Source organism: Nuphar pumila, chromosome 9 (genome assembly GCF_984573655.1).
Source record: "Nuphar pumila chromosome 9, dmNupPumi1.hap1.1, whole genome shotgun sequence".
Classification (NCBI taxonomy): domain Eukaryota; kingdom Viridiplantae; phylum Streptophyta; class Magnoliopsida; order Nymphaeales; family Nymphaeaceae; genus Nuphar; species Nuphar pumila.
In genome coordinates this window covers 90360702-90432790 of record NC_143257.1, presented here as the reverse complement: position 1 = coordinate 90432790, position 72089 = coordinate 90360702, and the positions used below count along the sequence as shown (strand labels likewise).

General features: G+C 38.3%; 1 protein-coding gene and 2 non-coding genes across 6 annotated transcripts; 2 read left to right on the top strand and 1 right to left on the bottom strand.

Moving 5' to 3' along the window:
- Positions 1-16942: 16942 nt before the first annotated feature.
- LOC149828691 (serine/threonine protein phosphatase 2A 55 kDa regulatory subunit B beta isoform-like) lies at positions 16943-63470 on the bottom strand. 4 transcript variants are annotated; one of them, XM_090017685.1, is made up of 14 exons: positions 62998-63470; positions 47288-47391; positions 47064-47159; positions 46844-46963; positions 36785-36994; positions 36463-36554; positions 25173-25291; positions 23747-23870; positions 23313-23436; positions 21010-21078; positions 20837-20928; positions 20659-20736; positions 17860-17927; positions 16943-17722 (listed from the first exon to the last, which is right to left on the bottom strand). In XM_090017685.1, the coding sequence occupies exons 1-14, from the start codon at positions 63101-63103 to the stop codon at positions 17586-17588; spliced, it is 1539 nt and encodes a 512-aa protein (XP_089873811.1). In that variant the 5' UTR covers positions 63104-63470; the 3' UTR covers positions 16943-17585. The 4 variants fall into 4 exon arrangements, with proteins under 4 accessions (XP_089873811.1, XP_089873812.1, XP_089873813.1 ...); XM_090017686.1 differs by having other exon boundaries at positions 36788-36994; XM_090017687.1 differs by lacking the exon at positions 21010-21078.
- Positions 31803-31921, top strand: LOC149828692 (5S ribosomal RNA). The gene has a single exon (XR_016434531.1). It is a non-coding gene; the product is annotated as a 5S ribosomal RNA (ribosomal RNA).
- Positions 63471-63899: 429 nt separating the features above from the next.
- TRNAL-CAA (transfer RNA leucine (anticodon CAA)) lies at positions 63900-63983 on the top strand. The gene has a single exon. It is a non-coding gene; the product is annotated as a tRNA-Leu (tRNA).
- The last annotated feature ends 8106 nt before the right edge of the window (positions 63984-72089 follow it).

The following is a 72089-nucleotide window of genomic DNA, read 5'->3' as shown; positions in this document are numbered from 1 at the left end:
ATATATATATATATATATATAAGTATACTCTTGAGACTATAGTCGGGTCGCGATGAGTCATTGACAATTCAATAATCCATGGCACCTTCATGTTCAACGCAGCCCATATATGCCGGTGTGTGATTATAGTGGTTTCAATATTATACTTGAATAGACTAGAAAAGTTTGCCTACGGGGCAGTATGGCTGTCAATCACAGATTTGTATCCCTAGCCACTTGGCATGCACTGACATGTTAGGGTCATGAACTCGATGGCAGCCCCATACCCATAGCCGATCTGCCAATGTGGCAACGTAGCTGGACATGCCTTCAATATTCAAGCCTGCCAAAACCTATACAACACTTCTATGTATACCACCCCATATGCGTAAATCAGGACTTAGCAAAATCTGCTGACCAATGTTTTTTTTTTGTCTATACCAGACTATGCATACCATTTAGATTAGTGGTTTTGATAGAGCTCTATGACCTAATAACTTAGGTAGACACTTACCCCTTTTACAGGTAGACATGGTGATTTGGACTTGCAACGTCCCAACGCAAGATGACATGTACTAGCAGTTGCGACAGGACACTCAGTTCGGCAGGGCTAGACACAAAGTTTGTGATCAGCAGGCTGTGCAACAAGGGAGCAACAACCACTTGGAATTGTGCAGACCCCTGGGTGACCAGGCCCAGGAGGGTGTTCGGTGACCTGTTGTGTATGACAGTCAGCAGTTGCAACCGACTGGGCAATGGACCAAGGTGTGGCAAATCTAGTCATACCGATCAATCTGGCTTGGTCTGACTGGCGAGGCCAGGACTAGGGTCGTGCAAACTCTTGCTCACTCACACCCACCTGCACGCATATATATATATATATATATATATATATATATATATATATATATATATATATTCTTTCCAACCTATACTCTGTCACCCACCTCTTTCATTGGCGTTGCATGCAGGAAAGTAGTGCTTATATGCGTTAAGAATGGGGTGTCATTAACATGCCATTGGTAACATAAAGAAATGAAATGACCATGCCTCATTAAGCTACATTCACTATAGTATTCTGAAAGAGAATGCAAACTAACTCTATTTTTTTATTGTACAAATTTAACAGTCATACGATAACCCTACCATGGTATGAAATGCATACTGTCCACTAAATAATGTGATAACCTGATATTCCATATGTGGACATAAAAATGAACGTAAGTGCATATTTTTTTTTGTATAGGTCTGGAATGATGTTCATGGCAATGGGACAATCCCATATGGTCAGCATTTGCAATTCATTTCCTATTTGTACCTGCTCAAAGTATACTACATAATGGTGAGAAACATGTATTATATCCATGATATAGCAGGGATCGGTTGGATGTTCGATCCATCGTGGTTAAATATTATGACTGAGAAAATATCTAATATACTTTTGAACAATAAGTTGGATATGTGTACTCCATGTCACTAGGCATACACATAAAGATAAAATGCTTTTACCTCAGTTTTGAAGAATCGTGCTCTGAGAGAACGGTGTCGCTTGTCTTCATTTCTGGCTGGAGCTTTTCTTTGTGAGAGGTATAATGGTGGTTCTTGAGGGGGATAAGAGAGAGAGAGAGAAGAGAGGATGAGAAGAGGAAACGTAGAATGAAGATGGAACGAATTTCTCCTCTACCCGGTTTTGAAAAAAAAAACTCTTCTTAATTTTCAATTATTTTTTTCTTGACCCCCCCCCCCCCCCCCCGGCCGCCTCCCTTGCCATTATTCTTTGTAACTCCTATTTTCAAATTCCTGGGTATGAGAGTGGGTTGGATCCTCCTTTCAAAGAAAGAAACATGTTTTTTCATTTCTTTCTCTTTGTGTTTTCCCTTAGCATTTATGAGATGGCCCATTAAAGACAATTTTTTTCAAAACCCTTTTTTTTGTTGTTTAATATCTTTATTGGGTTTCCCATTTGGGAATTTGGCCAGCCTCCTTCCTTGTACATGTGGGTTGCTATAGTTATCTACATTTATGAGGAGTTACAAAAAAAACATTGATGATAGAGTATTTTCGCAAAAATCCGTGTGTACAGGGGGATTTGAACTTGTGTCCTCCTCCCAAAGGGGCAACAAACCCCACCAATGCACTACATTTTATTTCATTGCAATTCATATCTTACTTAATTTACTTAGATCTTTATAGACATTAGGCATTTTTGCCAAAAAGTCACATCTTCTTGCTAAAATTCGTGTGTGTGGTTAATGAGATTTGAACTCAAGTTGCCTCATAACTAAACAATACCTTTTGCCATAACACCACTTCACCTCTTGTTGCATTATTGGTCTTTGTTAATTCATTTATATACGAATTGGTTTTCGATGAATCTCAAATACGAGTTGGATAAAAATTATATTTTAGATCTTCTGAACCTTCTAACTAGATTTTTTATCTTGATTGAGATTCAACCATATTTGGATCCATTAAGATCCAATTGAATTCTAATTGAGTGTCGGATCCATCCAGGATCCAAATCCATTCTTCGTATCTGAATCCAAATACTGGATCCATTTGATCATGTTTGGATTCAAGATCTATTTAGATTAAATCCATATCACGTTACCGTATTTATTTTGAAGAATTTTAACATTTATTTATTTGATAATTATAAAAAATTTACAGGTTTTACATCCTTTCCCCTTAAAAAAAAATTCATCCTCGAAATTCGTTACAAGGATTAAACAAATAGATTGGGGTATCTTACTATGTGTGTTATATTAAATGAAAACTTCAAAACCAATTGAAGTTTAAACCTTGTGTCTTATTTAGAGTCTTATTCAGGATATCAACAATCCCTTTCTAAATCCCTAGTGGCATAGTCTTTATTTATTAGGAAGTGATATATAATCTCAATATATCAATTGGATCAAATATTATTCAGTGTTCAACGCTTATCGAATCTTGAGTTTTTTTTTCCTATATTCCTGATCGGATTCAATTAAAGTTTGGTGTAGAATTCAGGATTAGTTTTTTTTTCAGTGAAGTCTATAAGAATTTAAATTAATCAAATCCCAGTACTAAAACTTATAATCATTCAATTGAAATTTAAATCCAAAATATCCGTCTTGGTTCCCAAAGAACATAAATAATAGAATCCTTAAGTTATGTATTTATTATAGTTCATTCTCTAAAGTCTCTTCGTCCTTTATTCTGACTTTGCACTGTGGTTGTTGTTGTAAATACTATTGGGGTTGACCTTCCATGTTTATTTGCCTTCTTCACCTTCCAGTGTATTCATAACTATGTCATTTGGGTAACCTGTGAATTGCTTGAGGTACTCCTCCCTATTGCCCGTGCACCTTGGTTTTGGCATAGTCTCTTCCACATCCATTGTTATGTTACCCGGAAGGAGTTCGTCCCATACATATGCATTGTGGGAATCTACAGAGTTTGAGTTTTTAATAGTGAGGTTATTCACCATGAGTTGCTTCTTCGAATCGGCTTTCTTCCTACGACACTCACGAATAAAGTAACCCATCTTGTTGCAGTAAAAACAGACACTTGTGTCTCGAAGGCATACTTGTTCCTTTCGATAGTACTTTGAACAAAACTTTGCTACATGTCCTGGCTGTCCACATTTGAAACACTTGCCCGTATAGAGAGGGCAAACTCTGAGAGAATGATTCTTATTGCACCGTCGACACATTCGTTGGCCGTTTGGGTGTTGCGCTTTCCTTTGTCATTGGCAGTTCTGGTAGCCTCCCTGACACTTTTAATTTTATCCAACTAGTATAAAACTTTTTTTACTGAAAGCCTTTTTATACGTCCTCCTTTGACTGCCACACCTTTTCGTGTGAACATTCCTCTACAACAATTGTTGTAGGTCTTTCCCTAAGACTTGCATTGTCGAAGTTTGTCGTGTCACAACCCTAGTTAGCTTGTTCAGTGAATCCAGAGGATCGTCACACCTAGCTTCCCAAGCTATCTAGTCAAGCAAACAAAATACTGTAAGTTTCTCAATCTATCTTGACCACCACGTACGTTTAACAGTGTTCCTAGCAATATATCTAGGTTCACTATATTCTCGAAACAGATGATATAATTTCTTCAAACAAGAAAATAAATACTATGTACTTACAGAGCTCTTGCAGGGTCGCTAGAAGGCCATGAACCATATATTCTTGTCCCGCATTGATACCATAGTTGTAATGCCCCAAATATTTAACCCAAAAAATTTGGAATAAAAAAAAAATTAAACTACAAGGGAAATGTTTTATTAATCCCTCAGTCAAATAATTTGGGTGGGTTACAAATAATAGCACAAACTCAATAACATTAGGCGAATTAAAATCTTGCCTTAGAATCTTACAAGTCATAAATAACAAATTTAATAAATTTCTTAAAGTCAGAGTTCTTCAGGACATCCACAGAAGATATGGTCTCATGGCTTTGTCTGCAGCGACGACTGCAATTGTCCATCTTTATCTGTTTCCTAAAAATATTAATTCAGAAGGGGTCAGACTACCCTGTCTAAGTAAGAAGCATTATATCAATATGAATGTTCTCAGTGTCATGTATACAAGTATATTTGCAACACATTGATATAAGCAATGTCAACCATTCAAACAAATTCTGAATGTACAGTTTACTCAATACAAGCATTTCATGATTTATTACATAAAGGAAAATATCAATGAATGACACAGCATATGAATGAATCACATTTAGGTTATCACATTTTGAATGTAAAGTAAGACATTGCTAAGCTATGCATTACACGAGTGAATAGCAATCATACTATAACAAATGCAACATTTGTCATTGTGTGTATACTTGAAGACTTTCCAAAAGTGTATTGACTTTATATTTCTCTTGTTAATTACCCTGTGGATACACACGGGCATTCGATATTGTAGCGGACCGAGACCATACGGCGATTTGTTATGCTTTTTCAATTAATACCCTGTATGACTAGCCGTACGGAGATCCAAAGAAGATAATTCGTAACCAAGAGAGTACTCCCCAGTGGCTAGAACTAGAATTAAAATGCACCATTTAACTTCTGCAGAAGACTTGGATCTACCACCTAGGACACATTGGTAGTCGTGGCCCCCCAAACTCTGAAGACTGGGGACCGGGTGAAATGCCTAGCTCTCACAAAAATAAAATTGTCCCACGGAGCGTGTACCATCTACCCTCTCCAAGGTAGACCTTGGGTCCGGTAACATACACCATCTTTTAGGTATACTCAGAGCCCTGAAAAAACAGTAATGTATACCATTTTCAGGTATACCCAGTATCCCGAGAAACCGGTAACATATATCGTCTTTCAGGTATAACAAGAATCCCATATTTAGGTTATGTGTGCATATTTTTTATTCTTGTTTTTTTTTTTTTGCACGTCATTGTACCATAAGGGATTTCAAAAATCCCAACCCACACTTGGGGTGATCTCAGTATATGCACATCTCCCGTCAAATGCCTCATAGGCACCAGCAATAATTTCTCAGAATTTTGACTCAACTCTGAGCCGAGTACTTTTACTTACAGTATTTTAAAGTTTCATTTCTGAGCTTGGGTGTATGTTTCGTACCCAACTGACCATGCACTCATATGGCATGTCTCAAGTACACCTTTTCATAAGTGCTTGTATGGCACTACAATGGTCTCGCAAGACTGCAAGCTCGGTTTTGAGCTTTCACATCATCATGGCATGAAAAATATCCTTTATTATGCAATTTTTGTTTTTTGCAAAACAAGCATAGATCAACCGGTACAAGACATGTCATAATATTTATATGCAATCATAATGCAATTATAAGCAAATCAATTGGCATCATAAGTGCCCATATGGCACCACAAGGATTTGGCATGCTCAGTTTCAATCTTCTACTAACGTGCCCTTATAGTTTTTCTTATTTGTGCAATTATAGCAAAATATGCATTTAACAACATGCAGTTCATGCATTGAAACATTGGTCGTAACCTTCATATGTCAATTACATATAAAATCATGTGCAACATAAATTCGTCATTGACATCTCATTCATTTGCTACATTCATCAACATATGACATTCTTTTCATAAGCATATAATAAAATCATCATGCTATCTAAACATGTGCACTAAAGTGAGCTTTTGCCATAGCCAACGTATGTGCACATCAGTGTGTTTCAGACCTACTCTGAGTATGTGCATAATAGTGAATCTCAACGGTAATACACATTTCATTTGTAGGGAAAATAACAAATACAATTGGCATTCCACAACTCGAGAATGAGATAAACATTCATTTCAGGAACAAACAGTGCAAAAATGTAACTTTTGCAAAAGTGTGTCTGCGTACACTATAATGGTCAAAACAACCCAAATTTTCCAATTTTTTTAGATTGTCGAATAAAATGAGGGTACGTATAAAATTTAAGGTTTTGCAAATTCGAGCATTTAACATTTAAAAATTGTGTCAACCCTTTGTCTCTACAAAGGTTTTAATATATATATATATATATATATATATATATATATATATATATATATATATATATATATATATATATATATAAGTATACTCTTGAGACTATAATCGGATCGCGATGAGTCATTGACAATTTAATAATCCATGGCACCTTCATGTTCAACGCAACCCATATTTGCTGCCGTGTAACTATAGTGGTTTCAATATTATGCTTGAATAGACTAGAAAAGTTTGCCTACGGGGCAGTGTGGCTGTCAATCACATATTCGTATCCCTAGCCATTTGGCATGCGTTGACGGGTTAGGGTCACAAACTCGATGGCAGCCCCATACCCATAGCCGATCTGCCCATGTGGCAGCGTAGCTGGTCATGCCTTTAATATTCAAGCCTGCCAAAACCTATTCAACACTTCTATGTATACCACCCCATATGCGTAAATCAGGACTAAGCAAAATCCGCTGACCAATATTTTTTTGGGGGTCTATATCAGACTATGCATACCATTTAGATCAGTGGTTTTCATAGGGCTCCATGACCTAATAACTTAGGTAGACACTTACCCCTTTTACAGGTAGACATGGTGATTTGGACTTGCAACGTCCCAATGCAAGGTGACATGTACTAGCTGTTGCGACAGGCCACTCAGTTTGGCAGGGCTAGACACAAAGTTTGTGCTCAGCAGGTTGTACAACAAGGGAGCAACAACCACTTGGAGGTGTGCAGACCCTCTGGTGACCAGGCCCAGCAGGGTGTTTGGTGACCTGCTGTGTATGACAGTCAGCAGCTACAACCGACCGGGCAATGGACCTGGGTGTGGCAAATCCAGTCATACCGACCAATCTGGCTTGGTCTGACTGGCGAGGCCAGGGCTAGGGTCGTGCAGACTCTTGCTCACTCACACCCACCTACATGCATATACTATATATATATATATATATATATATATATATATATATATATATATATATATATATATATTCTTTCCAACCTATACTCTGTCACCGACCTCTTTCATTGATGTTGCAAGCAGGAAAGTAGTGCTTATATACGTTAAGAATGGGGTGTCATTAACATGCCATTGGTAACATAAAGAAAAGAAATGAAATGACCATGCCCCATTAAGCTACATTCACTATAGTATTCTGAAAAAGAATGCAAACTAACTCTATTTTTTTATTGTACAGATTTAACAGAGTCATACGATAACCCTACCATGGTATGAAATGCATACCTTCCACTATATCCAGCATGTGGACCTAAAAAATGAATGTAAGTGCATGTGTTTTTTTTTATAGGTCTGGAATGACGTTCATGGCAATGGGACAATCCCATATGGTCAGCATTTGCAAATCATTTCCTATTTGTACCAGCTCAAAGTATAATACATAATGGTGAGAAACATGTATTATATACATGATATAGCAGGGATCGGTTAGATGTTTGATCCGTCGTGGTTAAATAGTATGACTCAAAAAATATCTAATATACTTTCGAACAATAAGCTCGATACGTGTACTCCATGTCACTAGGCATACACATAAAGATAAAATGCTCTTACCTTGGTTTTGAAGAACCATGCTTCGGGAGAACGGTGTTGCTCGTCTTCGTTCCCGGCTGGCGCTTCTCTTCGTGAGAGGTCTAATGGTGGTTCTTGAGGGGGATAAGAGAGAGAGAGAGAGAAGAGAGGATGAGAAGAGAAAACATAGAATGAAGATGGAACGACTTGCTCCTCTACCCAGTTTTAAAAAAAGAAACTCTTCTTAATTTCCATTTATTTTTTCTTGACCCCCCCCCCCCCTTGCCATTATTCTTTGTAACTCCCATTTTCAAATTTGTGGGTATGAGAGGGGGTTGGATCCTCCTTCTAAAGAAAGAAACATGTTTTCCCATTTCTTTCTCTTTGTGTTTTCCCTTAGCATTTATGAGATGTTCCATTAAAGTGAAATCTTTTCAAAACCCTTTTTTTTATTGTTTAATATCTTTATTGGGTTTTCCATTTGGGAATTCAGCCAGCCTCCTTCCTTGTACATGTGGGTTGCTATAGTTATCTACATTTATGAGGAGTTACAAAAAAATTCGTTGATGATAGAGTATTTCCTCAAAAATCCGTGTACAAGGAGATTTGAACTTGAGTCCTCCTCCCAAAGGGGCAACAAACCCCACCAATGCACTACATTCTGTTTCATTGCAATTTATATCTTACTTAATTTACTTAGATCTTTATAAACATTAGGCATTTTTGCCAAAAAGCCACGTCCTCTTGCTAAAATCCGTGTGTGTGGTTAATGAGAATTGAACTCAAGTTGTGTCGTAACTAGGCAATACCTCTTGCCATAACACCACTTCACCTCTTGTTGCATTATTGGTCTTTGTTAATTCATTTATATACGAATTGGTTTTCGACGAATCTCAAATACGAGTTGGATAAAAATTATATTTTAGATCTTTTGAACCTTCTAACTAGATTTTCGGATCTTGATTGAGATTCGACTATATTTGGATTCATTAAGATTCAATTGAATTCAAATTGAGTTTTGGATCCATCCAGGATACAAATCCATTCGTTATATCCGAATCCAAATACTGGATCCATTTGATTATGTTTGGATTCAAGATCCATTTAGATCAAATTCATATCACGTTACTGTATTTATTTTGAAGAATTTTAACATTTATTTATTTGATAATTATCGAAATTTTGTAGGTTTTACATCCATAACCCTGGGAAAATCGATAACATATACCATCTTTCAGGCATACCCATAATTCCCCAATATAGGGTAGTCCGGTAACATATACCATCTTTCAGGTATACTCAGCACCCTATATTTTAGGTTATGTGAGTGAAACTAAAGCTTTTGTTTTTAGTCCAATACATGGCACCTTAAGGGTTAAAAAAATGAACTCGTTCTCGGGTGATTCAGTGAAGTGCACAAATTTCAAGTACAATGCAGAAAAACACTCGTATGGTTTTATCTGAAAACCAAAGGCTCGAACATAAGCCAGTTGTGCCCAGTCACAAAAGTCTATTTGCCCACTACCCTCTATCATCACACAAGGTTCTACAGAACTGTGTGATTGGTACTCAATGCATAACACTTACACGTGTACTATTTGTACCTTGAACCCTAATTGGATTGTGTGCAGTTGATATTCAATCCATATTTGCCACAAAGTACCTTGCAACCAAAGATTTCCTTGTGTTTAATTATCCCATTCATTTACTTATGCATGTTCGCATGCTTGACGATGATACATGAATTCACACACACACCTATGTATGTATTGGCAGTTTCACATACTCATACTCATCTCATTCACGAGTTCATAATCATACTTCTGCGTGCAATTGCATATCGACATGCATAGCCGATTGGCATAGGCACCTACATGACATTCATAAATACAATGGCAGATTCACATATATAGCGGATTTGCATAAACATCTATATGACGTTCATGATTGCATCTATAGATTCACCTACATCAAGATCTAATTTAATATAATCAAGTTGGATTAAATACAATTTGATATGACCCGAAGTACAATCTTATTTTAATTTTATAAAATTTACTGGAATGCCATCATTAAAATTACTTTAATTAATTTCTCTCTTTTTTTTTATTCCAATTCAAACCGTATTTCAACTTGAAATTCAAGTTATTTTCACACTATATGTTTATTTTGTTACCTACTACAATTTAATTGTGAACCGGCCACCTAAATTTTGTGTGTACATGTTGGATTGTGAACCAAAATTCAGTCCAGTATGGATCTTGAATATAAAGAGTCGATTCCACCATCCGAACTATTGACTCCAACAAAAATTCAGTTTTGAAGTTAAGAATAATACAGTAGAAAGATTACTGAAATTTTTTAGTTGTTACAGATACTATGGGGTTTGGCACTAGACTCTAAGATTTTGTTCATTTGTTTCGAATGTGCCTATTATGAATAATTTTATTTAACTCAATGTAAAGGATGATTATTAAATTGATAGAATTTATTTGAATAGTTGTTGGTTTAGTATTATGTCTATAACATTCCCAAATTTACATTTTTGCTTATGGTTTAAAAAAAAAGTTATATTTCGTATTTTTGATAAAGGGATCTTGTCTTTGGTGTCTCTTTTGTGAACTTAGTTCTAGTGAGCTACTAAATGCTAGCACTTGCGCACAAGCTAAGCTCCTACAGTTTAGTCTGGTTGAATGAGGACCATAGATTAGTCTTGGTGTCATTCACTTTCTTTTAAAAAAATACTCTCAAAGTAAATTATAAGTCAGGAGAATTACGTTCTTTCTCATAGAATATCCTATAATCTAGAGTTTCTTTCAGGTACTTCAAGAATCGATATATAACATCTTAATGCTCGTCTTGGATTACTAGTATATCAACTCAACTTGCTAATGTTAAAAGCTATGTTTGATCTACTTTCATTCATAACATACATGAGGTTGTCAATAATACTTGCATACTCTAATTGAGATATACTTCTTCCAGTGTTAATAGATAGGTTAACACTCTGATCAAACAAACAGGCTTACAATCATAATGATTATATTTTTTTAATTTTTTCTCAATGTAGTGGGATTGAATTAATGCATAATCATTCTCATATCTAATCAACTTAATACCAAGTATAACATCAATTAAGCTCATATCTTTCATGTCAAATTTAGATAAAAGAAATTATTGGTATTATTTATACATTCTACATCATTGCTCATGATTAGCATATCATCTTCATAAAGACACATAATTATAACATGACTACCTTTTACTTTGCTATATATGCATTTATCAAAGTCATGGATTCTAAATTTGTATGAAATGATTACTTCATCAAATTTCTCATGTCATTGTTTCAAACGATATAAAGACCTTAGCAATTTACAAAACTTTCTTTTTTTGACCTGGTTCAATATAGCCTTCAAGTTGTTCAATATAAATCTCTTATTTCAAGACATCATTCAAAAAAGCACTTTTAACATCCATTTGGTGAATTTTAAGATTGTAAATCGATGTCCAAGCAATCATAGTTCTAAAAGTTGTGTTCCTACTTACAGGAGCATATGTGTCAAAATAGTCAAATTCAGGTTTTGGTTGAAACCTTTAGCTACAAGTCTAGCTTTAAATTTTTTAATAAAGCCATCAGTTCGAACTTTTTTCTTGAAAATTCATTTATATCTCAAGAAGTTAAAACCATATGATAAATCAAATAAAATCTAAGTTTTATTTTGGATGATAGAATCTGATTCGCTCTCTATAGCCTCTTTCCAAGAAGGGGCATATAGAAAGGTCATAGCTTTTGAAAAAAAAATGGGTCTCTATATATCATGTATAGATGAAAGTTGGGACCAAAATCTTTTTGCTTTCTTAATCTTTTATTTTTTTAAATTTCAAGATTTTCAGGCTCGTAAATTTTTTTTCTTGGATTATTTTTAATGACCTTTGGAGTTTCAAGTGACTTTAAAGTTAAATCTTCTCTAAATTTGGCTTGAATAGATTCTAAAATAACTTTGGTTCCAATATCCATGAATCTATTTGTCTTACTATTTTGAGAATATCCAATGAAGACATATGTTCTGGTTTTAGCACCAAGTTTGGTTAATTTTGGTTCAATAAGCTTTACATAAGCAATGCAAGCCCAAACTTTTAAATAATATAAATTTATTTTTCTACCTTTTTAAAGTTCATAAGGTGCAGTGTTAGACTTAGAATATAAAACTTTATTTAAGATATGACATGAACTAAGCAATGCATCACCCCATACATTATAATCTATACTGGAACTTATAATTATTGAATTAACCATATCTATTAGAGTCTTATTCTTACGTTCGGCTACACTATTATGTTGAGGAATATATGGACTAGTATTTTGCCTATGTATCTTATGAATTTCAAAAAATTCAATGAACTCGTTTGAAAGATATTCACCACCTCTGTCAGATCTAAAAGACTTTATTTTGCAATTATAAAAATTATCAACCTCTACTTTGAAAATCTTAAATTTTTCAAATAATTCATCTTTTATTTTCATAAAATAGATAAGCATATTTTGAAAAATTATCAATAAAAGTTATAAAATAATTGTTACCCCCACAAGTTAGAGTATTTTTTAAATCACATACAACATTATATATTAAATCTAGTAGTTTGGAAGCTCTTTCAACACTTGAAAAAAGTTTTTTCGCAAACTTTACTTGAATACAAACATCACATTGTCTAACATACTCAACTTTGCATTTATAAATAAGTCTCAAGTTACTCATGTTTCTCAAAAACTTATAATTAACTTATCTTAATCTAGCATGTCATAAATCATATGAGTCAAGCGTAAAAACAGAAGCATAATTCACTTTATTAATCAAATTAAGCTTAAAAAACTCATTGGTAGAGTAGCCTTTGCCTACAAACTTGTGGTTCTTCGACAGTATAATACTGTCAGATTCTATAACAACTTTGAAACAATGAGTTATAAGCAGATACAAGATTCTTTGTAATGGTAGGTACGTGGCATATTTTAGAGGATTAAGCATTTTTTAGAGGTAAATTGAAGATCCTCCATTTTCCATGAACTTAGCTTCATGTTTATCTCTCATATAGATCTTATAGTCTTCTTCCATGGTTTTGCATGTTTTAAACATACTTCTATCATTGCATGAATTAATTGGTAATCTAGAATTCATGTACCACCCTTTTATCTAAATTAATCATGAATATCTCATTAACTATAGTCACCAGGTTGTCATCGAGTTTACTAGCTTTATTGACTTGAAATTTCTTTTTAAGTCGGCATTATCTCGCATAGTGACCCAATTTACTACAAGTATAGCAAGAAACATAATATTTTTTTAAGCAAAGTTCTTGGATTTCTTATTCTTATTTAAAAGTCTGGGTTTAAACCTTGGTTTGCATTCAACCATGTTTACCTTAGCACAAACTTTTTTTACTTTATCTTTCTTGCCTCGAGATCAAGTTTCCTCCTCGATTCTAAGTTGTTGAAGAAGTTTTTATAAGGTAAACTATTCATTCTTATGTTTTAATTGATTTCTATAATCTTTCTAAGATAAAGATAATTTACCAATGATTGCAACCACTTAGAATGATTAATCATTGTACCTTCAGACTTAATCTGATTATCTAATATATGTTTCTCATGGACTTGAGGCACCAGTGGCTTATCATCGAAGAATTTAAAATTCATATACTTATTAACCAAAAACTTATGATTTTTGGATCATCCATTTTGTATTTTCTTTTAAGGGCTTGTCACAGCTTCTTTGTCGTGCTGACTTCCGAGTAGAGGTCGAACAGAGTGTCTGAGAAAGCATTCAGTATATGTCTATGACACATGAATTCATCCTACATCCACTTTCATTTCTTTCAATTTTTAATAATGGTCACATCCTTCTGTTCTTCTAGACATTCCTCAATGAGCATGTACATTATATTTGCAATTATAAGGAAGATGAGCACATTATTTTGCCACCTTTTGAAATTGGTGACATCGAACTAGGATAACTTGGGTAGCTCCTAGTTTCCAACCTTTACAATTGCCATTTTGCAAAACTATTGCTTGAAACTTGTTGGAAAATATGCTTCAATTAATGAGTCAAGCAACTGAGCTTAAAACAGATATGCTCAGAGGCATGCATGTACATGCGCTATCTTTCAAGTAATAGTTGCCAAATTTAGGATCAAGTCCTCGGTGCAATGGGTACTCGTGCAACTATTCTCCCTGGATACAACAAAACTTTTGCCTTCTCGCAAAAATTGGTGCATAACCTGCATTGGGTGAGACTGATAACCTCAACACGAACCACCTTGAACATCCTCTTGACTAGGTTAGAATAATTTAGGCTTGACATAGACTTAAATTGGTATGGATCTTGGGTTCAGATATGGGTATGGATCATGTATACATGTGGGTATAGATCCAGACTCAGGTATGGATCGGAATAGCATTTGGATTTAGATCCTAAAGGCAACTGCTTCTGGATCCTAAAAGCATTATGAAATAACGAAAGGAGAGAGAGAGAGAGAGAGGAGCTAAGGGATGAGAGAAATGGGATGAGGTTCCAGGTCACCCATAAAGGCTATAAAGGTCCTTAAATAGGTCCAAACGACCAGCAATAATGGGTCATGACTGGCCAAACAGTCATCTATAATGGCCTAAACGGCTAAGCCCAAAGAGGGCACCAAAAAAGACCAAAAAGAAAAGGATGGGTCCAAAATGACCCTAGTAAGGTCAAGACTGTCTTGGACCAGGTCAACAGTCAACGATCAAGGTAGGGGGGGCGGCGGGTGGACCGTTAAGATTATTAAATCCCCATGCAAAAATGTTGGACTTGGTCTATACGGATCTGGGTCAAGTTCAAGTAAGATCCAAAAGAGATAAATGCAAAGTCAATGTCTAAGAAAAATATGGTCAAAAGTTGTTTTAGACTTCAGGATTAAATCTGTCTGAAGTACTAAAAAGATAGGTCAAAGACCAAACCAGACTGAAACCGAAGGTCAAGGTTCAAGATCCAAGGTCCAAAGTTTAAAAAGATGTACAAGCCTAAGATCTAATGTTCCTTGAGGGCCTTGCCTTATAAGGCAACACCCTTATATATAAAGACACGGGAGGTTCCTAAAAATTTCAATATAAGACTGAAGGAAAGATAAGAAACTCATAAACTTAGGGAAACAATGAAAAATGCATAGGAAACTTAGATAGTTTTAAGCCAAAACCCAACAGGACGAAGTCATGCTTAATCTAAAAAGGAAACCAACTTCTAAAGAGAATGTGAGATTGTGGAATTTGATCCCGTTCAAATTTGTATAGTTCCAAATCAAATTAGATACAAGTCCTTGTGGTGAAAATTGGTAAAATCCATTTTGATTTGCATGTAGAGCAGGGGGGAAATGAACTGGATTAGGCCAAATTGGAACTCAGATCCAACCATGTTCGCTTACCCGACTCTGATCAATATCCATTAAAACCTGACCATATCTGTTCTGAGTCTGGCCCATGTTCAGGTATGTGCTAGCTGGATCCAATAATATGGTCCGATTCTGGCATTTTTTTCAAAAAGCAGTTTTTGTATTTGTTGTTTATGACGATCAAAAAGTAGTTTATTTTGCAAAACTCAATGTTACTAGTTTTTGTTTTTGTTAAAAGGCAAGCTGGGGTTAGGCAGACCCCTACCAGATTTTATTAAATTGTAAGTAGAACGGTAATTCTATACATCCCCCCTTTTAGGGAACTAGTCGGGGGGGTGATCCTTCGAGGAATTATGGAACCCACCCCCACCCACCCACCCACCCTTCCTTTTTGCTATATTCGCTAGGAAGCGAGCTATTCTATTTGAGCTGAATTTAGATTTCTGTACAGTAATTCTAACAAATATTTGCAAAAAAGGCCTTGTTGACGAATACCTAATTCGTTTAACCTTTCCTTCAAGCAGCTTGTTTGTTCTTGGCACTATGTCCACCCTTCTGAATTCGATAATCAGTTTAGAATCATGAGAAATCAGGATGAGAACTTTCGGCCGGCCACATCATTCCTTCTCTTCTATGGCCCTACACTTTAAGAAGCAGCCTGCCCTGACGAATTGGCCCTCACCTAGATTACAATTTGAAAGACTTTTCCCAACTTCAGCGAACGTTAGTTCCTCTGAATTTAATAGCAAACTAGGACTGTATGTCAGACCTGAAGTTACTTGAAGGTCGCCATTGTACCCCATACACAGAGGAAACCATTTTCCATAGCCCTGCAGTCACCGGGCATGTGAGGAACAGGTGTTGAGAGTCTTCGCATGCGTTCTTACAAAATTCACAGCGGTCTGAATTCGGTCCTGGGACAGAAGACGATCCTCCAAAGCCCATCTAAGCCTCTCACACAATTCAATGCTACTAGTTTACTGTGTGTGTGTATATATATATATATATATATATATATATAGAGAGAGAGAGAGAGAGAGAGATAAACATCATCCTTCTATTAATTGCTAATTATCACTTTGTGTATAATTTTACATTTCCAAATGCTTGTTCCAGAGAGAGGGAAAGCATTGAGATAACTTTGAAAATCAAGCAAATTCATAGTACCTTTAACTGTAGTTGATATACTTATAATACTTCATGAATATTTCTAATACTTTGGGCCAGCACAATTTTTCATAGCTTGCAGTGAACGATTCAACGCAAAAACTATCAAACATTTTCATTGTCGATGATTATTGACTTGGAAGGATGTTAATCTATCATGGATGAACAATTGGCTAACAAAGTAAATTCACACGTTTCCGAGAACCTTGTTTTATTTTGAATAAAAGATGTTTTTTACAAGACCTCAGGTGATTCCAAGTGCTTAGGCAAATTCTTCTGTTTGTGTACTGTTTATCACTTGCCAATAGCCACTATCACTTAGCAGTAGCCTCAGCCACCATCACTTGGTTTTAGTATGCACACACACACACACGAGAGAGAGAGAGAGAGAGAGAGACTCCTTTTCAAAAAGTTGACTTGAATTTTGAATTTTTAATAGTAACAATCACAGCAACCAGGATGCACAAGATTCATACACCTCTGAACAACAGGAACTGAATATGTTTTATTATCTGAAAAAAGCCTAATTTCCCACTCCCATCCTAGATCAAGGATGGTAACTGGCCCTGACTAACAACTTAAAGCGGACGTAGCTAACTGACGAAAAGAAAAGCATAGGGTCAGCAGAAAAGATGCACAAGAATCATTCATGAGATATAACTTCACAAGTGCCCAAGTGTTCTAACAAATACAAGCCCCAGGGCGCCCCCCGCAGGCCACACAGCATAGCCATTGTCAGATTCCCTCTGGTCTCCACATTTTGGGTAGTGAGAGACGCTTCTTTGGTTGTTGTAGAGCTAAGAGTCGGAAAAGACCTGAAGCTTTCCTACAAAGAATCAGAATTGATCAGCTTGTTCTGAAACAAAAAGGACATTTTTTTCTACTTCCACATCGATCCTCACGGCATCTCTTTGAGCCCAATACTTGCTACAATCTAAGGATGCCAAGGCTCCAAGGTGCAAGGGCCCCATTTCATCAGTTGCTTTAAACATGAGCACCTCCAACAGATCACCATCAAAAACTTGCCAGAACGTGGAGACCGTATTATGCATAATACATGTACAAGCTGTTTGCAGCTGCGCAGGCTAATGAATTTTCAGTAGGATGCCATGCTAGGTGGAGCAACTTTGTTGTGAAATCATAAGCACTCCCATTTGTATCAACACCTGGGCTCTCACCACCTGTTACAGATCCACACACACACCTTTGTGAAAAAATGACTACCACATGAAAAACAAGGACAATTCTACAAGCGTGGCAACAGGGGAGCTTCATTCTAAATGAGGTGATCGCACAAATACAGAATTTCATGGTTTACCCCGTCTGCAAACTCGGGTAAGGCTGCCCAAAGATCTGGAAGGCCTTGAAGGAGTCACCACTTGTCTCCTGTAAGAAATCAATCACATGAGAGCGAACAGCAACTAAAAACTTTTTCATGTTCATGAATCTCTCTCTCTCTCTCTCTCTCTCTCTCTCTCTCTCTCTCTCTCTCTCTCTCTCTCTCTCTCTCTCTCTCTCCACGTGTGTGCGTGCATGCCAGCACATGCTTGTGTATGTGTAGGGCATGCAAAATGCGCTTTATAGCTTCATGAACTCACAGCATTTATATGCAATAATTGGCAAGTGTTCAATGAAGCAGCGCCAAGAAATGAATATTTGTAGCTAACATGATTAACCACAAACTCTGCCACCATCAGATATAACATTATGGCTGGAGGCCCAAATGAAACTTTATCAAAAAATCAAGGAAAGTAGGAAACCATAAGCCGGAGGTCCCAGTACAATATAGCAAGTTAAACTAACATTGGACCTAACAAACAATAATACAACAGAAAAAAGAGATCTTCCTCCAAGAAATCCAAACACCACCTTTGTCAACAGGTAATCTGAGATGAGCAATTCAAGAATTCCAACCCAATGTTGTCAGTATCGTCTCAGGCCATGAATCATTTTCCAAACAATTCAGGTGAATCAGGCGATACCAATTCAGGGCTGAATCATTTTGAATTGCCCAACTTTTAAACACAGAAAAGATGTGTCAAAATAATATTAAAACATGGGACCATTATCAAAAACAATGTCCCTTGGCACTCTGAAGCAGCAAACAATGTTTTTGTGAGGCTAGGCGTTTATTTGAAGGCTTGGGCCTTCATCGCTCATTGTCTTCCTACTCCGATCTCGCTGCGGGTTCCCCACAAAAAATATGGATAGATAGATCGGCACAGGGGCTCCTTGAAATTCTTTTCATCAGAAGGAGATGAGAATCTCCCGACGGATAGTTCTCTTCTTGTCCCCACCCCCAACCAACTAGCAGAGCAGATGGGGAATCGGTTTGCACAAATACCTCGATCACACCAGACTCGATTGTACCATGCAACAATGAATACCTCTGGCATCGGATATCCCAGGCCATGCTAATTGACTCAAATAGCTTCGTTGGAAGCTTGGGTCACTAGTTAACTCGGAAAAAATGAGCAGCGCATCATTCCACTAGTGAGTGATCAGGCTATGAATCGATCTATTCCTTCGCCACCCACATTTCATCCACTAGGCGTAGGTGGGGATTCGGAAGAGTATCCATTGGTTCTTTCGGGTTCCTCTACGCGTTCTGCCCTAAACCAGTTCTGGCTTATGAAGGGAAGCCCCTCGACCATAACTATTTTAACCATTTTTCATTTTTTTTTTTTAGAATTAGCCGGTTCAGGCCAATTTCATATCGACTTTCTGATGATACAACACTAATCGGGCGATTCTGGTCAATATGCACCGATACTGACAACATCATTCCAACCTCACAATCGAACTTCTCAATTCTTTTCCCAAGGTTGACTATCCAAATAGTCATCAGAACATAAATGAAAGTAGCTTATAAATAGCAAACAGATTTTTTTATTCGGAGCTACAAACGGTGAAGGGATGGAAAAGATGGATGAACCTAAATGGACAAAGTACATGATGAACCTAACCACTTCAGTTTGTAGCAAGAAATTAATCACCAAGCCAATAAAGAAGGAGACTTATTAGTTGCTTATAAGCAAACCATCCACATCCTTATACAATTGAATGGATAATACATGAAAAGAAAAGACAATAGATTCGTTCACAACTTCGAGTTTGTAGTGAGCTGTAAAATCGCACAGCCAAGAAAGCAAGGGAAATGACACTTGGTTAATTATAGACAAACCATTTCACAGCCTTAGAGCCAATCAGTTAATGTCTCAATAAATCAAACCAAATGAAAGAATTGGCCAGTTCATCCTTCTTATCAAGAACAGTAAGAGGAAAAGAAACAGTCAACTCTCCCCTACTCAAAGAATAAACCCCATTTTCCTAAGGTTGACCATATAACCACGCTGTGTCATATAGATTACCGAACAAACAGCAAACTGGTTTCGTGGACATGGACCTGTCTAGAGACCCTATGAGGAAGCAACCTCTTGAGCACGCAGCAAATGGTTTCAACTTTTCAAGCTTTGGAAATAAAATAAAACCACGAATCATTTCTAAAATTAGCTGTAAAACCACATGAATGATCCAAAAACATAGACACACACTCACACAGCCATCAACAGTAGACACTTTGGTCAAGATACAAGGCTACAAGCACGGTAACCTTTTTTCAATCTCCCTATAAGCTCAACCTAAGGATCTGTGGAACTAAACTTTCCAGTCTTATTCATTCAAATTTTGAAATGAGGACACCAAGGACCTTAGGATTCCCTAAAGTATTCTAATTGATTTACACATTGGATATTGCTTACTCTAAAACTTGTACCTTTACCTCACTGATGATCGAGGGTTCAAAAACTGTATAATAGACCCTACGTGGATGTGAGAGCTGTGTATTATCAACCAGAACAAGACGTAAGTAATCTTATGGATATATTTATCAAAATGACTCCCTTTAAGAAGATCAAGACAAGAACAAATTCCATGTCATGTGAGGATGAATTTATTGGACCCAAGCCCAAAGGCACATGCTGGCCTATCCTCAATAAAAGTGAAAGTGTGAAACTCTTGCAATTTATGTTGGTAAAATTGAAGATTAGAGAGGGAAATGAGAAAACTTGTTTATAACAATACCATTTCATTAATTTGTAAACAATAAAAAGGATACCTTGTGGGGTTTTTGCTAGCTTCCAAAGTTGTTGCATCGTTACTCCCAGTAACACAACCGAACACACGAAACAGATTGCTAGGATTACACACACAGTTTTAGTGCCATATTTGATAAAAAGGCAGACTAAGAGTATAAATGGGAAGATTAAGACAACTATAAGTTCAAATTTACAAACCTGTAAGAACCTGTGGCTAGCCGAAGTCCATCTCCACTCAAACAACACTCAAATTTATCAAAAATCGAATCATTTTCATATAAATCACAAAGCTGCACCACGGTAATATTCCAGCACATCAGCTCACTGCTACACATGAAATGATTTAAGAAGTAAAAAGCAAGCATAATTACCTTAGGCCTAAGATACTCATGAACCTGGAAAGTGGAGACTGGACCAGAATCCATGTTTATATCCCAAAGCTATTATTAGCAAAAGCAACACATCCAAGCGTAAGAAACTCTAAAAAGATGAATTTAACAACCATCAAATAATAGACCATTATTGACAAATGAACTTGAAAGGTATGTCTACATATAACTAAGACTAAAGAAGCAAAAGAGACGAAAAGGAAATTTATAAATTACTCCAATAATCATTTGAATCAGGCTATCAGCATATCTGCACACCTCCCATAAACTGGTATTTTAGAGGAAGGGATAATCCACACCTATGTAACACGGACTCTTCTAACGGGGTACCACACCTGCGTCGCACCCGCACCCATGCAGGTGCGACACTTGGACACGGCTTCCTTTGTGTCAGGTGAAGTCGACCACACTGAGGTTCATTTCTGTCCAAAAGTAGATTCAGTTAACCCTAACTAAGTCCAGTGTTATCTATATTATATATATATATATATATATATATAAATACATAAATGCACACATACACATAGTGTTAACTTAAAACTGTCAAAAATTACATATATATATATATACCCTCCCTGCACCCCCTCACCCAAGTTTTTTTTAAATGCTGCATCCGCATCCGCACGTGCGCCTATGTGACATAGATCCACACCATAGTCACCTATATCATTCAAGGTATTATCTCGGCGAGGATATTTCTTGGAGAGATTTTCAAAAGCTGAAAAGTCTCGGGAATATCTCAGGAGTTTAAAAAAATTAAAAAATATATATATAAATAACAACAAAAAGTCTAAGAAAATAATAAGTTTTGCATTATTTTTCTTCCAAAAATATAAAGAAACATGTTTTAAAGGTTTTAAATATAAAAGAAACAAAAAAATAGGAAATGCAAACTTAAAAAAAAAAGTTTTCCCAAAAATATCGTGATATTTTGTCTTCTGGTGATATTTTGAAAATATCGCAAGATATTACCTTTAATATCGGCTACCTTAAAATATCGTTATTTCTCACGAAATTTTCAAAAAACTGCCGATATTGATGACAGTGATTCCACACACACACATCACATCACAGAGTGCTTATCTAAATGAGTACATCCACAAGAAGAGCAGCTTCAGCATCCTTTGTTTGCATTTTTCAGTGTTCGTGCAGTATGCATACCTATATACAGTTGAACATGAAACATGGGCACATGCATTTCAGTACACTCATGTTCATGAAAACAGAAAGAAACTCAAAAGCTTCACCCCAGGCAAAAAGGTGTCATTGCAAAATGCAGCCTAACTGGCTTAACATTGTGAAAATTAACAGTAACCAAATACCGAGACATATCTAACAAAGACAAATTGGCAATCATGAAGGCAAAACATGAAAAAAGATTAGTGTACAGGCAGTATTAGCAGATAACAACAATTTCTGCAAAATGGAGAGAAACAGGATGCAAATCAGCTAAGTCCAGAAAGATAAAGTATTGTCATAATAAATAAAGGCTACTGAAAAAATTCTATGAACCATGTGAATCTGGAAAAAATAAAAAAGCATTATCGCACCGATCAGGAACTACAGGAACTCTTTGCATAGATAATTCTTCATGCCAAATGTGAAGAACAAACCTATCCCCACCAGTCAGAAAGAGGTTTAGAACATTTTAACATGAAAAGTTTGCAATTATATGTTCATATGCGGCCCACGTACTGCTTTCACATAAAATAAAGTTCATTAGGAATGCAGATGATGAATGAACTAGTTTTTCTCGAGGCCCTTGGCTCCTTTCTTCCTTTAACCTTTTGCTTTATTATTGGTAATATTTTCTCAACACGTTCAGTGTCAGCAAAATAGTCTCAATAAGAATAAAAAAGAGAAGCAGAAAGTAGGGGGAGAAGTTTTAATTGTCATAAGAATCATCATCCTTTTCTTCTTTTCAAAGTGCAAAGAAATCAATTTTAGCAACAGATGCAGTTTGGAACCGTTTTGATCTGTTCTGAGAAAAAGCAATTCTGATCATATCCAAAATTTAATTGACAGATCAAAAGGGTTATGATCCAAGTCCAAAAAGAGAAAACCATAATAAGAACTAAAACCACTAAGAAAAGAAAACTACAAAGCATGCACATCAATTTGTGTTTAGCATAGACACTTCCCAGACTTTGAAGACCTCTTTAAGTAGTACTACAACATATACTTGGTTAACAGTAAAAGTAATTCAATGAAATGTCCAGTTAAGTGTGCTTGAATGCCTTGTTTCTTATATATGTAGGAAAAGGGGGGGAAATGCAACCAAGTACCTTAAGAGTCATGTAATCACGACTAAGAATGTATCTTCCATCCTTGGCAAACTTAATGTCTGATATGGAAGCAATAATTTCAGTGAAAAAGGACCTCGAACTAGGAGCCTCATGCTCCTCAAACCTGAAAAAACAGATGATTCTTGGTCAAGTTATCCATTTTGCAACTCACAAGGACAGATAGTGAAGACCAAAAACACCAGGGGAGTGTTTGTTACGTGCCACGAGGGCAGAACACCCTTTACCATGAAGGGTTGCAACTCCATTTTTCTGGCAAAATGGCTTTCTGCCATTTAATATGTGAGGCCCATGGGATGTTCCCGCTTGGGTGTTCATTTCACCCCAAGTGTGAAAGAGGCCCACTTTCACTCACCATGTAGGGTGAAATAAACACCCCCTAACAGACAATTTATAATTGTGATATAAACACTTACAATTTTGCATGAGTATCACATAGAGCTGATTGCCGCAAGTCAATAAGACGAATTGAACCCTTTGAGCTGCTGTATGCTAATGTGTTGCAATGAACAGGATGAAACTCAGCAGAAGTAATCACCTCTGAAAATACCATACATGATGGTGAATAATCAGCAAAACATTTATCTGACTTAAGTGCTGAAACACTAAAACACAACCTTTTTTATTAGTCTAGATCAACCAAGCCCCACTAAGTGCTCCAACATTATAATGCATGTAGAAACCTTAATACCATTCAGAAAAAGAGGCAACAACTAAGAAGAAATATCATAAACAGACAAATACAAAAGAAAGTGACTGAAAGAATCAATTATCATAAATAGAAGACCCAAAAAAGCTTAAAGCTTCCAATGATGATGAAAGTCAGATGGATGGAATGAGATAGCTGAACAACTAGGTCACACTATCATAACCAACGGGTTTCATGCTTGAATCACATGGTGATCATCCCATAGCAATTTTTGAAAAAATCGTTGAGGAAGTAAGAAACAAAAGTGAGACATACACTAGCTAGAGAAGTATTTGTCATTCTCTTATCTGAAGCAACATAAGGTAAACAGACTTTAGTTTAAAAAAAAACGCACAGTAGTTGGAACTTGGTAAACAACACGCTGTTGATATTCATTAACAAGCACAGGAAAACAAGTAGGATACTCAGGCGAAGTTGTAGAGAAGGTGGCTTTATGTGGGAGGTTGGTAACAATGGTGAGTTCTCATGCTCTTTGGTTATAGCAGTACGGTGGCCATGCATATATCTAACATGATTATCTTCACAAGTTGTAAAAGGCAAACAGAAACCCAACAGATGATTCGAACTTTGGTGGAGCATGCTCCTTAGTTGAAACTGTCTTTGCCTGTTGCCTGGACTCATGCGCCCAGGGTTAAGACTGTAGAAGTATCAAAAACTGAGGTTCTGATTTAGATATTGGTTCAGTAGTTGATATGCCACACTTGTCACAACAGGTAAGGAATTTCTAAATATTGCCATCCCCCCCATAGCCTTTTGGCACTTCCAAAACTACATGTGCCCTAAAAACTGGTAACGTTGACCAAGTTACAGGATATTAACATGAACAATCAGCTGGTATATGTAGTTGGCAGTAAAGACGTTCCAACACAACAGAGTTCATAGATTCTGAGTTTCTTTTAATTGACAGTGTTGGTTCTTGAGTTTTTCCTTATTTGCTGATTCTAGGATGCCATCTAGCAGCTCTGTACGGTGACTACGGTCACACCTCTTAGAATTAATTTGATCACTGTCATTCAAATAAACAAGCTTCCTACATTGTGTTTCACATCATATTTCTAAAACTAAACATTATTGCAATAATGAACAGGAATGGCAGTAATAGGAGTATGCATAAGAATGACAAAAGCTCATACCAGTTAGATCTTCCATGTTTGCAGGCTTAACATCAACGATGTTAAAACTCTGATTGCTTATTTCAAGGTTCCACAAATTAATCCTCAAGTCATCAGCCGATATAAAGGTCTCCCCATCACTAAACAAGAATAAGCAATTGTTGAACAAAACTGTCATCAATGAAGTATTGCAGATTATGTTGCTCTTAATTTAAAAAATTACAATACATAAATCATCACATATATCAAAAAAATAACTCATCTAAATAATGTTCTTAATTAAATAACATCATATTAAGTTAGAAATGTAAAATAAAACGTTTACAGGACACAACCTTGTGGGAGGTTGTATCTACATGGTCAAGAAAGGAAATTTATCTTAAATTCCACATAAATGACTTCAGACTGTCACGAAGGTGCGGGTGTGGGTGCGGCACTTAAAAAAACTTGGGTGCGGGGGTGCGGTATATATATATATATATATATATATATATATATATAGGGTTAATATTAGCTACTAGTGAAGGTACGGAACTAATTGAAAAAGGTGAAAAGTGTTTCGGGTCTAGATCATGTACCAGACCCGAATTACAAGTTTGTTTTTATTGTATCTTTTTATTTGTATCCGGGTTCGGATAATACACCAGACCCGACCTGAACCACTGTATACACTTAAGTGTATTAATATTAACATTAGGTCACGATTTCTGGTGAATGAAATCGTGAGCCGCAGCCCCCTTCTCGTAACCTTTTTTTTTCTCGTCTCTCTCTTTCTGTGTAGTTATACACTGCCGGTCCCAAGCCCGGATAAAGGAGGAGGGTTGCGGTAGGCCTGTGACAGCCAGCATAAAAACTTTGTCATATCCTATGAAAATGAACCAATATGAGAATTTCGTTGGGGCGTTCCCTACTGAGCGACGCGCTGTACTCTCTAGGCCCGGAGGCAGTGATAAATGTGCAAGGGTTGCTAGGTCGCCGCCCAGAAGCGACGCGTCACACCGGCGCCCGGGTGTGGTGTCAAATAGGCAAGGGTTCCCTCACTTTGTTGGACGGGTGGGGGTAAAGAAGTTAGTCCAAGACCATAAAATTAGGTTAGCCACTTGGAACATAGGGTCTTTAACTGGTAAGTTGGTAGAGTTAGTAGATGTTATGTGTAGGAGAAAGATTGATATTTTATGTCTTCAAGAGACCAAATGGGTAGGTGAGAAAGCTAAAGTGATAGAACCTTGGGGATATAAGATTTGGTATACAGGAATAAATAGGAATAGGAATGGAGTAGGGATTGTTATGAGTCGTCAGTTTATAGATAATGTAGTTGAGGTCCGTAGGAAGGGTGATAGAATTTTACTTATTAAATTAGTATTAGGTACGGATATTATTAATATTATTAGTGTTTATGCACCTCAAGTAGGTTTAGATGATTCCATTAAGCATCAATTTTGGGAAGATTTAGATGGAGTAGTACAAGAGACATCTTATGGAGAAAAGCTTTTCATCGGCGGTGACCTTAATGGACATGTAGGCATTAGTAGGGATGGATTTGAGAATATCCATGGAGGCTATGGTATAGGAGAAAGAAATGAAAGTGGAGAAAGGATTTTAGATTTTTGTTTGTCCTATGATATGATCTTAGCAAACACTTGGTTTAGGAAGAGGGAGTCTCACCTAGTAACATTTAAAAGTGGGGTTAATACGAGTCAGATAGATTTTTTCCTACTTAGAAAGAGAGATAGGGGTTGTTGCATCGATTGTAAGGTTATACCAGGAGAAAGTGTAGCTACACAACATAGAGTCTTAATTTTAGATCTTAGAATTAGACAATGCCGCAAAAGGGATAGACATAGGATAGATCCTAGAATTAAGTGGTGGGCACTGAAAGGAGCTAAACAAGGAATGTTTGTAGAGCAGGTAGTTAAGGAAGTTGATTGGTGTCTCGAGGAGGATTCAGAATCAATGTGGAATAAGATAGCGGGTGGTATGAGAAAAGTAGCTAAGGAGGTATTGGGTGAGTCTAAAGGCGGTGCACCACTAGGTAAGGATACATCATGGTGGAACGAGGATGTCAAATTAGCTATTAAGGTTAAAAGAGAGTGTTATAGAAATCTAAGTAAGAGTCGTGATAATGAGAATTTGGAGAAGTATATGATAGCAAAGAAGGAAGCTAAAAAAGTTGTTCGAAACGCGAGGGCTAAGGTATATAAGGAGGTTTATGACAAGTTGGATACCAAAGAAGGCGAGAAGGATATTTATAGGCTTGCAAAGATGAGAGATAGGAAATCGAAGGATTTGGGTATGGTTAGATGTATCAAAGATGAAACGCAAAGGGTTTTAGTCAAAGATGAGGAGATTAAGGAGAGATGGAAAGATTATTTTGATAAGCTATTTAATGATAGTCATGCTCAAGATCTTGGAGACTTCTCCATTCCTTTTCATGAGATAAATCGTGACTTCATGCGCAAGATTCAAAAGAAAGAAATTGCAGAGGCTTTGAAGAAAATGAAATCAAGAAGGGCAGTTGGCCCAGATGGTATACCTATCGAGGCTTGGAAATGCTTGGGAGAGAAAGGTTTAGAATGGTTGACAAATCTTTTTAACTTGATTTGGCGAACAAATAAGATGCCTAATGAGTGGAGGAAGAGTACTTTGGTGCCTTTATATAAGAATAAGGGTGATATACAAGATTGCACAAACTATCGTGGTATAAAACTCATGAGTCATAATATGAAACTTTGGGAGAGGGTGATTGAGTCTAGGTTGAGGAAGGTTGTCATGATATCGGAGAATCAATTTGGTTTTATGCCTGGAAGATCAACTATGGAAGCTATACATCTTCTTAGACAACTTATTGAAAGATATAAAGAGAGGAACAAAGATTTGCATATGGTTTTTATTGATTTAGAGAAGGCATACGATAGAGTACCTAGGGACGTTCTCTGGTGGACAATGATGAAGAAAGGTGTTTCTCTCAAGTACATTAGTATAATTAAAGATATGTATGAAGGAGTAGTAACCAATGTCCGCACTTGTGGAGGGGTGACAACCAATTTTCCGATAACGGTTGGGTTACATCAAGGATCTGCTTTAAGCCCTTTCCTATTTGCGATAGTGATGGATGAGCTTACGAGATCAATTCAAGAAAATGTACTGTGGTGTATGTTGTTTGCTGATGATATTGTTTTGATTGATGAGTCTAGAGTTGGGGTTAATGCTAAGTTAGAATTATGGAGACAGACATTGGAAGCTAGAGGTTTTAAGTTGAGTAAGAGTAAGACTGAATATATGGAATGTCGGTTTAGTAAGCAACAAAGTAGTGATGGGAGTGTAGTGAAGCTTGGTGAGCAAGATATACCGGTGAATGATTATTTCAAATATTTGGGATCCATCATTCAAAAGTATGGAGAAATTGATGGAGATGTAAATCATAGGATAAAGGTTGGGTGGATGAAATGGAAAAGTGCTACTGGAGTGCTGTGCGATCGTAGAATGCCATTGCGGTTGAAGGGAAAGTTTTATAGGACGACTATTAGACCCGCTTTACTATATGGTACGGAATGTTGGGCTGCCAAGAGACATCATATTCAAAAAATGAGTGTAGCTGAGATGCGGATGCTTAGATGGATGTGTGGAAATACAATAAAAGATAAGATTCGGAACGAAGAGATACGTAAGAAGGTAGGTGTTGCACCCATTGAAAATAAGATGCGAGAGAATCGTTTACGGTGGTTTGGACATATTCGACGAAGGCCTAATGATGCTCCAGTTAGAAGGTTGGAGAAATGGGAAAATATATTAGTTAAAAGAGGTCGGGGTAGGCCTAGGAAGACTTGGATGGAGATGATAGGAAAGGATATGAATGCTTTGAACCTCACCGAGGACATGGCGTTGGATAGAAATGATTGGAGGAAAAAGATTCATGTGGAAGACCCAAAATGAATTTCTTTTTTGGTTCATATCGCTGACCCCAATTGTTTTGGGATGAAGGCGTAGTTGTTGTTGTTGTTGTTGTTTGTTGTTGTTTCTCTCTTTCTCTCTCTCTCTCTCGTTTTCTCAATGCAGGAAAGAAGGTGGAATTCTAAGATGGTATCAGAGCTTAGATCTGCCTAAGGGTCGGAAAGGGTTCTCGTGAGGTGTGACTCGGCTTCTTCTTCTTCTTTCAACGAGCCACCTTCATCATCTTCAGCCGAGCCCATCAACAGCCCCTTCAACGAGTCTTCTCCATCTTCAGCTGAACCCATCGACAGTCAATGTGAAGCCCTCATCTACTCTAAACAGGTTCTGATATTCCAGCGAGATTTTAAAATTTTTTATCTACTCTTCTTCTTCCTCCTCTTCTTCCCTCATTCTTCTTCTCTTTTCTGAATTACACTGTGCACCCGCACCTCAAGTGGGTCTGTCCCTCTCTTGGATCTGAGGCTCACGTGAATCCTGTTCACGCTAATCCAAATCGTAACGTGAGTGGCTGTGTTTCACGTGAATCGCTGAAATCGACTCACGTGAAACACCAGACCAATCGCGATCCCTGTTTCTCTCATTGATATTGCTTGTTCGATCTTCTTGGGTCCACCCTTCTTCTCGTACTTGCACATTCAAATATATATCAAATATATTTAACGTGTCAGGTATTTTTTCCCACATTGTTGAATAGTAGGTTTCACAAGCTGAACCTGCATCCCTGCATCCTCTGACTGATTATGTCCATTTACGACCTTCTGTTTTCCAAAAAAAACACCTCTAATTTTTGTGGATACTTCAGTTGTTTCTAATTCTCAATGAATTCTTATCACTCTCAATCAAACATGTCTTCAAGTTTTCTCAACCAGCTTGTTTCTGAAAGGTTAAACACCTCAAATTTCTTGATTTGGAAGAGACAAATTATTCCTTTCATAAGGAGTCAAGGTCTCTTAGGTCACCTTGATGGAACCACTTCAGTCCCACCCGAATTTATCCCGCGAGAAGAAAAAGATGACCAAGGGGCGAGTTCAATTGTGTTTGTCAAAAATGTTGAATTTCTCAATTGGGAAAGGAAAGATTAATCAGTTGTTACATACATCACATCAACTCTGTCTCAGGAGATTCTTGTTGTCATTCCTGACAACTGGACAGCGCTACAACTCTGGGAACGACTGGTTCAGACGTATTCGCAGGTTTCTCATGCAAGAGTGGTTTTTCTAAAAAGGAAATTTCAATTGTTAAGAAAAGATTCTATGACCATCATGGAATATTTGAACAAGATAAAGATTGTCACAAACCAACTTGCAGTCATAGGGTGTGCTGTTAGTGATAATGACATGGTGCAACAAACCCTGAGTGGATTGGGATTTGACTACAATATGATAGTTACATCACTATTGTGCATTCATGTTCTTCCCACCTTCGATGAGTTACGAGCCAAATTGATCCAGTATGAGAGGACTCTGAAGGGATTCTCTGAAGAAACTCATAATCATCCAAATACTCAAGAGGTTTTGACCACAGGAGTGACTTATGGTAGAGGACAGGGACAAGGAGGACAAGGGCGAAGTGGACACGGAGGGCGTGGTTTGCTTCCCACTCCAAACATGTCAGCTCAAGCGCAGGGACCAAGATCCATTCCTACTTGCTTCTTTTGTAACAAGAAGGGGCATATCAAGGCGAATTGTTGGCATAATCCAGAGAATAAAGGAAAGGGTCCACAGACAGAAACCAAAAGAAAATTCACAAATACCAGAGACAGTGGGGAGATTAAAGATTTGTTGATATCGGCCTTGTCAGAGTTAAAATTGAAGCAGAGTGATGAAGGCACATGGTTTGTCGATTCAGGGGCAGCAACTCATGTAACCGGCGATGCAGGTAAAATTTCTAACCCTATTCCTTATTTCGAAAAGAATAAGATTGTCACTGGAGACAGATCCCACCATCCTGTTTCTCATGTTGGAAAGACTGTCATTCCCATGTCACATTCCACTCTTACCCTTTCTGATGTTCTTCATGCTCCAGACATTAAGAAAAATATTGTTTCCGTCTCTAAACTTATTGATGATAATAATGCTTCAGTTGAATTCACTCCCTTCTCTGTGCAGGTCAAGGACCTACGCACGAGGGAAACATTCGCTGAAAGAAAGAGACGAGGCAACATGTATGTCTTTGAAGAAGCTCCATGTCATGATGTTCGCCCTGCTCACCTGATTTTGAAGCCTTCATTAGAGTCGTGTTCATCCTCTTCTTCCAGTGTTTTTAGTATCTCTGAATGTAATAAGTCATTCTTATGGCATAGTCGGTTAGGACATTGTGGGAGTCATTTTATTGAGAAACTTGTTTCCAATAATCTCATTCCAAAAGAAAGTCTTAATGGGGATGAGAGTAGTCATAAATGTTCTAGTTGTCTTTCATGTAAGAGTCATGTATTGCCTTTTCATTCCATTAATAAAAGAGCTTCAAAACCTTTTCAGATTATTTGTTCTGATGTGTGGGGACCTGCCCCAATTGTCCCTGGGTCTGGAAGCAGATATTACCTAATCTTTGTTAATAGTTATTCTCGATACACTTGGATATATTTCATAAAAAATAAGTCAGAAGTCTTCTCTTTGTTTCAAAATTTCCTTTCCTTAGTCAAAAATCAATTTTCTGAGTCCATTCAATTTTTCCAATGTGATGGAGGTGGTACTGCTTCTTGGGTGCAATCATATCAGCACTAAAGCACCGGATCACATCAGAACTCCGAAGTTAAGCCTGCTTGAGCGAGAGTAGTACTGCGATGGGTGACCTCCTGGGAAGTCCTCGTGTTGCACTCTCTTTTTCACAAGAACTCCGCCTGTGTATAACTGTTTAGTTATACACTGCCGGTCCCAAGCCCGGATAAAGGAGGAGGGTTGTGGTAGGCCTATGACAGCCAGCATAAAAACTTAGTCATACCCTATGAAAATGAACCAATATGAGGGAAAGTTTTATAGGACGACTATTAGGCCCGCTTTACTATATGGTACGGAATGTTGGGCTGCCAAGAGACATCATATTCAAAAAATGAGTGTAGCTGAGATGCGGATGCTTAGATGGATGTGTAGAAATACAATAAAAGATAAGATTCGGAACGAGGAGATACGTAAGAAGGTAGGTGTTGCACCCATTGAAAATAAGATGCGAGAGAATCGTTTACGGTGGTTTGGACATATTCGGCGAAGGCCTAATGATGCTCCAGTTAGAAGGTTGGAGAAATTGGAAAATATATTAGTTAAAAGAGGTCGGGGTAGGCCTAGGAAGACTTGGATGGAGATGATAGGAAAGGATATGAATGCTTTGAACCTCACCGAGGACATGGCATTGGATAGAAATGATTGGAGGAAAAGGATTCATGTGGAAGACCCAAAATGAATTTCTTTTTTGGTTCATATCGCTGACCCCAATTGTTTTGGGATGAAGGCGTAGTTGTTGTTGTTGTTGTTGTTGTTGTTGTTGATGGAGGTGGGGAATTCTCATCCCGTGACTTTATTTCTTTTCTTCAAAATAACGAAATAGGAAGGAGGGTGTCTAGTCCTCACACTCCTCAACAAAATGGTATTGCTGAACGAAAACATAGACACATTGTTGAAAGTGCCATGAGTATGCTTCATGACAGCAATCTTCCCATCAACCTATGGACAGAAGCTTTTCATTTTTCCGTGCATGTGATAAATAGATTGCCCATGGTTGTTCTGGAAAATAAGTCTCCTTATCACTCTCTTTGGAGCTCATCCTAGTTATCACGATCTACGTGTTTTTGGATGTGTTTGCTATGTGCATATTGATCGGTCCCTGAAAAACAAGTTTCAAGACAAGGCCCAGAAGTGTAGGTTTGTGGGATACGCAGATGACTACAAAGGATATCGGTGCTATGATCCCACCAACGAACGTATCAGAATCTCAAGAAATGTTGTCTTCGATGAACAAAATTTTGATGACAGAGCTGATGCAACGAATATACCAACTGAAGTTTATTATCCTTGGTTGAGTTCAGAACTTTTTGTTGGTTCCAATGAAGCATGTTCATCAGATTGTGTGCAGCAAGAAGAAGAGATGTCTGAAAACACTAAGACGTTGGGGCCACAGTATTTAGGGAAAGTACCAGGCAGATACAAAGGCATTGTCTATTCTAAACAGAGACCGACAACATCAAGCCATTCAGACCATGTCTCAGTCAGCAATTTGAATCATTCTCACACTCTTGAGGTCAGAAAATCAAGCCGGATACGACATCCCATTGACAGGTGGGTTAGCTATAACAACTTCTCCTTAGATCTTCAACTCTTTTTAACTGCTCTCAATAAGGAAGATGAGCCCACTATGTACTATCAGGCAGCCACTTCTATCAAGTGGGTAGAAGCCATGAATGATGAAATGCAAGCTTTACATGAATGTGGAACCTGGGAAGTTGTTCCCAGACCACCTGACAAAAATATTGTCGGATGTAAATGGGTCTACAAGATAAAGTACAAGCCAGATGGAACCATCGAACGATACAAGGCAAGGCTCGTGGCAAAAGGATTCACTCAAGAAGCAGGGCAAGACTATGATGAGACCTTTAGTCCAGTTGTAAGAATGGGAACAATTCGAATTATTATTTCTCTGGCTGTTGAACATGGATGGAAGTTGAGTCAGCTTGATGTAAAAAATGTTTTCTTGCATGGGGACTTAAAGGAGGAAGTGTACATGGAGCAACCCCCTGGATATCAAGAACAAAATTGTAAAACTCATGTGTGCAGGTTAAAAAGAGCTATCTATGGACTGAAGCAAGCATCTCGCTCTTGGTTTGACAGCTTCTCACTAGAGATTCAGAAACATGGATTTTCATGTTCCATGCTGGATCACTCATTGTTTATTTTCAGAAGTAAGACTGTGACCACTCTCTTATTGATATATGTCGATGATATTGTTATCACAGGAAACTCTGCGGCCCACATTCAAGAAGTAAAAGACTTACCAGGTCAGAGGTTCAAAATGAAAGATCTTGGAGCTCTACGCTATTTTCTTGGTGTAGAAATTGATAATCAGGCTCATGGCTTGACACTCACTCAGCACAAGTACACCGTTGATGTTCTCAGCAAGGCAGGCATGAAAGACTGTAAACCTCTGGGAACTCCGAGCGTGCTTCATCAAAAACTTAGCGCTCATGATGAAAATCTATGTGATGACCACACCAAGTAGCGAAGCATAATAGGAATGTTACAGTACCTCACATTCACTAGACCTGATATTGTTTATTCAGTCAATCAAGTGTCTCAATTTATGCATGCGCTACGTACTGGACATATGAAAGTCGTCAAGAGAATCCTTAGATATCTGAAAGGGACTATTGGGGATAGATTGGCATACTCGCCACAGTCATATGGCAAAGATGATCATAGACTCACTGTATATTGTGATGCAGACTCGGCAAGAGATCCTGATGAACGAAGATCTACATCAGGACATTGTGTCTTCATTAAAAGAATTTTAGTCTCATGGAGCAGTAGAAAGCAAAAGGCTATCGCTAGATCGAGTACTGAGGCTGAGTATAGATCTATGGCTACTGCTACTGCCGAAATCACATGGATCAGACATTTACTGACTGAAGTAGGAGAAAAGATCTCCCACACTATCTTGCTATGTGACAACCAAAGTGCTATAAACATGTCATTCAATCCAGTACATCACAGTCGTGCTAAGCACATTGAGATTGACCAACACTTTGTGAGACATAAAGTTGAAGAAAGAGAGATTGAGCCTGAGTTCGTCAATACTGAAAAACAAGTTGCGGACCTATTTACGAAAGGGTTAACCAAGGATCGTTTTTGGTCGCTTAAAATCAAGTTGTGCATGGTCCATAACCATGATCAACTTGAGGGGGTGAAAAAGGTGAAAAGTGTTTCGGGTCTGGATCCTGTACCAAACCCGAATTACAAGTTTGTTTTTATTGTATCTTTTTATTTGTATTCGGGTTCGGATAATACACCAGACCCGACCTGACCCAAACCACCGTATACACTTAAGTGTATTAATATTAACATTAGGTCACGATTTCTGGTGAATGAAATCGTGAGCCGCAGCCCCCTTCTCGTAACCTTTTTTTTTCTCTCGTCTCTCTCTCTCTCTCTCTCTCTCTCTCGTTTTCTCAATGCAGGAAAGAAGGTGGAATTCTAAGACTAATGAGCTAGAAATCATAGGTGCAAGTTGTATAGACTCAATATAACCACATTGATGTGTTCAGCATGCTCTGTTTGCTAAGGATCAAGCCTTGGATCGTGCTTTTTTGATGTAAAAATGTGATCTTTTGAGTTATGAAATTTTGGTACATTGTGGGGCCATTGATTTTTGGATCCCTTTAAAAACTTAATTACTTGTCATAAACACATGATTCAAAACAAATTTCTTACTAAACAAACCATGTAGATCACATGTGTAACATTTGATCTACAAAACATTGGAAATTTTTGAAGAAAAAAGTGATTTCTACTCATTAGTTTTGTACCTTCATTAGTAGCCAATATTTACCAATATATATATAAGTCTTGGTAGGCCCGAGCTCTCTCTCTCTCTCTCTCTCTCTCTCTCTCTGCTGAGCCCAGGCTCAGCTCGGTTCGTTGTGCAGAGCCCTTGCGAGCTAACGAGTCGGGCCAGGTCAGGCTCAGTACCCGATATGAGTCGGCTTTGAGCAAGGTTGGTCCAGGCTAGGTTCGAGCTCGAACCCGACTCATGATCGAGTCCATTTGTTAACAAATATAACCCTGAGTGTGGGTTGACCGCACCCAGGGTATTTGACCGCACTCGGTGCAGCATATTCTTGTATTAGCCGCACCCGCATCACGTCGATGCGAGTGCGGTTATCCTTTGGAAGAGTCCATGTGACATAGGTTTCAGATTGCAATATGTAAACCTATGTAACGCAGACACTTCTAACAGGACACTGCACCCACTTGGACACGGCTTCCTTTGTGTCAGGTGAAGAGTTAACCACACTGAGGTCAATTTCTGTCCAAAAGTAGATTCAGTTAACCCTAATCAAGTCCAGTTTACACACACACACACATAGTGTTAACTTAAAATTGTTACAAATTATATATATACCCTCCCCGCACCCAAGTTTTTTTAAAGTGTGCATCGCTGCATCCGCACCCACACCTATGTGACAGATGTAAACTTACTTAACATGTAAGTTTGTTGATTGAACATCAGAAAAGAGAGAGAGAGAGAGAGAGAGAGAGAGAGAGAGAGACGCACACAAAAGCAATTCAATTTAGTCAGCCATTCACATAGAAAACTTTAAGAAGAGCAGAAGATAGGCCTTAGTCATGCCAAAGTTACATAACAGAGATGAATGCACCTGTTGTTTGAAATAGAATTGATGTGATAGTCATGTGCATGAGCATATACTCTTCGACATCTTGCAATAAGGCTCGTTTCATGGCTAGCCACCTGCTCATAATCCATAAGATTGCATAACATTAAACCTAACTGATGGCAAAGCTACCAAATACTTGCATAAGGAGAGCGTCTAAATTCCTAAGAATTAAAAAAAATGAATGTTTATGAAAAATCAAAAAACAATCATTGACAGAAACCAACATATCATTGCCTCATTACAACTGAAACTAATATATTGAGATAAATTAAGAAAAGAAACTAAGCACTAGGTTGAGTACAACTACCACAGGCAAGTGCAGCGATGGAATCCCCCCTACAGGAAACACAAAGTCATTGTTCAAATGACTATATGGCCTTGTACATCCACCATTTGGAAGATGTGTCTTTGGGCTGGGCGAAGAAGTGCTCGAACCAGCTAAACTACCATTCCCTACAGGTAACGAGGGGTCCATATTCATGTCGCAAATTTTCTTCACCTTCTTTTCTTGGACCTGCCCAGTAACCAAGCGGAGAGCACAAACAATACAAGGTTCATCATTGAAAGTACTTGCCAATAGAGAAGAAATTATGGAAACTATTTTCATGAATGCAACCTCAACCCAGAACGTCCACAATAAAAAATGACAAACAAGTAGCACATCCAATATTTACAGACCTAAAATACATCCTGAATGCTAATGCAACTGGCTTTAACCCGTTACTGTTTCATGTTAGGGTAAACCAGATTAAGCAAAATCAATTGCAGAAGTATTACCTTTTCAAAAACTGCAAAAGCACAGGCATAAACACAAAAGGATGCATAACAACACAAGGTCCTCTGACAAAAAACAATCACAACTAAAATTGACATTATCTTTTTTATGAAATTGGTTTAGCCAATCATGCAGTGATACATACATCCCACCAACCCTCGACAATATATCCAACAAAAAATATCCCATCCATTTGAATTTTGCACGCAACTACAACGCTCCCAAATTAAAGTCATGAGCATAATGCATGCAACCTAGGCTCAGCCTAGATTGAAAAGCCTGTGTGCAAGATGTAGGCATTGCTAGGGGGTTGTGTCCTCCAGTGAAGATTAGGAGCATATTGAAACTTCAGATATGCTGCACAATCTTGTTTAGAAAAAATTTCCTTTGCACATTTTCCAGTAAAAGGGTGTTAAATATATGTATCATAGAAATATTTTATGGTTGTGTTAAAATGTAAAACTGTACATATATGTATATATAATAATATTATATTATTATATATATATATACAGTTTTACATTTTAACAGAAGACTGAACATTTCATAAAAGGAGCACATAAAAAAAGAAATTTGTTATCCCAGATTCAAGTTCTCACTAAACCTGAACTCTAGAAAATTGTTCAGACTTCTCCTCATCCAGTACAGTAGGTTGATTCAATTCTCTACAAGTTGAAGGTTAGGTTGATAAATCACATTTCTCTTCAAATGTTACCATAGCTCTAGTGTTAGTTGTCAAAGGCGTCGCCTAGGCCGTCTAGCGAGCTAGGTGCAGCCCCACCGCCTGGGCGACTAGGTCTGGTCGGTGGGGCCCTATTTTAGTGCGTAGGCTTGGACCACCTAGGCTTAAGCCTAGGTTGGTCCTTTTTTTTACATTGACCTTTTTAAGACCCCATATAAAAGGGGAAAAGGGGCCTAATTCACCTCTTTTCCCCTTTTTCACTCTCTCCTCTCTCTCTCAGGTTTTGGCAAGAAGATGACGAAGGCAGGTACATCTCTCTCTCTCAGGGTGTCAACGGGTGGGGTTTACCCGGACCAAACCCTATAGGGTTTGGGTATGGTGACAAATAAGAAGACCCAATTAAGACCCGGGTCCAGACCCGAAGGTCTGATTAATACATGGACCCAAGTATAGTTTATGAAATTTTATACTAGACTTGGGCCCGACCCAAGTTCCGATTAAGACCCGCGATTTTTCAATGTAAAAATGATAAAAATCATTATTTTACCGGGTATGGTCCGAGTGTAGTTCATGTAGTAGTTCTTATTGGGTCCGGGTATGGTTTCTCTTATAGTAGACACGATTAGACCCAGGTCCGGACCCGATACCATACCCAAAAATCAGGTCCAAGTCTGGTTCCACCTGGATTCGAATCAACCCGACCCTTTGACACCCCTAGTTCTCACCGACACTGTCGGGTTTTTGCAAGAAGAAGAAGAAGGCAGCTCTCTCTCTCTCTCTCTCTCTCTCTCTCTCTCTCTCTCTCTCCTTTTTTTTCTTTTTCTTCCTATTAATTATACTGTATTTCAGATATATTATATATATTGTATTTCAGCATATATAATACAGTATTATATGCTGAAAGACAGTATTATTAATACTGTATTTCAGCATATTATATATTATATAGTGCATTTATATATATATATATATATATATATATATATATATATTTGTGTATGTACTGGAAATTATATATAATCTGCTTGTAATTTAATATAATATATTTATGGTTGATGTTTCTGAGTTATGTTTGTGTCTTTGTGAGTTATGAATATGATCTGTTTTACAGTTCTTTTTCAGAAATCACACATCACATGCACCCACAGTCCACACACAAAGATGTTGATGTGCAGTTGTATATATATATATATATATATATATATATATATATATATATATATATATATATATATATATATATATATATATATGTTTTCTGTGTAAATATATATAATTATATATTTTAAGTTTTTAACACATCCATAGTTTTCAAAGGTGTGTGTGTCAGTTATATATCTGTGTGTGGTTCATACAATCTGTTTTATTGTTCTTTTTCAGAATTCACACTTCACAAGTTAACATACATGCACCCACAGCCCACACACAGATCTGATGCGCAATATATGTTTTCTGTGTAAATATATATAATTATATATATATATATATATTAAATATATTGTATAGTTTGTGTATTTGTTTTTCACATGTATGATATATATTAATATATGAGCTTATGTTATTTGTTGCTTCCTCTTTTTAATTTAACGAATTTACATGTTTCTTTTCTTTTAGATTCTTATCATTTTTTAAAATAACAATGGAAGGGGCTTCTTCTGCAAGCGCTAGCGGGTCCACTCCAAGTTCGACATTTTCAGATTTGGAACATATGCATAACTTCAAAAGAAAATCTAGTGATCCAACATAGAATTGGGCCTATTGTCAAGCTAAAAAAGGATTCGAATTATGTGATGTGCCTTAAATGTTGATCAACTTATAAAGAAGGCATATACAGAATAAAGTAGCATCTACTTGGGATGGGAAGCAACATGAAGGCTTGTGAGAAAACAATTGCAGAAATCAAGCAAGTACTTTGTAAGTACATGGAGGAATAGAAGAAGAAGAGATGAAAAAATAAGAGAGAATTAATATATATGAAAGAAGTGAATGTATGTTCTCAACTGCGGTTTCACTTCTTATGATGCATTTGATGATGAAGCAGAAAATTATTAGGATCCATTACCTCATCGTCATATATATTGTGTAGGATATACTTTTGGTATGTAATTATGCATTGTTTGCTTCTTTTATTAGTATACTGTATAATTTATTTCTTTTCTTCTTTACTTGTTTGATTATTTTCATAATATATTTAGGTTGATTTAATTGTGGTGTTAGTTTTTATGATGAAGAATAGAATTATTGATTGTTAATTTGATTTATTGCATGCATGATGAATTGATTTGATGATATTATGATAATTGTTTTTTATTTCATTAGTGTTACTGTTAACTAACTCCGCCTGTGTAGTTATACACTGCCGGTCCCAAGCCCGGATAAAGGAGGAGGGTTGCGGTAGGCCTGTGACAGCCAGCATAAAAACTTTGTCATATCCTATGAAAATGAACCAATATGAGAATTTCGTTGGGGCGTTCCCTACTGAGCGACGCGCTGTACTCTCTAGGCCCGGAGGCAGTGATAAATGTGCAAGGGTTGCTAGGTCGTCGCCCAGAAGCGACGCGTCACACCGGCGCCCGGGTGTGGTGTCAAATAGGCAAGGGTTCCCTCGCTTTGTTGGACGGGTGGGGGTAAAGAAGTTAGTCCAATACCATAAAATTAGGTTAGCCACTTGGAACATAGGGTCTTTAACTGGTAAGTTGGTAGAGTTAGTAGATGTTATGTGTAGGAGAAAGATTGATATTTTATGTCTTCAAGAGACCAAATGGGTAGGTGAGAAAGCTAAAGTGATAGAACCTTGGGGATATAAGATTTGGTATACAGGAATAAATAGGAATAGGAATGGAGTAGGGATTGTTATGAGTCGTCAGTTTATAGATAATGTAGTTGAGGTCCGTAGGAAGGGTGATAGAATTTTACTTATTAAATTAGTATTAGGTACGGATATTATTAATATTATTAGTGTTTATGCACCTCAAGTAGGTTTAGATGATTCCATTAAGCATCAATTTTGGGAAGATTTAGATGGAGTAGTACAAGAGACATCTTATGGAGAAAAGCTTTTCATCGGCGGTGACCTTAATGGACATGTAGGCATTAGTAGGGATGGATTTGAGAATATCCATGGAGGCTATGGTATAGGAGAAAGAAATGAAAGTGGAGAAAGGATTTTAGATTTTTGTTTGTCCTATGATATGATCTTAGCAAACACTTGGTTTAGGAAGAGGGAGTCTCACCTAGTAACATTTAAAAGTGGGGTTAATACGAGTCAGATAGATTTTTTCCTACTTAGAAAGAGAGATAGGGGTTGTTGCATCGATTGTAAGGTTATACCAGGAGAAAGTGTAGCTACACAACATAGAGTCTTAATTTTAGATCTTAGAATTAGACAATGCCGCAAAAGGGATAGACATAGGATAGATCCTAGAATTAAGTGGTGGGCACTGAAAGGAGCTAAACAAGGAATGTTTGTAGAGCAGGTAGTTAAGGAAGTTGATTGGTGTCTCGAGGAGGATTCAGAATCAATGTGGAATAAGATAGCGGGTGGTATGAGAAAAGTAGCTAAGGAGGTATTGGGTGAGTCTAAAGGCGGTGCACCACTAGGTAAGGATACATCATGGTGGAACGAGGATGTCAAATTAGCTATTAAGGTTAAAAGAGAGTGTTATAGAAATCTAAGTAAGAGTCGTGATAATGAGAATTTGGAGAAGTATATGATAGCAAAGAAGGAAGCTAAAAAAGTTGTTCGAAACGCGAGGGCTAAGGTATATAAGGAGGTTTATGACAAGTTGGATACCAAAGAAGGCGAGAAGGATATTTATAGGCTTGCAAAGATGAGAGATAGGAAATCGAAGGATTTGGGTATGGTTAGATGTATCAAAGATGAAACGCAAAGGGTTTTAGTCAAAGATGAGGAGATTAAGGAGAGATGGAAAGATTATTTTGATAAGCTATTTAATGATAGTCATGCTCAAGATCTTGGAGACTTCTCCATTCCTTTTCATGAGATAAATCGTGACTTCATGCGCAAGATTCAAAAGAAAGAAATTGCAGAGGCTTTGAAGAAAATGAAATCAAGAAGGGCAGTTGGCCCAGATGGTATACCTATCGAGGCTTGGAAATGCTTGGGAGAGAAAGGTTTAGAATGGTTGACAAATCTTTTTAACTTGATTTGGCGAACAAATAAGATGCCTAATGAGTGGAGGAAGAGTACTTTGGTGCCTTTATATAAGAATAAGGGTGATATACAAGATTGCACAAACTATCGTGGTATAAAACTCATGAGTCATAATATGAAACTTTGGGAGAGGGTGATTGAGTCTAGGTTGAGGAAGGTTGTCATGATATCGGAGAATCAATTTGGTTTTATGCCTGGAAGATCAACTATGGAAGCTATACATCTTCTTAGACAACTTATTGAAAGATATAAAGAGAGGAACAAAGATTTGCATATGGTTTTTATTGATTTAGAGAAGGCATACGATAGAGTACCTAGGGACGTTCTCTGGTGGACAATGATGAAGAAAGGTGTTTCTCTCAAGTACATTAGTATAATTAAAGATATGTATGAAGGAGTAGTAACCAATGTCCGCACTTGTGGAGGGGTGACAACCAATTTTCCGATAACGGTTGGGTTACATCAAGGATCTGCTTTAAGCCCTTTCCTATTTGCGATAGTGATGGATGAGCTTACGAGATCAATTCAAGAAAATGTACCGTGGTGTATGTTGTTTGCTGATGATATTGTTTTGATTGATGAGTCTAGAGTTGGGGTTAATGCTAAGTTAGAATTATGGAGACAGACATTGGAAGCTAGAGGTTTTAAGTTGAGTAAGAGTAAGACTGAATATATGGAATGTCGGTTTAGTAAGCAACGAAGTAGTGATGGGAGTGTAGTGAAGCTTGGTGAGCAAGATATACCGGTGAATGATTATTTCAAATATTTGGGATCCATCATTCAAAAGTATGGAGAAATTGATGGAGATGTAAATCATAGGATAAAGGTTGGGTGGATGAAATGGAAAAGTGCTACTGGAGTGTTGTGCGATCGTAGAATGCCATTGCGGTTGAAGGGAAAGTTTTATAGGACGACTATTAGACCCGCTTTACTTTATGGTACGGAATGTTGGGCTGCCAAGAGACATCATATTCAAAAAATGAGTGTAGCTGAGATGCGGATGCTTAGATGGATGTGTGGAAATACAATAAAAGATAAGATTCGGAACGAAGAGATACGTAAGAAGGTAGGTGTTGCACCCATTGAAAATAAGATGCGAGAGAATCGTTTACGGTGGTTTGGACATATTCGGCGAAGGCCTAATGATGCTCCAGTTAGAAGGTTGGAGAAATGGGAAAATATATTAGTTAAAAGAGGTCGGGGTAGGCCTAGGAAGACTTGGATGGAGATGATAGGAAAGGATATGAATGCTTTGAACCTCACCGAGGACATGGCGTTGGATAGAAATGATTGGAGGAAAAGGATTCATGTGGAAGACCCAAAATGAATTTCTTTTTTGGTTCATATCGCTGACCCCAATTGTTTTGGGATGAAGGCGTAGTTGTTGTTGTTGTTGTTGTTGTTGTAGTGTTACTGTTAACTGTTAAAAATTATATATATATATACCCTCCCACACCCCGCACCCAAGTTTTTTTTAAGTGCCGCATCGCGGCATCCGCACCTATGTGACATAGACTTCCAACCATTGTTCCAGATGATGATGACCCACTTGCCAAAAAAATAGCCCAAGATAAACAGATTATCGCGCGGTAGTTGGATGCAACACTGAGGAAATAATGTCCTAATGTTTGGCAAATAGGCTATAGAAGATAGTTTAGTTTTAAGATCTTTATAGTTTAGACATGAAGATTAGAAGATAAGACATTGGTTAAATATGATGTTTTTAATTGTCATGAACTCTCAATAATTTAGTTATTGGCTTATGACATTTTAGTATGACTTGGATGTGAATTTAATATTATTAAAGCTTTAATTGTGTTTAAATTATGTAGTTGCCTACTTGCCTTTTATTTGCATTGAGCAAGTTATCAATTGCATGGTTTCTTCTTATCTGTTGTTAATTTTTTTGTATACATCATTTAATTTTTGTATATTGTTTATTCACATTGTTAGTTGTATGGTTTGGTTATTAAATTGTTCATTTATTCTTAATTTTTTTGAGCAAGTTATCAGTTGCATTTGTTTATTTAATTATTCATTTTTTCTTCTTATTTATCTATTGCTTGTATTATTTATGTCTATTGTTGTTGTTAATTTTTTTGTATACATAATTTTATTTTTTGTATATTGTTCATTCATATTGTTAGTTGTATGGTTTGTTTATTCAATTGTTAATTTATTCTTAATTTGTTTGAGCAGGTTATGTAATATAATTTCTTTACGGTGTTCGACGATATGTTATTATTTGTCTATTGCTTATTGTTGATTGATTTTATGTTATATGCATGTTTGTTATTAATTTTAGTAGTTTGTTTACATATTTTGTATGTTTTTTTAATTATTTTATTTGGGTTACCGCCTAAGCTTTTTAGGGGCTGACTCTGAACCATGTCCAAGAAAAGTAAATGAAGAACACTAGATGCACACACACACACACACACATGTCAAGAACCACGAACCCAACTTCTAAATGCATGTCTGTGTGTGCGCCAGCAAGCAAGCTCAAGAATTACATTAAGCAGAAACTGAACACTTAAGGAGCAATTGGAGGATACCTGTGACAAATGCTGCAAAATATGTAGAATACGCTCTGGAAAGTAAACTAACATACAACCCAGCAGCCTTTATTTTTTTTTTTTAAGGAGAAAACTGAGATTTATTGGATGATAGGCAAAATATTTGGTTTGGGAAATCAAACCAACAAAATATAGACAAAAAAAACTGATATTTTGAACTCATAATACAAATGAAAACAACAGAATGAAAGTGAGAATTTGATTGCAAATATAAATTATACAAGTAGTTGCTCTTGTAAAGGATTAGCATTTTGAACATATTGAAGCAGCTTAACATCAACAAAAGCATGGGGAGGTAGTAGCATGATATACTTTTTTACACAATGACACAATAAGTTGGAAGACAGGGTCTGAGAGTCCCAAGTATCAAATAAAATGAACGTGTAACTATATCTCACACCCAAAAAAACTAATTGTACTAAATGAAATAGGGTTATCTGCATAACAGTACCATAGATACAAATGATGATACATGACAATGCTCTCAAAAGATATTTGATGTACTTTAATATCCTCATACACTTATTTGAATACCTACAAAGTAGGCACCGTCTAAAACAAATTAGCATGACAATGCTCCCAAAAGTCATCATTAAAATCTTAGCATTCCCATAAGCTGGCATGAATGATCTAACATGGTTATACCAGCAAATTTTTTGAAAATATTTTTTACTGTCCTCCTGAGAACCTACATATCCTAGTTGTGGATGAAGCAGTGAATCATCTATTTAGAATATTTATCCAACTTTTAAACTAATCTTTCTGTTTACACCATAACATTCCGACTTATGACCAAATACACTTCCTGCCTCTACAATGACGTGAGTACTTGGATGCCATTTGCAGAAAACTGAGGTTGAATTTGTCCCTCATATATTTAATGCCTACAAAAAATCCAGAAATAAATTTCATTATTCTTTTACATCTAACTTGCACAAAATTACAACCCTTAACGCACCAATTTCGCTTGTCAACTAGCAAATGTTTTTATTCAAGTACAACTAGTTCATTTTTCCGAGGACAAAGGCTGCCATGTTCCATTAGCAAAGAGTCACATTTAAGAGTGACATAAACAGCCAAGCAAATATACTTATTGCAAACCCCTATTTCCAGCTATCCCACATATACAAGCACCAACTCATCAACAGAATCTAGTTGTTAAGAGCGTATGACTCAATTCAATAACAGCAGATAACCTAACATACTAAACCAAAAGTATGTAAACAAAAATAATAATAATAATAATAATAATAATAAATCATGCAAAACATGCACATCTTCGGAAACTAAGCCACATCTATCTAAGCATTGTCGGAACAATAGCATAGACAAAAATATAACACTCAACAAAGATATAAATATGACAAACGAACAGAGTGAATTTTCACCAAACCCAGGCATTAAGAGAAAAGGAGCTTGATCCCTAAAGTGTTTACCACCTAGTTGATTCTGTCTAGCAAATTGAAGTAGCAGTTTTCCAAACAAAAATATTCTGATGCCTTTCACTACCTCTTCTTGCACAAGTTGCTTTATTTCATTTACAAAGCTAACCCTCTTCAAACAAAAAGGAAGCAAACAGTTGGCATCCATTTATTCCGTTATGTTGCCCAAAGAAGATGGATGAGAAAGTGTTCAGCAAAATGTTACCACAACAGCTCAATATTAGTGACAAGGTGAAAACACTCGAATCTTGCCAAACGTGATCCAACTTGAAGTTGGCCTTCAGCAAAAATTAGTCTTAACTTGGGCCATGAATCAGAGCGGCACAAGTGGATTTTTATTTTCCAATTATTGATATACTAAAACTTCAATGGAACCAATTTGATTGGATACTCTGAAAGTTCAGAAGGCAATTGTTCAAAGAAAATTCAGACACTAATGTCTCAATTAACTAGAAAACGACATGTGTAAATTTGGCCATAGTTCAGGTCAGTGTCACTGAATTACCCAAACTCCCAAACCATCAACAAAGTAGATTATTACACCAGCGGTAACAGGAAATCAACCTACTGATAGTTACAGCGATAGTCTACTTCAAAACATATCACCATTAAATTCAAATATTAAATTAAAAGAAAACAGCCTATTGAGCTGAAGTTCACAAAATATAATACTCATGTACGCTTTCAAACCTTCAAAATAACTTATTTTCTTACCTTCCAAAACTTTATTGTTTTGTCATTTGTAGAGAGAAGAAATAATGCACCATTAGCTGTTTGGCACCATCTGATCTTATTGATCTTCTCCTCAATTTCCAAACTTTTTAGATAATCGAACTGAATATCAAAGAACAAGTCAACATTCTTAATTAATCAAAGATTCCATGAGGCAGATGTAAAGATTATAACTAACAAAGAACATAATTAGCAGCCTAACCTCAGGTTCATGGCTTTGGAACTCTGTTTTATAGCGAAATTCAGGATGTCTACTGATAGGGCAATCCAACCTCTCCAATTCTCCACGAGAATTATGCTACATCATATGAAAATAAAGGCATTTAACCCTTTGAGAGAAGCAAAACATCGGTAGAAATCTAAGCACAGAAAACAGAATTTTGGCTTGATGAACAAAGAAATGTCAAATGAAAATTATCCACTTACATCCTTCAGATCGGTCCTTTCAAATAGTACTACACGCCCCCCTCGGTCTCCAGTAGCAAGATGATCACCAGTCTTATCAAATTCAATTGCTGAGATAATATCAACTGCAAAAAAGAGTAGCAATCCATACCATATACCGATGGATATAAGTGAACTGGTAAACAAAATCCATACATCTTATTGAGATGAATGATCTAGATGAATTGGTGATTCCAACTGAATTTGATCTTAAAATTCAGATACAAAATGCATCTCCAACCAAGTGAAAATTGACAAACAAATGCAAATAGATAAACAAAAACAGACATGGACAGACACACAAGAAAACAAAATATATAAATAAAGATTAAAGAAACATGACAGTATTTGAATATACCTGAAAAAGTATACACCTTAACCAAGAGAAACAATTTACAAACAATGTGTCAATAACAATGATATACATGTCAAAGCATACCATGCCTATGGTCAAGATCTCACATTTGCTACCTGTTACAACTATTGCCAAGTTCGCCGCTTCCATATGCTTAACAGCATCAAGCAGATAGAAACTCTCTGACCAGCAGATGCTCTGGAGGATTGTGTCCAAGTTAGGTTTTTTTCCAGCGTGTACAACTTCATGAAAAGAGAAGGAATGCAATATTGATGGCCTGAGATCTCATGTTTGCTACTTGAGACAATTATATCACCAAGTTAGCACCGAGAACATAGCAACTCTCTGACCAGCAGACATTTGCACATTTTAAGAACTGCAGATCTTCTAGTTGCCCAATATAGGCATTTTACATTTACACGGGTTTAATGCTAATTTATTTCCGGAATACATGCTCAGGTGGTTTCTATTACTTTGCTCTTTCAAAGTTTTCAGAATAACCCATAGTTGGCAAACTCATGACTCGGACTCGGACTCGGATCGCCCAACCCTTGACTCGCGAGTCAGCGGGTTGACTCAGTGACTCAGACGAGTTAGGACTCCATATTTTATAGTTTAAGCACATGAACAAGACATGGAAAAAATCAAACTTCAAGCAGTAAAATAACTAAAATAAGCACATTATGTCAACAGTCAAGCTACAGGAACATATCACTATACATGATCATTAACATTTTTCATTGAACAGTATTATATTCTTCATAACAAGTTCCTTTGTATAAGAATTGTGCATTAAAATCAAAAAATGTATGATAAAAAGTTTATAATAGGCATTAGGATCAGTAACCTGAATCGGTGACCCATTTGGGGTCTGATCCGAATCAACTCAGGCGATTCCTGAGTCAACTCACTGGGTTTGCCAACTATGGAATAACCCAAAGTATCAATGAACTTCTCAAGTATGAACTCTTTCCCACAAAGTCCAACAAATTTACTTGGCCTCTAATCAGGTGGAAGTCCAGTCCCTTGGATATTTCCAGATTATGTCCTATTAGAAATCATGAAATTTTCAACCTTTTAGGCTTTAATTCTACATATTTGGGAGGTTTCCTTGAAGGAAAATCCGTGTTTTAGAATAATTAAGTTAGCACATAAACATAGTGCTGATCCAACTTACTGAATTATGAATTCTTCTTGGAGAAACAATCGTGTCCTATCCTAGAGGTTCATAATAACATTGAGGAAAGAAGAATGATAGAAATCTTCCCTTTTTTCTAGTTTAAGATAGTCATAGGATGAATTAAGAGCACATACAGGTTATCCCATGGTAAGATCATGTTTTTCCAAGTCAGTTTGTCACAGCATTTGCTTTTTCTTGGGCATGTTTCCCCTCTCAATTTCGAGCATTTGCAAATATAGGAAAAGCCCACATAACAAGGTATCACACCTAATTGGTGGCCAACAAATAACCATTACAAAATGGGTCAACAGAGAGACTGTTAGTAGTAAGCATTGGTGTTTCTGCAGGGTGGTATTCAAATACTCTATCTGCATATATGAAACCATTTGCTTGAGCTTGATAGGAAGAATGAGAAAATCCTTTTAAGGACATTTCTTTCTTGACAACTTTGCCAAGTCTGGAAAAATAACTGGCATTCTCATCAAATGACGGACCGCCTCAACATGCAATGGTTTTAAAAATATCCTATATTTCCATTATCATTGTATTTGGAAGAATAACATATTGAGCATCAACAAGAGCGTTGATAGTAGGACATGATATGACAAGCTACCTTTCAAATGGCCAAAAACTACGACACATCAAAAGAGCCAGACAAAGAACCTATGGCCAAAGTCATACAAATGATCTAATCTTTAGGATCACACCAAAAGAGGAAGAATGTCACCCAGTATCAAGTATGGCCACTACGAGTGGCCCATTACCTGGATGCTGGAAGTATATGTATTCAAGATGCTCCTAGGCACAATCAAGGATTTTACAAACTTAACATGTGCAATATTTCTTATTAACAGCTACTGCTGAGCATGCAGTAGAGAAGTCTTGCTAAAATAAGATTTTTTGTGGTCATGCACCAGAATAAAGGAAAAATATTGTTTGTCGGTAGAAATTCAATGTTAACCAAAATTGTGTATGACATAGGAGATGCAAGGACAATTTCAAGGTTCCTCTTAAAACACTAGTTTGTTGCATCATTGGCATCGCAATCAGAACAAATTAAAAGACATCAGTTGATACCAAATGAATTACATTCGGGCACTGTTTGGGAGCAATGCATCAGATGGGGTCGGAATGGTTTGGTGGAATCCACAGCGCCACCCACTGATTGGGAGCAAGGAAATGGCATTGAGATGGGGATGGGATGGGTTTTGGCAATGCAAAACTCATCCCATCTCCCAATTTCAACACCCACTGTGAGAGGAGGGTTTCACGGAATCCAAGTTCCGACACCCATTATGGTGCTCTCTCTCTCTCTCTCTCTCTCTCTCTCTCTCTCTCTCTCTCTCTCTCTCTCTCTCTCTCTCTCTCTGATCCCTTTCTCTTCCATATAATCAAAACCGAAGAGGCTATTATATTCTGGGAAATAAAAAAAAATTGAGTAAAATTCTCTGCAATAAAACTATCAAAACCTGCCCTCTCTCTCCTCTCAAAAATCAGCACCACTCCTTACAAAATTAAATAAAAAATCATAGAACCTTAATTATTGCAATTGTAAAAGAAAGGCAAAGCAACCCTAGATATTTTTCTACTATCTTCAATGTGGATCACCAGTGAGGAAGCTCTGAGAAGAGAGATAGAGATGGGCAAACATGTCATTATTTGCTCACTAACCTGCCTTGGAATAACCTGACGATGGTGACTTAGAGAAGATGTCCACCATCGCACCACCAACGAGTGCAGAGATGGCTTCTGGGGAAGGATTAGAGAAGGTTGGGACAAACTTATGTATTTGGGGTGGATACAGATATTGGCAAGCAGAATCTTTTGGGGATTTTTGTATCTGTAACTGATTTTTGCTTCATTTTTTACATTGTTAATTTTCTTGGCAAGCAGATTACCCTTTTAACAAAGCAAAATGAAACGTTTTCTTATTCTTAAAACCCATAAAATAGTTAAAACTGTTGACTGCTTTGTCTTCAAAGAATCAAATTTGTTTGGGAGCCAAAACTAATTCTTGGAAATGCTAAAACCATCTGAAAACTAAAATAAGCACCCAAACAGTGTTTGGAGTTGCAAACAACAAAACCATGCATTGGTAATACACAGAAACCATGTTTCCATCCCAATGCAAGGCTCCCGAACATAGCCTTGTTGGCACCAACACATGAAACTACAGCATTCCACATATCCTTCAAAATAAATCTATAAGCACAGAGACCACTGACATCACAGAGACACCAAATCAGGAAAAATAAACGATCTGCCACGATTTACTTATATGTAATGGACAATAGAATAAAATGGTAGAAAATCTGCCTGGAGATAAAATATCAACAACCCAGTAAGAATACACCCCTTCACCATAATTAACCTATTCGTATACATAATCTACACGCCCAAGCATAGCTGAAACAATAAGATCACCTAGCCTAAACCTGATGAACATTGATCATTCATATTTTACTCACATTTGTATACACTTCTATGCATGATCTTGCGCATATTCAATGTTTAAATGCCCATGTTTAGCTGATTTTGATGTGTTTCCATGCAGAAAAGCTTTGTTTCGAATTTCATCAAAATCGGAATTAAAATGAGCAATTTGATGGCTTTTGTATTGAATCTTGAAGAACGGATCGGGTAAAATTTTAAACTCCAGATTTGACCCACCTATGTTTTAGAAATAGTTTAGTTTCTAACATGGTTTTTAGAAATAATGTTTTAGTTGAGGCATTTTGAAAATTATTGAAATTAGGAGTTTTTTTTAGAAAATTTCTAAAAGTTTTCTTCTAACCCTAAGCTCTCATTATAAAAAATAGTTTAAGAGGAGAGAGAGAGAGAGAGACGTTTTTTCCTCCTTGGGATTCATGCCCCCCCTCTCCCCTTGCCTCTTCTCTTTCTTCCAGCCGTCCTTTCCACTTCTTCTTCTTCTTCTTCTTCTTCTTCTTCTTCTTCTTCTTCTTCTTCTTCTTCCACCGGCCAGCCGGTTTGGGTTCTTCTCACGATTGAAGATCAACTCTGGAGGAGCGTGACAAGCCACGACGTAAAAGAAAGGCCGTTCTTCTCCCCAATCCGTCGAAGGGGAACCACACGGTGAGTCTCTTCTCCCTTCTTTCTTTAGTTTAGGTTTGCATGCATATAGATTAGTTTTCTTTTGCATTTATTTCAGCATTAAAGTTCGATTTTTATTTGTGTAAAAATCTAATTTTTAAAACCAGAGGCTAGGGCAGCCGGTCGGCCCAACCCAAGCAGTCGGCCATACCCGTGCAGTCACAAACTGTTGATCAGACCTGTTTGCGTGATTTCTTTTTTAGTTAGTTGTAGAGATTGGTTGTTAGTTTTGTTACTTTATATCAGAGTTACCAGTCGAGGAAGCGGGAGCGGGAAGCGATACGGGAAGCGGGAGCGGGAAGCGAGGCACTTTAAAAAATTTAGGAAGCGGGGAAGCGTGGGACCACTTAGAAGAAAATTCTGAACCGTCTCGGAAACGACCTAGGAAGCGAACCGGAAGCGACCTAGGAAGCGAACCGGAAGCGAGGGGAAGCGAAAAAAAATGAAAAAAATGGGGAAGCGAGGGGGAAGCGTGGGGGAAGCGTGGGGGAAGCGTGGGGGAAATGTGGGGGAAGCGTGGGGGAAGCGCGCTTCCCATTTATGGGAAGCGCGTTTCCCATAAAAGGGGGACACGCTTCCCATAAAAGGGAAGCGCGCTTCCCAAAAAAGGGGGACGCTTCCCCTCACGCTTCGGAAGCGCGACGTTTCGCGCTTCCGAAGCGCGCTTCGGGGAAGCGCGCTTCCCCTTTTGCCTAGGCGCTTCCGGTAACTCTGCTTTATATATATATATATATATATATATATATATATATATATATATATATATATATATATATACTAGTTTAGTATATTAATTAACGATACGCATGTTAGGATAATGTTTTTGCAAAAACTTCATGCGAGTTTGATATTAAAAATCTAGTTTGTGCATATTTCATAACACCGAAACCGAGTTTCACGTGTTCTGTGAAATCCGATTTTTTGCAAAATTGTGACCTATTCTTTTCCCAATTAAAGTTGTTTCTTTTCTTAAATTTAATCGTAGCAAACTGTTATATTTAGATTCATTTCAATTATTGTTTTAGTGGAACTAACCATAACTAAAATAGATAGTTTAGTTTGCCTTTGTTTTTGTGTTCGTTTTGAGTTTTGCAGGTGGGTCGCGAGCTTATTGATTTTAGGCGGAACGCGGCAGCGGTAGACATATCAAGGTCGTGCATACAAGGACAACAGGAGCTCATCCACAATATTTTTATTTCTTTTTTGGCATGAGGCCAATTATTTATTCGAGGTTGTATTAATTTTTATTTTTGCTCGCACATTTGTAATAGGATTAATTGCATATTTGTTTATTTTCGAGGCAATAAGGATTGTGTTTTGTTTGGAGTACAAAGTTTTAACCCGTTCCATGAGTTCGACCTGGCCTTCACCACTAGTGTGAGCCGGTTATTTATAATTTGGTGTACGGTTTACACTGACAAATTTTCATTGAAAATATATTCTGCAAATACTTTTAAGAAAAGTTGCATAAAATTTTTGGCGCCATTGCTGGAGAATGGCGATTCAAGACTAAATACTCACTTTATTGCCTCTATTTCACGTATATTTAGGATTGCTAGTTTAATTTCACAATTTTTTAAAGATTGCCTAGTTTATTTTATTTTGATATCTAGGACTGTTAGAACCACGTTGAGTGCAAACCATAAACTCAATTTAATTTTTCTGTCCGACCTACCTACTAGGGTACCATTTTAGGTAACCGAGCATGTAGTTTATTTTCAAGCTCTATACTTGCACTTGGGTGGTGGTTGTTTATTTTATTACTTTCTTACTTGCTTCATGGTGTGGCTTAATTGCGATTACACGCTAGTGTAGGTAAAAAGCCCTTAGAACAAGTATTGCACCGGACCTCAACTCAACAGTGTATGCAAGGGCGACGCTCTTCAGGCCCTGAACTTGTCGATCTTGTTGATAATTCTGAATTAATTCTCAGGAGATCTCGTAGAGCCAGACCCATGGCAGAAGACCTCACTCAAGTCCGTCTTTTGAGGAAGTACTTCGTTCCTACTGAGTACACTCCCATCTCCTGCATCGTGAGACCTAATGTAGGAACCCCACAACATGAAATCAAGGCTAATGTCATTCAAATGTTACCATCCTTCTATGGCCTTAGTAACGAAAATCCTATTGTCATCTCGATGAGTTCCTATAGATCTATTCCACTGTTAGGATCAATAATTTTGGAGATCACACGCTTAGGTTAACCTTGTTCTCGTTCTCTCTCCAAGACAAAGACAAGTACTGGTTGAATTCTTTTGATACAGTTCAAATTACTACTTGGGATCGGATGCAAAAAAAAAATTGAAAAAATATTTCCCAATTGGTAAGACGGACCAATTCTGCAAAGCTATCACAAGTTTCACTTAAATAAAAGAACAGTTCCATGAGACCCAAGAGAGGTTGAAAGATCTTCTCATAAAATGCCCCCACCATCATGTCCCCAAATGGCAACTCGTGCAATACTTTTACGATAGGCTGACCGAGAAAAATAGGCAAATAGTTGACGCAGCCTATGGAGGCACATTTATGCTCAAGAGTGAGGACGAAGCATGGGCCTTGTTCGAGACTCTGAATGAGAATTCTATGCATCACGCTTCGGCCTCAAGAGCAAAAAGGGCAACACCTGCCACTGAGGGAGCTAAGAAAGCTGGTACGTACGAAGTGGGGACAAACCTTGAGTTGCAAAACAAGGTAGATCTTCTGACCCAAAAATTACAACAGTTGTTGTCAAATCCCACCCCAGTTATGCAGATGTGCGCGTTGTGTGCAAGCCCTGCACACCATGTTATAGATTGTCCTGCTGCGACACAGTACCCAAAATTTGTGCAAGAACAAGTTCAGGAGATGCAAGCTTTCGCCAAGCCCACGAGCAACCCATTTTTCAACACTTATAACCCTAGCTAACAAAACCACTGGAACTTCTCGTGGAGAAATCCACAACAACAAGCCCATGCTTCTCCCTAGACCCAAGTTAGGCTAGGTAGCTATCAACCAAGCTACCAGAGACCCAATTTCCCTCAATCTCAGCCTATGTTTAGCCAGCCTACTTCTCAAGAACCTACATCGAGTCAAGCCCTTGAAGAGAAAATGCTTCAGGTCTTTGCAAACATAAAGGCAAATATGAACTCCTATACACAGTCAATAGCAAAACTAGAGACTCAGATAGGACAGCTAAACGAGGCATAAAGCAGGCGCAGTGAAGGAACGCTATCTAATCAACCTATGGTCAATTCCAGGGAAAATGAACCAATCCATGGCCTGCATATGACTGACTCACACCAAGAGCAGGCCAAGTCTATCACCACTCTTAGGAATGGGAAGAAATATCATGGTACCAAGGAGACGACTGAAGAGCTTCAAATCCAAAAGAGTGATTAGTCGGTCTCCTTAGATTCACCCTAGAAAAGTGGGAGGGCTCTACAACCTGAGCCTCCCAAATCATACATACCCAAAGCCCCATTTCCTGAAGCACTAGAGAAGCCAAAGTTTTTTGGCAAGCAAGGGGTGAAAATGCAAGAGATGCTTGAGTTATTCAAGCATGTGCAAATAAAACTCCCCTTGTTGGATAACATTCAACAAGTCCCTATATATATGAAGTTCTTGAAAGAACTTTGCACACAGAAAAGGAAGTTGAGGTCTAATGTACCAAAAAAAGTATACTTGACTGAGCAGGTAAGTGCGGTATTGCAACACCAAACTCCACCCAAACTCAAGGACCCAGGAGCTCCTATTATCTAATGTGTCATAGGATACATTACTGTTGAGTGCGCATTGCTCGACCTTGGAGCAAGAATGAACATCTTACCAGGTTTCTTTTATGACGCATTTGGGTTAAAGGATATGAAACCCACACCTATCCTATGACCCTGAAGTTAGCAGATATATCAATCAAGGTCCCGCAGGGATTCTTGAAGACGTGTTGGTCAAAATAGAGGATTTATATTTTCCTGTTGACTTTATTATTCTAAATATGGAGGGAGTTCAACACGTCAAGATGCCAATTATCTTGGGACGGCCCTTCTTGGCTACAGTCAATGCGTGCATCAATTGCCGCACGAGAGCCATGGACATGTCCTTTGGCAACAGAAAGATGAGGCTAGACATTTTCAATGTTGGCATGAGCCCTGCTGGCGAGGATGCTTGCTTCAAGATCAACTTGGTTCAGGACCTGGTAGAAGTAGAGCCCCTTTGGACGTTGAGTGATCCACCTCAGGATAAGGATGATGAATCACTCAAAGAGGATAGCATGGGATTAATAATATAGACTTTCAGGTGAGCTTAATTGGATTTGAAACTTCAAGCCTCTCCCAGATGTGGCAGAGCAACCTAACACCCTCAATCGAGAATCCGCCTGAGCTTGAGTTGAAGCCTTTACCTGCCTATCTCAAGTATGTCTTCTTAGAAAAAGAGCAGACCTTGCTTGTTATTATTACGGCGGACCTGACAAGCACCCAAGAGCATCAATTTTTGCAAGTCTTGCAAGATCACAAACAGGCAATAGGATGGTCTGTGGCGAACCTAAAGGATAGATCTCACCTTTTGCATGCACCGGATCATCATAGAAGAGGGTGCTAAACCCTCCAGAGTTGCAAAAGAGGTTAAACCCCCAGATCAAGGAGGTAGTTAAAAAGGAAGTAGTCAAGTGGTTAGACGCTGGCACCATATATCCTATCTCCGACAATCAGTGGGTGAGTCCAACTCAGGTCGTTCTTAAGAAATCTAGGCTCATTATAACCATTAATGACAAAGGAGAAAGTGTTCCCACGAGGACTACCACAGGGTGGCAAGTGTGCATTGACTACAGGAAGTTGAATAATGCAACGCGAAAGGACCATTTTTCATTGTCGTTCATCGATAAGATTCTAGAGCGACTCGCAGGTTAGAGATATTTTTGTTTCTTGGATAGATATTCAGGATACAATCAAGTAGTCATTTACCCTGAGGACCAGGAGAAGACCACGTTCACCTATCCTTATAACACCTTCGCTTTCAGATGTATGTTGTTCTGTCTCTATAATGCCCCAACAACTTTTCATATGTGCATGATGGCTATCTTTTCAAATATGATGGACGACGTCCTAGAAATCTTTATAGACGACTTCTCAGTGTATGGCTCGTCTTTTGATGATTGTCTCCAAAAGCTATCTAGAGTGCTCAAACGATGCATGGAGACTAATCTTGTGCTTAGTTAAGAAAAGAGTCATTTCATGGTTAAAAAAGGGATTGTCTTGGGACACATTGTGTCTGAGAAAGGGATTGAAGTCGACAAAGCAAAAGTGGAGTCCATTGCCAAACTTTCCCTGCCAACCTCAGTGCAACAAGTTAGATCGTTTCTCGGGCATGCAGGCTTTTACAGGCAGTTTATAAAGGATTTTAGTAAGATTTCAAGACCGATCTGTAACTTGTTAGCGAATGATCAACCTTTCAAATTCGATGATGCCTGTATGAGGGCATTTCTTACTCTCAAGGAAGCCCTAACCTCAGCGCCCATTTTGAGATCTCCCGACTGGTCATTATCTTTCGAGATCATGTGCGACGCTTCAAATTACGCGATAGAAGTTATTTTAGGTCAAAAAGTCGATCGGAAGTCGTACGTTATTTACTATGCTAGTAGAACCCTCTCTGAAGTTCAAATGAATTACACTACTACAGAGAAGGAATTGTTGGTTGTGGTGTTTGCGTTGGAGAAGTTCTGATCATATTTATTGGGCTCTAAGGTCGTGGTTTACTCAGATCATGCCGGCTTGCGGTACCTGGTGAGTAAGGACACAAAACCGCGGCTCATCCGATGAATTCTGCTATTACAAGAATTTGATCTTGATATTCGAGATAAGAGTAGATGTGAGAATCTGGTAGCAGATCATCTGTCTAGACTTGGAGTCATCCACTAATGAGGGACAGATAGATGACTCGTTCCCGAATGAGCAGATCTTTCACGTTAAGCGTCTACGCTGGTTCGCTGACATCATTAACTATCTTGTGATTGGAAAGCTCCCTACGCATTAGAGCAAAAATGAGAGGGATCGGTTTTTGAAGCAGGTGAAGCACTATTTCTGGGAGGACCTAGAATTGTTTAAGTTATGCGTTGACCAGATGATTCGTAGGTGTATCCCAGAAGAGGAGATTGAGTCAGTCTTGGCCTTCTGCCATTCCCTAGCCTGTGGGGGACATTTTTCCAGTCAGAAGACCGCAGCAAAGGTCCTCCAATCTGCATTTTGGTGGCCTACATTGTATAGAGACTCGCATGAGTTTTGCAAGTGATGCTTGCGGTGCCAGTAGACACGGAACATCTCCAAGAGAAACATAATGCCCTTGATCTCCATCTTGGTGATAAGAGATTTTTGATGTTTGGGAATTGATTTTATAGGTCCCTTTCCACCATCGTTCGAATATGTTTACATTGTGGTAGCGGTCGATTATGTGTCCAAATGGATCGAGGTCGTGGTCACCCGGACCAACGATCATAAAGAGGTGCTTAAGTTCATTAAGCACAATATCTTTAGCAGGTTCAAAGTTCTTAGAGCGGTAATTAGTGATGGGGGTAAGCATTTTAAAAATGTACAAGTTGCTTCATTTCTTAGGAAGTACTCAGTGCATCATAGAATTGTTACACCCTACCATCCACAAACCAGTGGCCAGGTCGAGGTCTCTAACAGAGAGATCAAGCGGATTTTGAAAAAGATAGTCGGACCAAACCGCAAGGATTGGTCTCAACGCTTTATGGGCGTACAGGACTACCTTCAAGACCCCAATTGGCATGTTCCCCCACCGGTTGGTATTCGGGAAGCCATGTCACCTCCTTGTTGAGTTGGAACACAGGGCCTATTGGGCTATTAAGAAATTCAATTTCGATATAGCCCAAGTTTGCAAAAAACGCAAGCTTCAGTTGAGCGAGCTCGAGGAGTTGAGTAATGATGCATAAAAGAGTGCCAAAATCTATAAAGCTTGAACCAAGGACTTTCATGACAAACATATCTTGAGGAAGCAGTTCGAGCCTGGACAAAAAGTTTGGCTATTTAATTCGCGACTCCAACTTTTCTCAGGGAAGCTTAGGTCAAGATGGGACGGCCCGTTTGTAGTTCAGGAGATATTTCCACACGGTGCAGTTGATGTCCTCGACCCTTGAACAGGCAGGAGATTCAAAGTCAATGGGCAGAGGCTGAAGCCCTGTATTTCAGATGTCGTAGTGAACCAGGACATTGAGGTTATTGACCTCATTGATGTATAGAATAGCGCTCATTTGTATATTATGTTAGGAGTAGGGTGCATTTTTGGTAGTTAAATAGTTTTTGCTTTTTTTTCTTATACAAGCAAGACTTGACCGATCATGTATACATCTCACCTCCTGGTTAGAGTTTATGAGTTGTAGGTGATAGGACAGCTTAGAGCCTCTAGAAGAGCAACTTTCGAGCCAACTCAGCAAGCAATCATGCATCTGCATGTGCATAGTGGTGGTGTACTAACGAGGCATAAATCAACGCATGCAGGGTTCCATCGCATACATCAAGTGGTATCTATCATTTCTCTCGTGTTTATTTTATTTTCCCGGTGTGCATTAATTCAGTTTGCATATAAGCATGGGGGAGTGCCACTGGGGACTATGTCATTTAAGCATGGGGGAGGGTATAGTATGCACACCTTGATTTTTTTTGTCCATGTATCTGTTTTTGTAAAATTCATGAAAACGAGGCCTTAGAAAACAAGTTTAGCATTATATTAGTGAATTCCGCAATACTTGACATTTTAGAGGATTTTTGTTTGCCTCATGTGAAATTTTTTTTTTCTGAAACCAATCTAGAACTAGTCGTTATTTATAAGGAGTTAACAAAAAGAAATGTATATGAATGTTACAGTTTATTTTGAACCATATCTATGCATATGTACAGATTTTTTTTAAAAAAGAATGAAGCAATGAATATTTTTAGAAAAAAAAAAAGAACAAACGTGTAATTTGTTTTGATTGTCTTATTTGATCCTTAGTAGCTAGGTTCAAACATAATGAAAAGTGTTTGTGTTCACGCGAATAGGACAACTAAGATGGTCAGACTCCTTGTCCAGTCAACACTTGTGGCCTTTTGGGTTTGAGCAATTAAGCCTACGGGGTGTTCTACACCTGCTGCCCTAAAGTCAACTGATTTAGGAGCTCCAGCCCAAAGCTCGCTACGTAGACCCATTAGAAAGCCTAAGAGGTGTAAGCATTGCACACGGCAGGGAGAAAACTATACGTAGCTATGAAAATCTAGGGCCTATTAACTCGAGCAATTAAGTTTGAGGGATACTCTATGTCTAATGCCCTAAGGTCGTCTGGCCTGGAAGCCACTGACCCAAAGCTCGCTACATGAGTCATGAAAGCTTGAAAATTGACATAATGCTTAGTGAAAAAAAAAGAGCCTAATGAAAATTCATTGCTTGGGGAAAAATGCGAAAACTGTGCAGAAAGCATATGTGTGAGGATAGATGGGCAATAACATGAATATGCATGATTTTTTTAAAGAGAAACAAAAATAATTGTGAATTTTAGAAAGGTAGAAAGAAAAATTTTACTGTTGTGGCGGCGTGATTTGATTCTAATTTGCTATGAGACTGCAATTTCATGAAATATGTGTTTAAGCTAGCTTTCTTGAATGCCTAATAGTTTTGAAAGAAAAAAAAAGAGGATTGAATGTATACATGACAGATGTTTGCGGGTAGCATCACTGCAAAACCTCACACGTCCACTGAGGTAACCCAAGGGTTTAAAGGGCTTGTTGCATATGTTAAATGCAACCATGATTCCTACGAAAGTGAGTTAGGCTAGTTAGGTGTTGTACATTAGTTTTTGTATTTAGGCCTTTAGTTTGCATGTTTTATTTTGCTTTCATTTAATTTAGGAATAAAGTTTGCACGAGGACTAGCAAACGATAAGAATGAGAAAATTTGATCATGCATATTTTACTCATCTTTTTATACACTTTTATATATGATCTTGCGCATATTCAATGTTTAAATGCCCATGTTTAGTTGATTTTGATGTGTTTCCATGCAGGAAAGCTTCGTTTCGAATTTTATCAAAATCAGAGTTAAAATAAGCAATTTGATGGCTTTTGGATCAAATCCCGAAGAATGGATCGGGTAAAATTTTAGACTCTAGATTTGACCCACCTATTTTTAGAAATAGTTTAGTTTCTAACATGGTTTTTAGAAATAATGTTTTAGTTGAGGCATTTTGAAAATTATTAAAATTATTAGTTTTTTTAGAAAAATTCTAAATTCTAAAAGTTCTCTTTTAACCCTAAGCTCCCATTATAAAAAGAAGTTTAAGAGGAGAGAGGGCGTTTTTTCTCCTTGGGATTCACGCCCCCCCCCCTCTCCCCTTGCCTCTTCTCTTTCTCCCAGCCGTCCTTTCCTCTTCTTCTCTTTTCACTGTCGGTCATACCCGTGCAGTCGCAAACGGTCGGTCAGACCTGTTTAAGTGATTTTTTTTAGTTAGTTGTAGAGATCGGTTGTTAGTTTTGTTACTATATATATATATATATATATATATATATATATATATATATATTAGTTTAGCAGATTAATTAGCGATACGCATGTTAGGATAACGTTTTTGCAAAAACTTCATGCGAGTTTGATATTAAAAATTGGGTTTGTGCATATTTCATAACACCGAAATCGAGTTTCACGTGTTCTATGAAATCCTATTTTTTTGCAAAACCGTGACCTATTCTTTTCCCAATTAAAGTCGTTTCTTTTCTTAAATTTAATCATAGCAATCTGTTATATTTAGATTCATTTCAATTATTGTTTTAGTGGAACTAACCGTAACTAGAATAGATAGTCTAGTTTGCCTTTGTTTTTTTGTTGGTTTTGAGTTTTGCAGGTGGGTCGTGAGCTTATTGATTTTTGGTGGAACGCTGCAGCGGTAGACATATCACGGTCAGGCATACGAGGACAACAGGAGATAATTTGCGATCAGACGAAGACCAGCTATTTTTATTTTATTTTTTTGGCATTAGGCCAATTATTTATTCGGGGTTGTATTAATTTTTATTTTTGCTCACACATTTGTAATAGGATTAATTGTGCATTTGTTTATTTTCGAGGCAATAAGGATTGTGTTTTGTTTGGAGTACAAAGTTTTAACCTCTTCCCTGAGTTCGACCTCGACTTCACCGCCATTGTGAGACAGTTATTTATAATTTGGGGCACAGACAAATTTTCATTGAAAATATATTCTGAAAATACTTTTAAGAAAAGTTGCATCAAACATTATCGTAAAGCACACAACCATGTAGACTTAGGCAATTCAGTAAATTTTCAACTCACACTAAACTGCCACCTGCTCCAAACCACATTCATCCATAGCTCAAATAGCACTAGCAAGAGGAAGACAGAAGCCAAAGAGGTAGACATGTATATCAAAATGCAGAGGATCCGTTTACCCAATTCACAAGATCCACCGAAAAGAGAACCCTTGAACCCACTACTATGAGGCAGGAAACCCAAGAAAACCATCATTAGCTCCGCCATAAACCACAAAGAGGTCAGTTTTATCCACGAAAAACTGCAAGTTTCTCTATTGAAACCCCACTTTGGTTTCCTAGTTACTGAAAAGAAATACATCGTGAAATCCTAATCCCAAAATGGCCCTATATTCTGAAACTTCCACGAAATCAAAGATAATTACAAATGAGGTGCCAAACTCAACAAAAATCATAGATCAATGCTCGCTAAAAACTCCATATTACCGGGCGAATTAGTCAGAACACCAAAATTTCTAACAGAAAAGAATCACGTCGTCATCAACCACCAACTGAAATCCCAATTTTCGTCCAAAACCCCTCAGCCAAAAGATATCCAACAAATCTCATAGGGACAAAACTAGCGGAAACAGCACGTAAGGTACCAGATCAATCAAAAGAAGAGGACCAAAACCCTAACCTTAACTCCAATAGAAGCAAACCAAGCACTAGAAGCCAATTTGCTAGAACCAGGGACCTCCCAGAAACCGGAGAAAAAACAAAACGGAAACATAACCAGATCGGAGAGTAAGAGAAAAGGCCTCACCTTCCTGTACCTCCTCTCCAGCCGTCCGCTCGCCAAAGACCTGAGAGAATTTCCACTCGAGCGGCGGCGGTGGCCCGGTTGGGCTCCCGACCTCGTCGACGATCATCTTTCGGCCGAATCAAACCCCAGCTCCGGCCAGAAACGGCATCCGGCAGCAAAGATCCGCCACGTAATTGCTGATCCCGCGGGGGATCATCGGCCGCCCTCAGGCGGGAGTCGGCGGGAATGCGGCCGCCTGATCATCGGAGGGAGCAGGAATCTGGCGAATTCGTGAGGAGCGATCGAGAGGCACCGGAAGCGAAAGGTTCGATCGGAGACGGAGAAAACCAGAGACCGGAATCTGGAATTTTTGTTCCTCTTTTTCTGGCTTTCCTGGTTTTTGTGGGGAGACAAAAAAAAAGGTTCGAGAACGGCACCACTCTTCTTCGCCCTAGCTGCTCTCTCTCTCTCTCTCTCCCTCTCTCTCCTAACATTAAAAACAGAGAATTAAAGGGGAAAATAAAATAAAATAAAAAAGAAGAGAGAGAGAGAGACGGATGAAAAATGAGAGAGATGTTTGTGGAATTTTCACTTGTTGAGAAATAGAGAATTTCGAGATTTTAAGGAAAAATAGATCAAGGTCTTAGGAAACATGATGAGGGCGTGTTTGGATGCTAAAGAACCCGAGTCACATGAGAAAGTGGTACAACTTTCAGATGTTTGCAAAATTGGTCTGGGAATCAAAAGCCAAGTGAATCACCTTTTCTTTTTCGTAAACTAGAAAAAGAATTATTTTCTCAGCCTAATAATTGATTGGATCGGGGTTCGGGTTTCAAATAGATCAGGTTTGAACAAATGTTTTGATCCAGATTCAGTACACGAGTTTCGAATACCTATCCAGAAGTAAAATCTAAATGTTACAAGTCATGATGGCCGAGTGGTCTAAGGTGTCATACTCAAGTTCTGGTCCTCGTGAGAGGGCGTGGGTTCAAATCCCGCTTATGACAGTCTTCATTTCTTTTCTTCCCCTCAAAAAGAAAAAAAAAAAACTAAATGTTCATTAGGTTGAATTTGGAGTGTCTTTGGAGCATGTTTGTTTTAATCACAGGTTATTCACTATGAAAGTTTTGTCCTTGAAAAAGTGATTTATGTGATTCACATTCTTAGGCATTAATTTTCTCATATAATTTTATGTTGTGAATTTAACTTTCGCTAAAATCTGTCATGTGAGATTGTCATGTCATGCCATTGTTTTATGACATTCAGAACTAAGCAGCTAATGCTTATGAAAGTTATTCACAGTTGTATTTGTGCAAAACTTTCACAAATTCTGAAGCTTCAACATTCACTTATGGAATCACATTGCATTTTTGCATGTTTGCAATGCCCATGTGAAAGTTCTAAAATGTGGTTCAGAACCATAGAAAACCTGTGAAAGTTAATAAACCACAGGTGTCACACACATGCCCTTAGTTTGGATATTTTTCGCATCTCCCATCAGTTTTCGATCAAAGTCTTAGCCGGGGCATATGTTTGGATCTGGATCAAGTCTGATCCATTTGCATTTTTTGGGTCGTGCAAGAACTTGTTTTAAGGATTGTCAGCATGGGCTGTTGGCGACTAGAGTTGGACTGTCAATCTGAAATTTCGAGGAGATCTGAAAGTGATGAGGAGGAGAGGATGGGTAGGGGAAAGGTGTGTTGGACATTTTGGGTTATGGGTCCAACCCACAGCCTGACCCGGTTTGACACCCATTAGTGGGTCACGTAAGTGGCCATGTAATGGAGATAGTGGGACCATATTCACGTAACTACCTAATATCCTATTATAAATAAGGGGTTAGGGGCTACTGGGATGATGAGAGACTTGTAGCAATTTTCCTGCCCAAATTCGGTTTTGCATTCAGACTTAGCGGAATAGGGTCCTGCTCACCGTCGACCTAAGGCCTGGGCTCATTGTGGGCGTCGACCGGCTGAGGAAAACGCCGAACTTCCTACACGAACTATGGCGAATTCAGGTACGCTCCCTGTCCATGTTGATTTTACAGGGTATTGCCAACATTGGGTTATGGGCCCATGATGCCACGCATTTCCGCTGCGCGTGGTATCTCAAGCATCGTCCTGGCGGCAAATGGTCGCCAAATTGGGAAGGCCCTTATGTTGTCAAAGAAGCATTTTCCCGCAACTCATATCGGCTCATCAATGCCGATGGAGTAGAATTGCCAGATCCTATTAATGCTCGACACTTGAAAAAGTTTTATACTTGAAACATTTATCCTTCTCTTGTAATCCTTCCTGTTTCCTTCAAATAATGATCCAACTTTCTTTCCCAGTTACACTGGGGCATTTTAAAATTTTGTTCTATATGCAGGCAGGATAAACAAATTCCTCATTTCATGCACATGCGCATTCATAGGCATCAACTCATATTCATTGGCATGCAATTGCATTAATAACAATCCGGTCAGTATTGGGATTTCAACAAACAGTCCCATCACAATTCCTAATGATCCAAAGACCATCGCCAATACTGAACCAAAACCCAGCACTCGAACTGGTATTATTTCAAAATCCAGTATTCAAGCTGGCACATTTTCAACCTCTTGGAAAACCGAGTTCCGACTCGGGTTTTTATTCAAATCATTTTCCTTTGTTGATCTGGGTTCCGACTCGTGATCTCTCTACTTTATTCGAGCCTTGACTCGAACTCTTCATTTTCCTTTGTTGATCCGAGTTCCGACTCGTGATCTCTCTACCTTATTCGAGCCTTGACTCGAACTCTTCATTTTCCTTTGTTGATCCGGGTTCCGACTCGTGATCTCTCTATTTTATTCGAGCCTCGACTCGAACTCCTCATTTTCCTTTGTTGATCCGGGTTCTGACTCGTGATCTCTCTACTTTACTCGAGCCTTGACTCGAACTCTTCATTTTCCTTTATTGATCCGGGTTCCGACTCGTGATCTCTCTATTTTATTCGAGCCTCGACTCGAACTCCTCATTTTCCTTTGTTGATCCGGGTCCCGACTCGTGATCTCTCTACCTTATTCGAGCCTTGACTCGAATTCTTCATTTTCCTTTGTTGATCCGGGTTCCGACTCGTGATCTCTCTACTTTACTCGAGCCTTGACTCGAACAAATCATTTTCCTTTGTTGATTCGGGTTCCGACTCGTGATCTCTCTACTTTATTCGAGCCTTGACTCGAACAAATCATTTTCCTTTGTTGATCCGGGTTCCGACTCGAGATCTCTTCGAGCTTGTCATTCTCTTTTGTTGATCCGGGTTCCGACTCGTGATCTCATTACCTTACTCGAACCCTGAATCGAGTTCTTCATTTTCTTTTATTGATCCGGGTTCCGACTCGAGATCTCTTTATCTTATCCAAGCTCTAATTCAAGTCCTTCATTTTCCTTTGTTGATCCGGGTTCCGACTCGTGATCTCATTATCTTATTTGAGCTCTGATTCGAGCCTTCCATTTTCCTCTGTTGATTCGGGTTCCGACTCGTGATCTCTATATTTTATTCGAGCTCTGACTCGAACTCATCATTCTCTTTTATTGATCCAAGTCATTTCAATCATCAGGGTCTGTCAATTGCTCAAATTTGATATTTTGCTCTCCAAATTCCAATTTAAATCTTCAAATCAGGCAATTCTCCAATTTCGACCTCTGGGTCACCCAATTTTCAATTCTCAATTTCAATTACCAATCTCAATTTCGACCTTCGGGTCATTCAATTTTCAGCAACCAATTTTCCAATTTCCAATTTCGACCTTCAGGTCAATCAATCTCAATATCCAATTTCAATCATTTCCTCTTGCGAAAGACCCTTTTAGGGAGAGTCGAGGGAGCTCGTTCTTTCGCATGCTATCCAATTTGTTCACTTAGCCCCTTGTCAGGGAGAGTTTGAAGGGACTCGCGTCTTTGTGAACCGTTTGCAAAACAATTTCCAATTTCACACAAGAAACCCTTTTTAAGGGAGAGGCTCGACGGAGACTCGCTTTTCTTGTGACCCCCCAATTTCATACTAGGCCATCTTCGTCATGAAAGACCCTCTTTGCAGGGAGAGTGTGATGGACTCGTTCCTTTCCTGACCCAATTTTCTGACCTCACTATTATCAGCCCCCTTTCCATAAGAGAAGCCTAATATTAGGGAGCTTTGACGAAAGCTCAATTTCTCTTCGAAAGTTCGTTTTGCAAACACCTCCTCTTCAGGGAAGAGAGGAGTATTTCTCATTTCCCATTCAGGTAAGGGCTAAGCCTGAGTCTCTCTTTTTGGGGAAAAAGAGAGGAGAATTTTCGTCACGGATGTGTTGAGCCGGATTTCAAATACTCATTTTCACTAAGGATTTCAAGAAAGTTTTATCAATTTGTCAATCAATTAATTGTTGATTTCAGAATCTTCATTGCACAAACCTTTATCTCAATTTACCTTTAGCATTACTCCCAAAAGAGTGAAGCTTTTGCGAAAAGAGATTCAAACTTCAAATTCTTTTTATTGGCCAACCAAAAGGAGGAAGGATAAGTCCTCGATATGGCCAGAAAAGAAGATTCAATGTTATTGAAAAGTCATAAATGATTGATATTGATCGCAGTCAATGGCGCATCTTTAAAGGATTATTCTTGTAAAGACAAGGCAGTGGAAATATCCTGAGCGCTAGAAAAGAGAGCATTTACCCAAGCCCCGTTTCCTCAAAATCACCTAAGCCGCAATTAAATATCCGCAAAAAGGATCTTTCACCTGTCGTCAAGATGAAGGCGAATTAGGCGAGTAGACCCTCGGGGCCAAAGAAGATTCGAAACATCTCCAAGATGACGGAGTTTGTGACAGAGCCTTCCAGGGAAGGTCCAAAGCACTGTCGAGATGAAGGCAGATGCGATGAACCTCTCGACAATCCCTAAAAGATATTTAATTTCAGCTATCGCCCAAAGATCTCCAAACCCATCATCCAAGAAGGATCAAAACATCTCCAAGTTGAAGGAGTTTGTGACGTACCCTTCCCAAAAGAGAGAAAGAGAGGAAAAAGAAAGAGAGAAAAAGTCAGAACATCTCCAAAATAAAGGAGAATGTAGCAAAAACCCAGAGAGCCAAGAGAGTGCAGAAAGATTATCATGAGAGAAGCCCTCAGGATATCAAACTGCCAGATCTATCAAGAATCCTCTTTAATCTTGTGAAATTCTATTATCAATACTCTTTCATCAATTGCTTTCATAATATCAAATTCTCTTTTCTGCTCATATCAAGGAAATTGATAACTTTCTTGAAGAAGGTCAATTGCAAGCAATTTGGATTTCAAGTCTCGATTCTACAAAGTAAACCTTGTTTCGAGGTAATGCTTTAGGTAGAAAAGAAGGAATATCTTTGCAACAATGTGCAACATTCTCAAAAATTTTGAATCAACAATAAAATTCTCAATATTTTGACAATATTTTTTAGCTATCCTGACATGAAGTGAGAACTTGATGTCCACTTTCGATGCATCCTGACACCAATTTTAAATCCCTCCTAAGGACTTAATTCCTTCCCTTCTTTGAGAGCATGGACTCTCAGATTGCACACTTTCCTGTGTCCCCACTGTCCCACCATAGACAGTCCCATTTCGGTTCGAGGTCGAACCACCAATCATTTTCCCGCAAAAGGCAATTTCAAAAGCTGATTTTAGTCTCAGCAATGAGACGCCCAAAATCAACCCCTTTTCAAGCTTTAGGGACCCCATTTTCCTTCCTTTTGCAAAACCCCTGTTGGATTTATTGTGCAAAATCCAAAGGTTCCATCATGGTCTCTTCCTTCGAGGATTCCATTCATCTTCCGCCCGATCAGGATAAGGGTACAAACCTGAGCCTCAATCAAAGAGGTATTCCATTGTCCACCCGATCAGGATAAGGGTACAAACCTGAGCCTCCATCGAAGAGGTATTTCATTTTTCCGCCCGATCAGGATAAGGGTACAAACCTGAGCCTCCATCCAAAGAGGTATTTCATTTTTCTGCCCGATCAGGATAAGGGTACAAACCTGAGCCTCCATCCAAAGAGGTATTTCATTTTCCACCCGATCAGGATAAGGGTACAAACCTGAGCCTCAATCAAAGAGGTATTTCATTTTTCCACCCGATCAGGATAAGGGTACAAACTTGAGCCTCCATCCAAAAAGGTATTTCATTTTCCGCCCAATCAGGATAAGGGTATAAACCTGAGCCTCCTTTGATGAGGTATTCCATTTTCCACCCGATCAGGATAAGGGTACAAACCTGAGCCTCAATCAAAGAGGTATTTCATTTTCCGCCCGATCAGGATAAGGGTACAAACCTGAGCCTCAATCAAAGAGGTATTTCATTTTCCGCCCGATCAGGATAAGGGTATAAACCTGAGCCTCAATCAAAGAGGTATTTCATCTTCCGCTAAATCAGGTTAAGGGTACAAACCTGAGTCTCATTTCGATGAGATATTCCATTCACCCAATCAGGATAAGGGTACAAACCTGAGCCTCAATCAAAGAGGTATTTCATTTTCCACCCGATCAGGATAAGGGTACAAACCTGAGCCTCAATCAAAGAGGTATTCCATTTTCCGCCCGATCAGGATAAGGGTACAAACCTGAGCCTCGACCAATGAGGTATTTCTATTTTCTGCCCGATCAGGATAAGGGTACAAACCTAAGCCTCAATAAAAGAGGTATTTCATCTTCCGCCCAATCAGGTTAAGGGTACAAACCTGAGTCTCATTTCAATGAGATATTCCATCCCCCAATGAGGTCAAGGGTTAAAACCTGAGCTTCGTTCCATGCGAGGTATTTCTGTCCCATCCAGGTTAAGGGCGTAAACCTGAACTTCACTCTCATAGAGTGAATCTTTTCTCTCCATTCTTCGCTTCATATCTACCATCCTCCTCGGGCTAATTTCTTCACACCCAGTCAGATCCTTCTAACTGGGGCATTTTTTTCGTATAGCCCAAATTTGGTGTGTTTTCTTTGCCACTAAGCTCGGTCATGAGCCGGCTTAGTAGCAAAGAGGGGCATCTGTAAACACCCCAAATTTTCACTCACCTCCCCTACATCTCCACCAAGCATCAACATCCAGCCTCTGAAATCGTTGGAGGGCAAAATGGTCATTTTCTGAGCCGGACCTTGCAAAAGTCCAAATTTCATCTGCAACTCTCAAAATTTCTCTAATTTTAACTCAGATGTTCAAAATTTTATTCCTAACAGGAGACAGACATCTCCAAGTCTTGATTCAAGATTGCATTTCATAAGACATGACATTGCATATCATTGCATGAGCATTTCAAATCACTGCACTGCACAGCATGTCATTTCGAGGTCCAGAACTCTTGATTTCAAAATTTTCAATCCAGATTAGAATTTCAACTCTTTTCAAAATTGATTTCAAAACCCTGGGTCTTCAAAATTATCAATTTTTCCCATTTTACCCCCAAGACTCTGAATATCAAAATATTTCCTCAGGAAAACCATCTGGATAGTTTTCAATATGGATTTCAGTCACTTCACCTTAGATTTTGCCCTTTTTGACAATTTTAAATATCTTTCTTTTACAAAATCGCCCTACAAGGGCCAACTCTTTCCAAAATTCCTGTTTTGCCCATCAGTCAAGATTTTATGAAAATTCCAAAAAAAGAAGTTGTGGTTTTATCCTTATTTCAATAAAGAAGCAATGTGGGACTCACACTGAGGTGGTGTCACATAAGCTTTTCTTTTGAAAATTTGAATTTTGAAAAACCCAAAAATATAGGAGCCTTGTCCCCCGGATTGGTGCCACTTGTCCTTTCTCTCTCCTCCCACATCCACATGCCAAGTGTCAGTGTGGGGCTACCTTCAGAAGCCGCCACATGTCATCCCAATTATCTGCCATGTGTCACCCTATCCATCCTGCGCCAAAAGTCATTCCCAAGATTACCAGGAGATGCCAAGTGTCATAGGTTGTCCTGTCTAGAAAAAGTGGAGTTTGTCTCCTCTGAGGTGGCGCCACTTGAAGTGTGTCTCCTGCAGGGGACACGTGTCAACCCCTCCTTCCTTCTAGAAAAGTAGCCTGACATATGTCTCTTCCTACTTTTCTCAGAAAAGTAGGAGACATGTGTCACTCCTAAATTCCTACAAAAAAGGTAGGCTTGTCTCCTCTGAGGTGGCGCCATCTGGAGTGTCTCCTGCAGAGGACACGTGGCAAGCCCTCATTTCCTCAGAAAAAGGCAAGTGCCATGTGTCATTTTCTGCTTTCTTCAGAAAAGCTAGAATTCAAATATTCAAAAATCCCCATAGGTGGCGAAAATCAAGAACTCCTACCTTTTTCATCCTGTCTGAGATGGCGCCACATGGCTTGGCCCACCTTCTCTCCCCTCTGCCACGTGTCGTTCTCTGCTTCTTTCAGAAAAAGTAGAGGACACATGTCTTCTCCCTACCTCTTTCAGAAAAGTAGGAGACACATGTCACTCCTGGCCTTCTTCAGAAAAAGCAAACCATTTAAAATGCAAACAAGGCACTAGGTGGCGAAAATCCGGAGCTCTGATTTCCCAGATGGCCTATGAGAGCGCCACATGTCCCTCCCCTCCTTCTCACCCCTCTGCCACGTGTCATCTTCTGCTTCTTTCAGAAAAAGAAGGTGACACATGTCTCCTTCTCACTCCTTCAGAAAAAGTAGAGGACACATGTCCTCTCCCTACTTTTTTTAGAAAAGTAGGAGACACATGTCACTGCCCTCTTTTTCCTCCCTCTTGCCACATGGCATTGTAGGAGCCACCCTGAGGTTGCGCCACATGTCCACCCTCCATTCCTCCAGGTCCAACCTCCATTTGAATTTCAAACTTCCCCCTGAGGTGGCGCCATTTGAGAAAGCCTCTTCAGACAGCTGACACTTGTCCGCCACATGTCCAGATCTCCTTTCACCAGAAAAAGCAAAATTCAAATTCCTCTGAGGTGGCGCCTTCTGAGCCCACTGCTCTGTCTTTCTGACATGTGTCAAACACCTTTTGAGGTGGCACCATTCCAGGACTCCACTTGGCTCCATTTTCATTTTTTATTTTATTTTTAATAAAGGTAGCCCACCATGAGGTGGCGCCACCTGAGGACTCCCTACAAAAGGTGAGTTTGAATTTCAAATTCCAAGAGAG

What these genes read in the sequence shown, in the direction of transcription:
- LOC149828691 (XM_090017685.1), bottom strand. Translation starts at nt 63,103, where the DNA reads ATGATCGTCGACGAGGTCGGGAGCCCAACCGGGCCACCGCCGCCGCTC. An exon ending in AAACATGGAAGATCTAACTG is followed by an intron (nt 23,871 to 25,172) that starts GTATGAGCTTTT and finishes TGGTATTTTCAG; the next exon opens with AGGTGATTACTTCTGCTGAG. An exon ending in ATGAGTATCTTAGGCCTAAG is followed by an intron (nt 20,929 to 21,009) that starts GTAATTATGCTT and finishes ACCGTGGTGCAG; the next exon opens with CTTTGTGATTTATATGAAAA.